A 72089-nucleotide genomic window follows, 5' to 3' on the forward strand; every position below is an offset into this window, starting at 1 on the left:
GAAATTTTTTTAAATTGTTTAAAGTAGTAAAATATAGATAATGTAGGTAATATAATACAAGAGAATAAATATAGATTAGAACTGCAAGACCAGCATCTCACATCTATATACGTGGGTTCCTGCAGGTACCCGTCCTGCTGCAGGAGTCTTGTTTGATATGGTAGCTTTAAGGAGAATTCACTCAAATTGATTCCAGTACAAACAAAATCTGACAAAATAACGGCCTTTTGCACAAATCCTGCGTGTAGACATGGGGGGCACATTTACTTAGCTCGAGTGAAGGATTAGAATGAAAAATACTTTGAATTTCGAAGTATTTTTTTAGCTACTTCGACCATCGAATTGGCTACTTCGACCTTCGACTACGACTCCGAATTGAACGGTTCTAACTAAAAATCGTTTAGACTATTCGACCATTCGATAGTCGAAATACTGTCTCTTTAAAAAAAACTTTGACTACCTATTTCGCCACTTTAAACGTACCGAGCACCAATGTTAGCCTACGGGGACCTTCCCCATAAGCTTTCTAAGCTTTTTTTGATCGAAGGAAAATCGTTCGATCGATGGATTAAAATCCTTCGAATCGTTCGATTCGAAGGATTTAATAGTTCCATCTAACGATTTTTCCTTCGATCGAACCCTCGATATTCGACCCTTAGTAAATGTGGCCCATGATGTCTGGTGATTTTAATAGTGTGAGCTCTAATACATCTTCTAGGCAAAAGGAGCCCCCCTATAAAAAATATGGAATATGGATTATGAAGACAGAATGAAGAGAAACAGATGCTGAGAGAGGAATAGTGAAGATATTTTAGAAATGGTACATACTGTAACTTTAATTGATTGTTTCTTATTTCAATATAATGAAGCTTAGATTATATTTTCATTTTTGCGAAAGTTCCCCTTTAAGATGAATAATACAATGCCACTGGTGTTGCTAAGCCATGACTTTATGATTCACAAAACTTAGTAATGAATACTGAATGAATATATTTCTTTTTGAAGGAGACCTAGTTTATTAAGGGATGTGCTGATGGAGAATATAAGAGGGCATGCAAGTTCATTTTTGGAGTTTGTTACAGATCTGTTTATTTTAATGAATCAGTACAGCTCCTCTGTTGCAAAACTGGGCCAAGTTTTAATCATGGGGGATTTTCCCAGCAGAGATCTGTTATGGGAAAATAAGCTTTGTAATTATCTCCTGCTTCAGGGCAGGCAGAGAGCACAGGGCCGACTCTGGCAAACACACAGCCATTGTAGACCATTGTAGATAAGTTACAGTCCCACAAGAATCAAACTTTCAAATAACTTATTCCAAATGTCCAGTTAATGTCAATTTTAGGGTACTATTATCTATTCATTATGCACTCAGGGGAAAATCTATTTCTATAATGAGTGTATGGTGTATGGTCTTTAGTATTAAAGACATATATTAAGTTATTATATATTTATCACTAGTGACATTTGCAGTAAATTGCTTCATTATTATGTATATATTATCAAATATTTATAAAGTGAGTATTATGCAGGGCTGTACAATAGGATTAGACCATGTAGAATAATGCATACAAATTACAAACAAATGCACTCTGAAGCACAAGAGAAAGGGGCCTTTGCTAGTACTTGCAATCTTCTTGCTGTATTTATTTTATGCTGACATTGTCACTTTGAACCTGTATATCTTAAAAGCAGGAGGAATGGAAAATGATCTCTCAATCCAAAGAAAATAAAATGAATCCTACATTTTTGCTTTAGATTTAAGTGTGAACATGCAGAGGACCTGTTATATAGAATGCTTGGGACCTGGGGGTTTTCAGATAAATTTGGATCTCCATGCCTTGCGAAAATAGGATTGTTTTGCCTTAAATAAAAATTAAATACATTTTGGTTAGGATCAAGAATAAGGTGTTGTTGTTACAGAGAACAAAGGAAATAATTCTTAAAAAATCTGAACTATTTGCTTAAAATGGAGTCTATGAGACATGGCCGTCCTGCAATTTGAAGTTTTTTGGATAACAGATTTCCAGATAACGGATCCCATACCTGTTTTAAGTTCTGTGATTGGTGGAATACATTTCAATCAAATTCCAAGTAGGCATCAGTGGTGATCCTGACCATATTGCTGCCCAAGGAGGCTTTTGTTCTGCTGCTCCCACTTTTTCGGGTCCGGGGGGATCCACGTTACTAGTGTGCTACGAAGTAACTCTCAAAGTAACTCGGAGCGGCACAGATGGAGGGGTGTTTTTTGTCTTTCCATGACGAGCGTATTCAAGAGATCACTGTAGAGCTCTGTTCTGTTAAGATTAAAAAAGGGTTGCTGAAAGCAACTTTGTTTAATGGAAAACTACACTATATTGCTTCAACACACCTACTGCATTAAAATTCAATTAGCGAACTGAGCAATAATTCAATAATCTATATGCCAGAAATGACCAAAAGAGTATATCCACAGCCACACAGGCACATTAAGCAAAATACTATATATACAAAAGGGATTTATGCTCTTTGAAACGGCTAGGTAATGATCAAATATTTGGATCAATATGTCTATAAATTAAAAGGCAATGTTTATTAACCACCGTGCCAATAAATCACAGTACATATAAATACACTTAAAACCTAAATAATGCTGTTATGTAAAAGAAGGGCCCCTCCTATATTAATTGTAGCGCTCTATAAACCTTGATTACCATAATACGAACATCAACATGTTAAGGTCAGCAATAATAATGTCTGAATCCCAACATATATGTCCGTAAATCCCAACTGCAGATAGTATCCAAAGGTACTGGGGTTATGCAGATAACTTAGAAATGACCGTTCCTGGATGTATTAACTCCCTGTAGTTATCCGGTTTCCTAACAGAGGGGAAATCCAGTGTACCGAGTTGGAATAGACAGGATTTGTGAGGCGACTGAAAAGTACTTGTAAAGATAGCACTAGATTTTGCAGGTTATTAGTAGGGATGCACTAAATCCAGGATTCGGTTCGGGATTCAGCCAAGATTCAGCATTTTTCAGCAAGATTCGGATTCAGCCGAATCCTTCTGCCCTGCCGAACCGAATCTGAATTCTAATTTGCATATCCACATTAGGGGCTGGGAGGGAAAACACGTGACTTTTTGTCAGAAAACAAGGAAGTAAAAAATGTTTTCCCCTTCCAACCCCTAATTTGCATATGCAAATTCGGTTCGGTATTCGGCCGAATCCTTCGCAAAGGATTCGGGGGTTCGGCCGAATCCAAAATAGTGGATTCGGTGCATCCTCGGTTATTAGTGGAGAAAAGACAAGAACCGCAGCATGCTGTATTGATTAAGCAGTTAGTTTGACACGCGTTAATTAGTGGACCTGGCAGCTGTTGTTCATTGTATCAGGATATCAAAATATAACATGAGTTGTATCCCTCTATGAATGAGCCAAGTTTAACAACATATTTATGGCATCTTCTTGGGATTTAAATAGTATGATACTTAGCTGTACAGTTCCACTTAAGGCTCCATATCAAGGTGCTGAAGTCATGCTGTCCGATACTGGTATGGTTGATGGTACTCCATCAAACCTCACTACTGTGCAGTGCCGGGCCATGTTGGGCAGGTGCCCTAGGCAAGCCGGGCAGTCGAGGCGCCGGATTATCGTGCGTATGCGCGGATTTGCGGTTGCGTGCGCAATGCGCAAATTTGAAGTTCGCATGCATGGGCAGAAGCGCAAAAAGCGAGGAGAAACACAGAGAGTCGGGCAGAGAAGGGAACCGGACTTGGGGTAGGCGACAGAGGAGGTACGTGCCTGGCGCCCTCCCAACTTTGCGCCCTAGGCACGTGCCTACTCTGTCGCCTACCCCTAGTTCCGGCTCTGCTACAATCATTGTCGCCCTGTTCATCCTAAATCCGTCTGAAACTCAGAGAGAGGGGGCCCCCTTCTTACACTCACAGCAAAGAGCCCCGACAGCTGTTTCGCCGCACAATGCAGCTTTGTTGACAAAGCATCATAGTACATGTAAATGTTCGTATTATGGTGATGAAGGTTTATAGAGTGCTACAATTAATATAGGAGGGGGCCCTTCTTTTACATAACAGCATTATTTCGGTTTTAAGTGTTTTTATATGTACTGTGATTTATTGGCACGGTGGTTAATAAACATTGCCTTTTTATTTAAATACATATTGATCCAAATATTTGATCATTACCTCGCCGGTTCAAAGAGCATAAATCCCTTTTGTATATACAGCAGTCTTTTACACCTACTGCCTTGTCTTTCAACCAATACTTCTGAGAAACGGAAATGCTATGCAAAGCTATGCATGAGGTAAGTGGCCGTGACTGGCTATGCGAGCAGAGTCACCAACAGTGCAGTGTTTTTTCTTTTTTAATTTAAGCCCCATTTGAGGTCCAACATTTGCTTGATAAAGCTCGCACACAGTGAGCGAAACGCGTGTCAGGCGCCTAAACTTAACTATTCGGCAAGTGAAACGGAGGCTTTTGCACCGATCGATGAAATTAGGCAGAAGCAGATGCAGGCAGGACATAGTGATCTTTAATATTGGCATTTAAAGCAGTTGCGTTCATCAAGGGAGTTGTGTGGGTGTATGTAAAAATAGCCGCACCTCTCACCTTTCCTTTGATATTTCTGCTTAGGTGGTACAGAGTTCTCAGGACAGTTGGCACACGTCATAACACTTGCAAGAATAGAAAGAGAATCGCACAAATACCAAATATGTTGCAGGTGGGGAACTTCCCATTTTTTTTATTGTGACCACCTGTGCATCAACGTTTTGGGGGCATTAACCCTCCCTTTGTCATCTTGGGTGGAATAGCGGGCCAGCTCTTAGATCTCAGGGGTTTTTCTGTTAGCGGTAGCAGACAAGTTATATGCGGCCTCCTCAATTTAACCAGCAGAACGATCCCCATTTCCTCTTTGCTCCGATCCTAGCACTAAGTACATGCCTTGATACTGCTTTTTTTGTATTACATCCAATGGAAGGTGCTACCCTTGCTTGTATAGCATACCCCCTTAATCCTAACATTACAGATATATGAAAACATTGCTCCTTCAGCCATTCAACACTGATTCCAAGAATATATAGGACTGCGAATAAGTGTTTAGCTATTTTAAAAACGACTCTTCGATGCTGAGCAGAATGTTCATGTTAGAAGATGTTCCAAGCAGGTACAAATAAATTCATTTTAAAATTGTGATAGACATTTTGCAAATATTTAAATGGTTGATATCAAATATAATTTCTATTCTCTTCTGTTAAACATTTTTAAACCTAAATTTTTCTCAATTTTAGTCCCTCTAATTTCCTGGTAAAAATGAAATAAATCCCTTTTTCAGATTAAACTCATGCGTGAATGAATGTGCTTACTATCACATATTACAGCTTCAGCTATAATTGTTGCAGCCACTATTAAGAGGAAGAGAGGGAAGAAAGCGAAGCACAAAAGGGAATAGATATTGTACATAGCTTGAAGGCATTTCTTCCCACACATATGATTTGCTGTTGTTCAGTATCTCACATGGGAAAAGGCTGTCCTACTGAAAATATGACTTTAAGGCAGATGTGGCTAGGAGACGTTTCGTATGCATATTGATAGCATTCACTTTATTTTGCCTGAAGAAGCTTTTAGCAAAACATGCTTAAATATACCAACCATTTTTATTTCAATCTTTCTGCCAACCATAGATGATACTGACAAATACAGGTGGGCTTCTTGGTGGTCCATTTCTACAAAATAAACATATGGATTTTCTACCCTATGGATTCCGTTAGGTCTTAAGAAAATATAAAATCAGCATTAAATAAAAAAGACTCGTTCTAAATGGATATAAAGTATTCTTATCAACCATACACAACAATTTCACCAAAAATGTTGCAGATATAGAAAGGTTAATAAGCATTGTGGGTAACTTCAGCATGAAGCTTACAATTTATCCTAGGGCTAAAGCAAATGAAGAAAAATTATAGGATTGCTTTTTTTTTTACCTTGTTGCCTTGAAGTTTATGTTTCATTACATTTATTTTATTGAAAAATAAATGATCAGTTTAGTCAATATGTGTATTTATTTTATGTCTAGGGCAGACCGTACTTGTCAGCTCTTACTTGTAGACTCTAGTCTAAAGGACCCGATGGTCTGTTCTGGATTTTGGGAAACCATATGTGATAAAGACTTATTTAATTAAGGCTTAAATTATGTTGTGCTCTCTTTTTTAATTAACGTACTTTATATACAGTACCATAGTAATGAAATTTCAGAAAAAAATGTCCCTTTATTATTTTCAAGATATCAGTTCTCATAAAAATGACCTGGGTCTGGTTTGGCTTATATTCTTTTGCTTACCATCCATATATATCAATTCTGTTAATTAATACTATAAGGGGCAGATTTATCAAGGGTCGAAGTGAATTTGAGGGAATTTTTGAAGAAAAAAAATTATTTTTACTTCGACCATCGAATAGGATACTACGACTTCGAATTTACTTCAACTTCGATTCGAAGTAAAAATCGTCCGAATATTTGACCATTCGATAATCGAAGTACTACCTGCCGAATTGCTATGTTAGCCTATGGGGACCTTCTACAAACTTTTCTACGTCTTTACACATCGAATAAAAATCCTTCGATCGTACGCTAAAAGCGTTCGAATTGTTCGTTTCGAACGATTTTTATTCGATCGTAGGATTGCCAAATTCTGTGAAAAAACGTAGAATTCGATATTCGAATTCGAAGTTTTTCAATTCGATGGTCGAATTTCGAAGTTTTTTGTACTTCGAAATTCAACCCTTGATAAATCTGCCCCAGAATATCTTTATCTGAACATTTGTGACTTGGGGCCCATTTACTTAGCTCGAGTGAAGGAATAGAGGAAAAATAGTTCGAATTTCGAATGTTTTTTTTGGCTACTTCGACCATCGAATGGGCTACTTCAACCTTCGACTACGACCTTCGACTTCTAACAATTTCCTGATCAAAGGAATAACTTCGATCGATGGATTAAAATCCTTCGAATCGTTAGATTCCTTCAATCGTTCTATCGTAGGAATAGCGGTAAATCCTTCGACTTCGAAGTCGAAGGATTTTACTTCGACCCTAGGTAAATGTGCCCCGATGTGTTAAAAACGTAACCAGAATGTTGGCCATGAAGCATGATAGGACTGCTGCTTTCCCTAAGAAAGAATGTAACAAGATGAGTGCCAGGAAATACATTCCCTGTAGGCATAAACAGTGATAATTACTTGTTAAGAATTGATGATGGTCTCTATTTAGCTTGCAGATCAGCTTAAATACAGCCCTAAACAGTAGTATTTCTTTTGGGACAATTACCCATAAATAGGACTAAATGTGGCTATAGTTACAGTTTTGCTGAGGAAAGCATGAGTAGCATTTCTGCAACGGGGTTAGTAAGCCAAGATAATGGCCGTCAATATATTCAGCCACTCTGGCATAAGGGTATCAGATGTGTTGTCTTGGCTGCCAATGCGTTTTCATAAATCCCCTGAACTTATTTGGCTGTTGTCTTTCATTAGCCATCTGTTAGTCAGCTGACCAACTTTGATTAAGGCACAGGTTGAAAACCTTCATGGTTCTGTGTTTCAGTGGATCATCATTGCAAAATATAAATATCTCTGGCTTTAACAGATTAGTACATTTGTGAGTAAAACATCTATTACAGTTTTTGCACTTTTGTATTAAGGGACCATTCCATTGTGCCTGGAGTTATTGTTAAAGCCAAGCAAAAAAAAATATTGTCCATTTAAAGAGGTAGTTCACCTTTACATTAACTTTTGGTATGTTATAGAATGGCAAATTCTTAGCAGCTTTATAATCGGACTTCATTTTTTCTTTGGTATAGTTTTTAAATTATTTGCCTTTGTCTTTTGACTCTCTCCAGCTTTCAAATGGAGGTCTCTGACCCCGGTAGCCAAAACACTATTGTTTCTGTTACTTTTTTTTTACTTATCTTTCTACTCAGGCCCTCTCTTCTTCATATTACAGTTTCTTATTCACACCACTGTCTGGTTCTATGATAATGTAGACCCTAGCAACCAGATGAACATGGTGAGCTGAACATGAATCTAAATAACCACAATAACCACAAACAATAAAAAATGAAGAGTAACCAAAAAAAGTCTTAATTTTTGTGTGAACTACCCCTTTAAGATTTAGAAAATTATTCATATTGTCTGAATTCTTTGTTCTTGCATATGATTTGTAATGAAGGTTTTGAGAAGGGTGATATTGCTCAGTTCTGGTGCCAAGCAGCACTGAACACTTAGGGGCAGATGTATTAAGGGTTGAATATACCCTCGATATTCGACTGGCAAATTAAAATCCTTCAACTTCGAATATCGAAGTCAAAGGATTTTGCGCAATTCGTTCGATCGAACGATCGAAGGAATAATCGTTCGATTATCCTTCGATCAGAAAAAACTTGGAAAGCCTATGGGGACCTTCCCCATAGGCTAACATTGACTTCGGTAGCTTTTAGGTGGCGAACTAGGGGGTCGAAGTTTTTTCTTAAAGAGACAGTACTTCGACTATCGAATGGTCGAATTTTTAGTTCGAATGGTTCGATTCGAAGTCGAAGTCGAAGGTCGAAGTAGCCCATTCGATGGTCGAAGCAGCCAAAAAAACACTTCGAAATTCAAAGTTTTTTTCCCTCTATTCCTTCACTCGAACTTAGTGAATGGGTCCCTTAGACCCCATTGACTAGTAAGATATTCTTTGTTCGGAGCAGTCAAACATATTTTTGATAAATGTGTCAGTTTTTAGAGGGGAAGTCCTTTTAGTTAACTTTTTCTATGTTATAGAATGTCTAATTCTTGAAAACTTTATGTTCTTCATTTTTTTATTTATGTATTAGTATATATTATATATTATTTATATACACTATTTTTGTTACTGTGTATTACTTACCTTTCTGTTCAGGGCTTACTTTCATCTTCCAGTCTCTTAGAGACTTGGGATTCCAATAGTGTTAAAAGTCCAATGAAAAAAGTACTCCCACTCAGACAAGCCAAGAACATGTAAAAGTCAATGGCAGATGTCCTGTTAACAACTGGAAGATTTTCGCTGAGTTGCGCTGTGTTTCTGAAAGAACCATAGCTTTCAGGCGATTTTATGAAAAAAATTGTAGGTTTTGAGCGCAAACTCTGAAAAAATGTAGGATTCAGATTTTTTTTTACTTTTTCTGCACTAAAGAAATTCATAAAAATGTATTGATAAATAGGGGGGAAAGTCAGTGCGGATTTGGCAAGAGTAGTTTTCAGAGTGAGAACTTTTCGGATTTTGATAAATAACCCCTTATAGTTATTGCTACTTTTTATTAATTATCTTTCTATGAAGTCTCTCTCCTATTCATATTGAAGTCTCCTATTAAAATCAACCCATGGTTACTAGGGTAATTGGGACACTAGCGATTACATTGCAAAAATTGCAAAATGGAGGACTTCTGAATAAAAAGCTAAATAACTCAAAATCCACAAATGATATAAAATTAACCCAATCACAAATTGTCTCAGACAATCACTCTCTATGTCATAGTGATTTTAAGATGAGCAAACCCTTTAAAAATGGGAAAAATGATCAATCTGCTTGGAATCCTTCAGAGTTTCCAAGGTTTTGATAAAAACTTTGATAAATTTGAAAAATTTGATAAATTAGTCCCATAATCCATTGACCAAAATGTAGTTTTTTTTATTTTATCCTTTTTCTTTTGCAAGAAAGAAACTTTTTAAGTGGGGTTTTCATTTTTATTGTCTGGAATATCAATCTAATGTTTTAAAGCTTTCTACAATTATTTTACAATCAAGTACAACAATTGAATGGCTTAATTAAGTGCTATACAATAAAGTCATAAACTACAGGCATGGGATCCGTTATATGGAAACATGTTACACAGAAAGTTTGGATTACAGGAAGCCCATCTTCCATAGACTCCATTTTAATCAAATAATTCAAATGATTCTTTACAAATGATCCCTTTTCTCTGTAATAATAAAACAGTACTTTGCACTTAATCCAGACTAGGATTTAATTAATCCCTATCAGACTCATAACAATCCTATTGTCTTTATTTAATGATTAAATTATTTTTTAGTGGACTATGGTGATCCAAATTACCGAATGACCCCTTATCCAGAAAACCCCAGGTCCCATACCTGTATTGCAATGTGTATATATACATATCAAAAATAATATATTATATGTAATATACAGTAGCTTTATTCTTGTTCTATATGCGTAATAGTGTTTATTTGTTTAGTGTTCTTTTCAAATATCCAGATATGCAGATTTTGTCAAAATAAACTGAGCCATAAACACTTCATATTGTTACCAACCCTAAAAGCACATAACATAATATTAATATTCAGTCTGAGACAATGGTAAAGTAAACCAAAGACAAAGTGCTTAGTGAGAGTACTGGAAGCAGGGAATCTTTAGCTGTCTAAATGAACAGAGCTTATCTTTGGATTTATGTTTTTCTATTTTTAGAGGATGATTCGGATGAGTTTCTACAGTTGTGATGAATTGCCAGAGTCAGTCAACAGATCAAACTCCCAGAAAGATGCATGGGCAGGCAACAGAGGCTGCTACTTAAAGATTCTTCTACCTCCTGAAGCCATTAAATGCTTTTCAGCAAGGCACTTTCTACAGGAAAAATATTTCTCAAAAGTTTACTTCGAGCTGGACAAAGCGTAGCATTAGACGTAGCATTTATTATATACAACAGCTACATTTCTTGCAGTAATATCAATTTCACACCCTACATTTTATTTACCATAAATGACTGCTGTTCTGAATATGTTTCTGGAAACAGAATAAAGGGGAAGTGTCTTAATCAGTCTTGACAACGGCCAATTATGTGCCAGAGGAAGAGCATTTGTCTGTATTTGCCAGTGGGTACCATAAACTAATGTGTATTGTCAATCTAAATGCTTAACTGGCAGATTTTCAGGCTCAGTATTGACTTATTGTTAAGGATCATTTTTATTACCTTACTTTTGCCACAAGACATTGTCAAATGAATCAAAGTGTAAATATATTATATAGTTTTAATCTAAGCATTACTCAGGCTTGCTCATTTCGGTGTACCCATAAGTACAAAATGTTTTTGAGACAAGCCTTTGATGAGGAGTCTGTTAATGCCACTCTCCACTTTCACAATATATCTGTCTCTTTTACTGGAAGAACTTGAGAAGGATGTTCTCTGTTTTCCTTGCTTTCTTCTAGTCATACAGAAGATAATACCTCGCCAGACGGCTCTTTGTCTTTCTCTTCTTTAATGACATGAACCTCGGTTGGTTTCATAAGCGAATCATCAGACTCTAACTGGCTTTTGTTCTCCTCTACCTCTTTGTATTTTCTTTTGGATGATTGTGTGGCTTTATTCAAAACCTCCTTTAAATGATTCTTCAGCTCAGGATCTGGGCAGTAGACATATTCATAAAGGGCTCCTGCAATGACGGCACCGAGAACTGGTCCAATCCAATATACCTAGAACAAACAAACAAATACTTACTAGGACTCATGTATGACCCCAAGTGCAGCGTGCTATTTCAGATGCAAATTGGCATGTTTATTACTCACAATGGTGGTGCAAGGTGTTGTCTGTATGAGGCAGCCATGGAGCAGTGCATCAATAACTCATTAAAGTCAATGGGATGAATTTGAGCAGCAAAATATTTCTGGTGTGAAAAGTGGTGTAAAATATAGAGACATACAGACAACACCTCTTTAAACAACAGAATATTACACTTGGATACACACAGCATTTACAGCTTTGTGAAGATGTAATACATTATAGTGTAGTTTGACATTGTCCGTGTGTTTCTCTTTTTGTACACAGCTTTAGAAATGTTTCAGGTTGATTAAATAATTGCTGTTTAGTGTACCAAAGAAAAGTTCTCTGAATCCTAATATTATCTCTCTCTCTCTCTCTCTCTCTCTCTCTCTCTCTCTCTCTCTCTCCTGTAAATGTTTTATTCATCTCATCATTACCCAGTGACTTTCCCATTTATTCATTATGACAGCAGGACCAAAGGATCGGGCTGGATTCATGCTGGCTCCTGTGTAAGGGATCTACAGAAAGAGAGCAATATAAACAATGGAAATCGTCATATCAAATTATAACAGGCGCACATAAATACGTAATTTTGACAATACTGATGCCAAATTGACCCTGTGCTTTAATCCCTCAAATCCCTCAACAACGAATTAAAAATCAATCACATTATACTAAGGGATACTTATATATATTTGAGCACTTTTTTGCATGCCATCATTTAGCAGTAAGGTTTCAATATTTTGCTGTGTGTGTTTGTTCTTTTATTAGGTGTGACCATGAGACATTACAAGATGTTTCATGGTGCTTATTTTTATTAATTATTCTAATTAATGCTCTATCTGAAGAAACATGTAAGGGGCCCTCCGGTGATTAAAGGCACAGTACTCTAGTTGTTAAAAAAAAGCTTAGTAACAGTTTTATTTGACAGATGTCACAGATTACTCACCAACCAGGGTATTAAATGATTTCTCTTACAGGTTTACAGGTGATTCACATTACCCCACGCCTTTCAGTGCACCGCCTACCGGTCAGACAGTCTGTTACATTAGGCTTTTTCCTTCTGCTACTTTCCTGCTTCAGCCTGTGAACAGCACGTCAATGTTCCTCTGGACCTTTCTGGATAGGCTTTTCAACCACTTTGGCCTGAGTTGTCCGCTGTTTCCCAACTTCATACTTCTACCCTAACTATGGCTGAGCCACGGCTGCTACAGCCACTTGCTCCTTGTTGGGGTGCCAGCTACCCATTCTCACTTGCCCTACCTGGCTATAGCACCTAGTGCCACACTTTATGATTTACCTATCTATACCTCCAAAACCTGTCTAACCACACCTTGGGCAGAACCACTTCTTTTATACCTTTTTACCACTGCCCTCTAGTGGCCTGGAGAATATTACACTTTTACATAACACTATTATATAACCATTATAGAACTAGTGAGAACCTACTGCCCTCTTGTGACCAAACCCTGTAAATACACTTTTAACATTTCAATTTTTTCAAAAATCATACATACACATAACAGGCATTTTCTTACATTTACACCATCATTCGCTGTACTTTTTGCATAACACCATTTTCATCCACCTTACAAACATGCATGGAAACAGATTATGGAGAAGGATTTAGCACTAGTTACATAAGCTTTAAAACAATTCACTGGAGCGATGGTTATCTGTTTCTCTATCCTGGTTATCAAATATGATACACCTAGGAGTTTTAGGTTTTTTGCTTTGAGAACCACACATTTGTTCAGAACTGCCACTATAGCAATAGTTATGCTTCTCTATCCTTTTGGGTTAATCTTAATCTTCCTCATTCCTATTCTGCAAAGTATTTAAGAAGATCGGTGTGTTGGTAGAGATGTTTTCATTGCTAATAAATTGTTAATTATGTTTGAGTTTTTCACTGTATTGTTTTGTAGCTTGGTGAAAGCTTCTTTTTTCCTTTTTAATGTTTATTTTGCATCTTGTATAACTTCTCTTGCCTGCAATTGGGTTTAGCTATTGTCATAGGAAATCTGTATTGGCCATGCCCTATGCCTTACTGACTTCTCTGTTTTCCATTATTCTTCCAGTATTCATACATCTTTCTAGTAGAGCCAGTGGGATTTGGAGCTCCCCAGTCTAGGGTAAGCTGCATGACAGCATTCTAGTAATTAATGCTTCAGAAATGGATTGTTATGGGGTAGGAACAAACACACCATGAAAGGGAACTGAACTGTGCCACGTATTAAATATTTGATTCTACACAGGGATATAATCCTTGGGAGTCATTGCAGCTGATGTATTGATAGATGTTTATGCTTTGTAAGTAAATTAATATTTAAACCTACATACTGTATAAATATATAATACCATCAGTGACCCCCATCTTTTCACGTCTCAGTGAAATGTACTTTTAATATACAGCCAACATTGACACATTGCTTTTTCTATGCAGAAGTCTGAGATAATTAGCATAGCAATAATACCTTTGTAAAAATCAAATAAATAAAGTCTATTTATTTATTTATTTAGTTTATTTATATAAATATAGTTTATTTATTTATTTAGTTTATTTATATATTGCATTTAATTCTAATCCCAATATCTTTACATATACTGCAGAAAATGACGCATTTCATTCTATAATGATAGAAGTGCCAATCCAACTTCTGCCCTGGGTCATCAGATAGAACTTTAACTTATGTTCCTTTTTCAATGCTTAGTTGCTCCTACAATAAACTTTAGCCTTGTAATCAGAATGTATTTTGTGGAAAGCTACTTACAGCAAATAAATGTCCTATAGCAACAGAAAATCCAATGGCCAGTGCTACTGATCCTGTTATGTCTTTACGCTTTGGGTCACAGCTTGCGCAAATAGTGAATACCAGCTGAAATGTAATTATCAGTTCGACGAGGAGTCCATGAGCGGAAGAGATCTTCTTATTGACCTGTAGTAGAAAAGTAATTGCAACCCAGTTATTAATATAAACCACTGAAAAATAGATTACATAAGATAAAGCAGTTTATATTGATATTTTTAAAGGTGATTTTCACGTCACTATAGAGCTTTTCGATTTTCGATCATTTTCTGTTAGCACTTGGCAGATACTTTCAGCTAGGCCAAATTGCAAGTAACTGGAATAAATAGGTAGGCACTATGATTTGCCTTATCTCTGTATCATGTATACTCTGCTAACATTTAAAATAAGAAGGGAAATATGCGAACAGAAATGCACAGAAATCCCAAAAAAACGTACGTTTCTAAATAGCTTAGAGCGAAGCACATTATACCTGTGTGCCTTTTATAGCAAAAACTGAAAATATTTCCCTGTCTCTTGTTTCCTAAATGTGACCCTTATTTTCAGTATTTAACAGCTATAACTTCCGAATTCTTCAACTTAAATTTTTAATTTTATTGGTATTTGCAAAATTAAATTTTTAATAAACACATGTGTATATGAAGGCCATTGCATTTAAATAAACATGTTTTGTATAAATATAGAGGTACTTCTTTGTTATCTGAGCTCACAATAATGAGGATACAGAAACCTGTCTCAGTTGTGGTTATAGTTTGTGGGCCGACTGAAACCTTCTAGCGTTTCACTTCTGTCTCCATGTGTGGTTTTTTTATATACTTACGCTGACATGCCCCACCCTCTTTTGTGACATCACAGCAGGGTGGGCGGGTATTTAAATAGGGGCGTGCAACGGGTTAGGGTTCTGTGCGGGTGCTGCAGGGCCGGGTTAATGCTCAGGTATGGGTCAACTTTTAGTCACCAGTTCATAAGGACTTTGTGGGCCCACACCTCCCACCAACAGCAAGCAATGGGGTCTGCCTTTTAATTCATACTGTAAAACTCACAGGGGTCCAGACACATTTAGGGTAGTGCTACATGGGGCTCATTCTCAGTCTGCGTATTAAAGCAGGGTGAGAATCCACCATACCATTGGCTCAGCTTGTTCATGCACTTACAGGCATTACATTAGCCAGGAGGCAGACGCACACAGTGGCTATTGGTGCAAAAATGCATACTCAATGTGGCACTAGCCTTACATATGTACAGATGCAAGTTTTACTGTATATTGTTCAAAAAATATTATGCTTATGATGATAATTTCTGCTTTGTTTTTTTAAGTTCTAAAATTAAAGTATGAGGACCCTATTTTGAAGTCCTAATGTTTAAAGGTTCCTCCCACTGGAGGTGCAGCCTGATAGAGCCCAAACTCATTTTATTTTAAATGCCCCCATGAGTGCTAAGCTACCCATATTGGGGAGCTCCCAGTGTGGATGACCATGTTCAGTCATACCAGACAAATACAAAAGGTCCTCTGCACTCAACCCATTATCAATATATTTAAGACAGAGACATTTTGTGCATACTGCTACTGAAAATGCCTTACCCTTTAAACAAAGCAGGGATAGTTTGTCCATATATTGCAATATATTTAAACTGGCCAACTACGTCATAGTCATCCCATATCTGGCCAGTCCTACGCTTAAGTTTCATCTGATTCATTAAGAATTCTATTGCTTCATTATACATTTTACACGGGGACTAAGTTTTACCTGCAACTTACTTGCTGCTTTCAATGTTAAAACTCCCAAACATGGTTGCCTTTTTATTGGCCACCACTGGGATCATCTGACTGGCCACGTATGGGATGACCTTGACGTAGTTGGCCAGCTTAAATATATTGCAATATATGGACAAACAATCCCTGTTTTGTTTAAAGGGTAAGGCATTTTTCAGTAGCAGTATGCACAAAATGTCTCAATATCTTAAATATATTGATAATGGGTTGAGTGAAGAGGACCTCTTGTAGTTGACTATATGTATTTTGTGGTCACAGCCTCATTGCACCCCCGCCTAATGGTTTTAAAAATTGGTGGCGAGCACAACTTTCCCTTATTTGTTATAGTTCAGTCATACCTATGTGCATAATGAACAATTCTTCTGACTCATTATGCACATAGCTCCCTTCCATTGTGGGTGGCTTAGTGCTTAGCGGGATTTATATTTTAGAAAACTATAGTTTTACCTCCATTTTAGTGTGGGCTCTATAAGCATGCACCGCCAGTTGGGTCGGGGAATAATGTTTAAGGATTTATATCAATTCCGAATGTAAAATGTTTTATATACACACCTATGGGATATTTGTAATGTGAAAGTGAAAAAAAAATTTGAACAGAGAAGCAGTAGTAGATTTCACAAACTTCCCCTATACTGTATATAAAAAAGGAATTTGCTTATACCAATATGCAAAAAGTATGTTCAACACAGTCGCTTTTCATTGTGCTCATGTTGAACAAGAGGGTGAACTGCTCCTTTAAAAATAAAAACTGGATAAATAGATAGGCTGTGCAAAATAAAAAATGTTTCTAATATAATTATAACATTGTTATAATTAAAATTATAACAATTTTTATTTATTTATCTATCTTTTTAGTCAGTTTTTATTTTTATACTGAACAATTCCTTTAAGCAGTTCCTCTGGGCTCATCACTAGAACAACTTATGGAAAGCTTACTATCATTAAGCTTTTGGGGAAGACTGGAAGTGGTTGCAGGCTTAATACAGTTTGCAGGCAGATACAAGTAAACTCTTTTCCAAAAGTTTTAGGGCTACTGTACTTTTAAACTCATAGTCAATCATTGGTTTTGAAATTGTTTCACAAATAGAACAGGCCCTTATATTTGTGTGTGTGATACAGCTTAATCCTATCACTTTTCACAGGATTCAGATACATTTTCTGCTTAGCCAAAAATAATCCGATTCATGTAACTAAAAAGCACTGGTTAAGAGAAAACATTTATTATTCAAATCATGACAATTTTTTGCATTTCTCTAAGATGTGAATATGAAATTAGGGGTTCGATTTTTGTTTAGGATTTGGTATTCTGACAAATCAAAATGCATGGCTTCAGTATATTATCTTGAAAAGAGAAAACAAATGCAACTAGAGTAACCTTTCTGACATTTTCCTATCTACAAGCTACTTTGACCAGAAATCACCTTCCTAAACCTCGAGAACTGATTAGTGGCAACTTTTGCAACCCCCCCGAAACGTTGATTAACTTATGGTGAAAAATAAATGGGAAAGCTCCCCACCTGCAACAAAAATGGTGTTGTGCTACTCTCTTCCATTCTGCTGTGATTACAACTTTTGCATGGGAACAGTCAGCTTTTTTAATTTGCACATCTCTAATTATAGTGTAGAATTGAGTAGGGAAGAAAGTTAAATACCAAAGCAAAAAAAAACACAGGAAACCAAATAGCACATGTACATTAAAAAGAGACAGGCCCACATAGGGTTGCCACCTTTTGCCCGATCTGATGTGGTGATGTGACATAATGGGGGCAGAGCTGTGATGTTGCGATTGGCGTTTGGCCCATCGTCGCGTCAATCATAGGGAATCCTGTCCGGTTTTCCTAATTTGAAAAACCATGCAGGCAGTTTTGACCCGGGCAGCCCTTCAAAAAAAATGGGCTGTCTGGGTCAAAACCAGACAGGTGGCAACCCTAGGCGCACAAGCAAAATTGCCAGAAACAAGGGTCAAGACTAACAACTGGAACAGAATATAGGAGGCAGCTAAAAACAATAATGGAGAGTAGCAGTCAACCAAGACAACAATCTATAGACATTCTGAAGTGTATAGATTTGTAGAAGACACCAGGAAACAAATGATCTGTTGCCTTCCCAGTAAATAGGTATGGGTATATTTGCTTACTCTCAGTGCATTTAATAAAAGTTACACAGGTCCTCCAAGATTTGTGTGTGCTTAGTATCTAGTGAGCCCACAGTCCCCACAAGCAATGCAACATATCTGAAAGTATCCCAACGGTTTTCAAACTTACTGCTTTCAAGCCCTGATTTGGGCCCATCACCTTAAACTTGGCATAAATTCTAATATAAATCTGACATATGTACGTATTGTATCCAAAATGAATATGACTCCTCTGCTTTTAAAAATGTATACAAAATTTTAAACATTTTTGATTTAATGAATGCAATCTCATCACCAGTCTGCACCCATCTGTTAGTTGAGAATTGCCCCATAAAAGGCACAAAGTTTGTCAAGGGGCAGTAACCTATAGCAACCAATAAGCTGTTTGCCTTAAAGAGGTGGCCAGTGACTACTACCTGCATATTGATTGCTTTAGGTTATTATACCATAACAAACATATTTAATTGCAATCAGATAGAAAGAATTAGAATTAGAATGACTAGCGGTGTATCTTAAATATTGTTTATTGTGCCTTAAAGTCAACCTGATAGCATACTTTCTAAATTACCAGGGTAGCGCCAAGATTTCCAGCGTGGTCTGATGGAGTCACCAAGTAGAGAATTCCTGCACCTGCAATTGCCCCCAAGCATTGCGCTACAATATAAAAGACTGATTTTGCAAGGCTGATCTTCCTCATGCAAACCATTGCAACAGTGACCGCAGGATTAATGTGGCCTCCACTTATATGTCCAAAGCATTGTACGAGGGTTGCGATGGAAAGTCCAAAGCAAAGAGAAATAAGGACCAGGTCTGCTGGCTGAAGGTTATCCTTTGGGCTCCAGTTGATAGTTGATCCAAGGCTCAGCAGGACAAATATGAGCATGGCCAAAAACTCTCCTGTAACTGCTTTCCAGAAGGCTTGCGTCCACACTCCTTTACATGCCACCATTATTTTGCCACACTTACATAGAGCTCCACACTTACTAAAAAAAAGAGTAAAAAGAGTAACTTGAGAATATTCCTCAATATAGTGTCACCCTTACTCACTAGCACTTAAATACTTAAGGGCATTATATGATATCAATTCTGTTAAATGTTTCCAGTTTTGGACCGTGTTTCAATCAAGGAGTAAATAAGATTAGATGAGCAATGTAGATCTGATAAGTAGTCAACTGTCCTGTTTCGCTAAACCGAATAATTCGCTAAACAGCAAAAAATTCACAAAACTGCGAAAATTTGCAAAACAAATTGAAGTCAATAGGCATCAAAATAATCTTGACATGCAACAATTTTTGATGCGAGCGTCAATTTTTATATGCGCAACTATTAAATGCATTAAAGTCAATGGGCGTCCAAATAATTCTGATGCACAACAACTTTTATGTGCTCGCCAATTTTGATGGGTGATATTTTTTCTCTGTTGCGGTGGATTTTTCAGCAGCAAATTTTAGACACAGTTTCGCAATGCCTGCCAAATTTATTCACCCATTACCACTGATAAGGTTTTTCGTATACAATAACCTGTATTAGGTAATAATATGGTAAACAAATCACACATTTACTGATTTCATATACAAATATGAAGCTAGAAGTAGATTTGCTGTTTTGTGTTATCATATATGATGATGTATATAACGTCAGGAAATAACTTAATTTATTATTACAGATGGGCAAATTTTTTTCGCCTTGTTTTGCTGCGGAAATGACGACCATAGAATTGTATGGCGTCGGCGACATTTCGCCGGCGGCAAATTTTTGGCGAAACTAAATGGGTTAAATTCGCCCATCCCTATTTAATATGGTATCATTCATGTTTCATAAACAATTGTGCCCTATTCAATAATTCACTTTTATGGTGACCTAAAAAAATACAAATAGAACCTTCAAACAACTGAAAAACGAAATTATATTATAAATAAATATTATAAATATTGCTAGAAACCACCCAAATTTTGAATACAGCTTTAATATATTTAATTCCAGATAGCTGCTGAATTGTAATGGAATCAGAATTCTGTAGTGGAAATTTACAATATGCTGCATGCAAAGCCAGAGTCTTATCTAACATTAGGTATTTTAGATATGTTGACCTTACACTCAGTTATGGCACTGCATCAACTTTCCAAAAAGCAGAAGGTCAGCTCACATATGAGGATAGATGATGACTTATTAAGATTAATGCACTGATGATTCTAACACAGATATACTTATTTGGCAAATCCTTATAGCCTTGTGGTGTATATATAAAAATTTTTTTAATGAGGGCTGTAACTTTTTGCTTACAGTTTTGTATTTTAGTTTTACAAGGTATAAATAAAAAGGCCTTTAAACTGATTGACCTGAAAATGTGAAGTCCTTTGGTAGTTAGTTTAACACCAATATTTCCCTTAGCTTGCCATTCTCTAAACTGGCTTGATGAGGATATGCAGATGGAGCAGACTTTAATCAAGCAACTCTCCTGGCACTTCACATCCTTTCACTATACAATGGTGTTCTTTAGTGTCATTTTGACATGTTATATATTGAATACATAATTTCACAAAAATTTACTTTCTTTTTCAGGCAGCAATAGAATGATGTTTCTTTTCATTTGAATTGTGTTATTCATAATCAAAATGCACATTGTTCTATAATGATGTGATTCTTGGAGGTGCGGCATGTAAAGGTATGGGATCCATCATTCATAATGCTTAGGGCCTAAGGCTTTCCAGATAAAGTATATTTCCATAATTTAAATCTTCATACCTTAAGTCTACTAAAAATCATTTGAAAATTAAATAAATAAATTAAATAAAACCCACAGCAACAAAGAAGATATGTTTTCAACAGGTGGCTAATAAATGCTTATTGGTTGCTATAGCTGATTGACCATAGCCTTTATTTGGCTCTATGTAAATTAAAAAGTTACATGCAGCAAATTGTATATTATCTACTGTTTAATAACATACAGAGGAATGACATTATGGGAAAGGATAATTGCAGGGGAAAAGGGATTGTGACAGAGAATTTAAACAAGATAAGAGGAAAGCAAGACAGTTTAGTAATATGTGAATATAGTATCAATAGTCTCTTAATGTATAACTATAGTATTTGTTTAGGATTTCTTCATTTACAAGTAGAAAATGTGATGCTCTTTAAAGTCTTTCCTAAGCCACATCTGCTGTGCCTATAAGACAAATGGAAAGCTGAAGCCCAGAGGCTGCCCTGTAATTTGCAGTCAGTGCACTGGTATCCCTTGGCACAAACAGAATAATATGCAAAAAGGAGGAGGATTGGGCACAGTGGCAGATGAGTTTAGATGTGACTTTGGGCACATGAGCTGCTATCTTCAAGGGCAGCTGGCTTGCTGAACTGTATGTTCCTTCACCCAGTGTCACAGTTCTATGCTGTACTGCTAAACTATAGCACAGTAAGGACAAGTTCAGAAAAAAATATATTAACATGTCAAAATGTCATATGAAACAAAATGAATGTAGGATATGAGCGCATCATAGCTTTTACTGCATTAACAGCTTAATTTTAATAACAATATTCATGCTATGCTGTTTCTAGTGCCATGGCCATTTCTTGTATTCTTGAATTACAGTTTAAAGAAAAGCAAGTTAAATATATCTGATCATTTATATCTGAGCCAAACAGGCAAGTTTAAAGGACCAGTAACATCAAAAATTTTTGTAAAAAAATTCGTTAGTATACAACGAAAAATAAACACCTAGACAAATGAAACTTTTAAAATGCAAAGCCGTTATTAAGAAATAACTTACCGAAACTTCACTTCCTGTCCTCTACAAAACAGGCGATACGGCGACCATCCATCCTGCAGAGCTCGATTTCTCCCCCTGGCTATTCTAGTGACAGCTGTGAAGGAGGCTGAGGCTCCGCTCTCGTGTTGGCTGGTGGAGCAGGGTTTGTAGTGGGGTTCACGGGCAAAGTTTTCCTGACGTGCCCCGAGCCTGCCAGTGCCTGAGTGCACCGCACCTTCACGCTGCCTCCAACTCTGCTCTGCTGCTGCTAACGCTGTCACGCTGATGATGCGGGCCCTACATCTGCTCCCCACTCAGTGAGCTCAACTAAAGTACAGTATATTAGCGCCTTGGATAGGGAAAACTAAATGTTTACTTGCAGCACTGAGTTAATCATTGGATTCGGGGAATGTCGGGGGCAATGGGCTGTTAGAGCAATTACAGTGAATCGCTGTTGGGTTCTGTTGTTTTGCGCTGATCTACTGCGCTGGCTGTTACGTGTTACTGAAATCTCTGCAAGGAGTAGACAGAATGCGGTTCCCTCACTCATACCCCCTAGCCAGGGCCGCCATCAGGGGGGGACAGGGGGGACAAGCGTACCGGGCCCGGGCATGAAGGGGGGCCCGGCAGCGCTGCATTTTTTTGAAGATCCGGGCCCCCCTTACGAGCGCCCGAGCCGTACGTCTTGCCTCTTCAGTGCCGAATGCGGAAGTGCCGAAAAGCCGAAGCCGATGCGACGAAAAGACCCGAAGTCACGGAAAAAGCCGAAGTCCCGAAGTCACGAAGCGCCGAAAAGACCCGAAGTCACGAAAACAGCCGAAGCCGAAGTCCTGAAGCAGCGCAAAGACCCGAAGTCACGAAAACAGCCGAAGCCGAAGTCCTGAAGCGGTGAAATACCCGAAGTCACGAAAGGAGGCGAAGTTGAAGTACTGAAGCCATGAGTTCAATTCTACTGAACACCAGTTTGTGTTTTTTTTTTTTTTAATCCCCTGGCCACCAATGTATTATTTTAATATTCTATAGGCCCCTGCCACCAATCTTTTTTTTAAAACTTTTGTTTTTGGGGCCCCAATTTTTTTTTTAACTCGTAAGGGGCCCCTTGCCACCATTGTTTTTTTTTGGGTTTTTTTTTTTTAAAAAAAATTAATTTTCTTTTTGGTGGCCCCAAATTTTTTTAACTTGTAAGGGGGCCCCTGCCACCAGTTTTTTTTTTTTTTCAAAAAAAAATTATTTTTTTTTTAAATTTTTTTTGGGGCCCCAATTTGTTTTTAACTTGTAAGGGGGCCCCTGCCACCATTTTTTTTTTTTCAAAAAAATTTTTTTTTCTCCAAATTTTTTTTTTGGGGCCCCAATTTGTTTTTAACTTATAAGGGGGCCCCTGCCGCCAATGTTTTTTTTTTTTTCAAAAAAAAATTAATTTTTTTTCAAATTTTTTTTTGGGGCCCCAATTTGTTTTTAACTTATAAGGGGGCCCCTGCCGCCAATGTTTTTTTTTTTTTTCAAAAAAAAATTAATTTTTTTTCAAATTTTTTTTGGGGCCCCAATTTGTTTTTAACTTAGAACGGGGCCCCTGCCACCAATGTTTGTTTATTTTTTAGTTTTTTTTACATTTTTTTTTGTTGGGGCCCCAAGTTTTTTTTCTCTGCCAATCGAGATGCTATGCATACATTGCACCACGCATAACAGCCAGCGCAGTTGAGCTCACTGAGTGAGGAGCAGATGTAGGGCCCGCATCATCAGCGTGACCGCGTTAGCAGCAGAGGCTTGGGGCACATCGGGAAAACTTTGCCACGCATAACAGCCAGCGCAGTACATCAGAAACAACAGAACCCAACAGCGATTCACCTCCCCTAGTCCTTTTTTTTATATTGTTCAGCCCTGCTGCTAGGGGGTATGAGTGAGGGAACCGCATTCTGTCTACTCCTTGCAGAGATTTCAGTAACACGTAACAGCCAGCGCAGTAGATCAGCGCAAAACAACAGAACCCAACAGCGATTCACTGTAATTGCTTTAACAGCCCATTGCCCCCGACATTCCCCGAATCCAATGATTAACTCAGTGCTGCAAGTAAACATTTAGTTTTCCCTATCCAAGGCGCTAATTTACTTTAGTTGAGCTCACTGAGTGGGGAGCAGATGTAGGGCCCGCATCATCAGCGTGACAGCGTTAGCAGCAGCAGAGCAGAGTTGGAGGCAGCGTGAAGGTGCAGTGCACTCAGGCACTGGCTCGGGGCACGTCAGGAAAACTTTGCCTATGAACCCCACTACAAACCCTGCTCCACCAGCCAACACGAGAGCAGAGCCTCAGCCTCCTTCACAGCTGTCACTAGAATAGCCAGGGGGAGAAATCGAGCTCTGCAGGATGGATGGTCGCCGTATCGCCTGTTTTGAAGAGGACAGGAAGTGAAGTTTCGGTAAGTTATTTCTTAATAAAGGCTTTGCATTTTAAAAGTTTCATTTGTCTAGGTGTTTATTTTTCGTTGTATACTAACGAATTTTTTTACAAAAATTTTTGATGTTACTGGTCCTTTAAGAATAACTATAAGGGAAGTCTATATAGGATTGTATGCACTAAAGGGGAATGCAATAACAGGCAATAAAGATTCCAATTCAAGTAATGCATAGATACCGATAAGCAGGCAGTATTTGTTGGTCTGCTGTTCAAAATTGTACATCTGGTTATCAGAAGTGACTAGACCTGGCACAAACTTTGCATCTGGTATTATATTGCTAATAAATATTATACCAATGAGTCTTAAAAGTATTGCAAAAGTCTCTACAAACCCTTAAATTGCAATCCTCATTGAAGATTGCAGTAAATGAACTGAATGGGTAAAATCATTTTGTAAGTTTAGAAATCTGCTAAGTTTTACTGTTTCAATACTCATATGACCCGCAGGCAATTGTCAATACTCAACAGAACAGGTATAGAGCTAATTTACTACAGTTCATGGTCTATATATAATACAAACAATGGAGTCTGGTGAGACTGTGGCATGAAGATGCAGCAATAGACTGGAAAGGTGTGCATATTCAGGTTATACCTTAACCCAATTCTTAGACTCTGACTCTGATGGGGGCAGACAAACAATAAGGCCTCTTAAGGTGGCCATAGAAGCACTGATAAAATCATATGATATTCGGTGCGTGTATGGTGGGAAAAGAACTGACCAATATCGGCAGAAGACTTGGATATCGGTCGGCTCCCCGATCAGGCTAGATGGAAAATTTTGGTCGGGTTCCTTTGTAGGGATCCAAACATTGGCCATTTTTAGTGCTGAATCGTCAGATACAGGTATAATTCTATTGTTTCTACCTGTATATCTGACGGATCAGCTCTACACTTGTGTATTGAAACAAACAATCTTTCTTGGAAAGATCTTTTCCAAGAAAGATTGTAATTGTAATGTCTATGGCCACCTTTACTAATCTAAAGATGCATACCATGTGTCCCTGTACAAAAGCCTTGAGGTAGGTGAGGTATCTGAAAAAGGCAGAAGCAAAGGTAAGTCCAGTAACAGTCCAGAGCTGGGCAGACATTAAACAATAGAGTGCATTAGACAGGACAATGGTAAGGCCAGTGGCAGAAAGAAAATGTAATCCAATAGGCAGGTCATTTGTTAAGGCAGGTGGAAGACAGTAGAAAGAGTACAACAGACTAGCAGACTATTACCAGAGGCCAATAAACATGTCAGGGGTCGGTACTTCAGAAGCCACCAGCAAGAGCACAGACTGGGGCAGGAAAAATAAGGATTAGGCAGGATTCAGTTACAAGAAAGGATTCTATTATTGAACATGTCAAACATGGGGTCACAGTATAACATCATTCCAATAAGAGAAACCAGCAAAATCCCAACAAACAAACCTAATGGGCAAGCAGGATTAATAGGATGAGCAGGTTTATTTAATCCATTGATTAAGTAAATACATGTAGCTGGTCTTAACAAGCAACTATTTTTCTCTGACCAGCTCTTGAAGATTGTGGTTAGATCCCAGGGGGTTCAGTCGTCTCTAATTATTGCTGACAGGAGTTTCTTTCCATTTTTCTCCAATACTGGTGCATTGTTAGAACGACTTTCTCTTGTTGTCATTCATAAAATCTATATGATATTATGATAGCCAGAGCTGTACCTTAAGGAAACAGTTTTCTAACTAGACTGGGCAAAACAATTTCTTCTACCTCCTATTTTCTTACTGTTGCCTGTCCATCACAAAAAAAGAATATACACTAATGTGTCATTTATGTTGCGCTCAATGCACTGATTATGATTCATTTCATTTGAACTGGTCTTGAGGAAATTAGTGAAGAATTATTGATGTAGCTCAGGGGATGTACCAGTGATGACACTACTGTCTATTATGGATTTCTTATATGCTGCTAATATGTTTTTTCTATGATATATACCAGCAATGGATGCTCTGGTATACTGTAAAAAGATCTCTAACATCATCAAGTTAATTGTTGATCACAACAGTAGAATAGAATATTCTATTTGAGGGTAACACACTCAATAGAAAAGACGTTCTATAAGCCCACAGCTCTACAGCACTAGCCTGTTTGAGATGCAAACAAAAAGTAAATTTTCTGGAACACATGTGAAGTTACCCAAAAAACAGCATATCATTACTCTTTAGTGGTCTAATCTATTTAGAACAAGAAAAACACACAGACTGATATCATCTGAACGGATAATCTAATGGTCCGGGGAAAAAGACATCCATGCTGAGATCCACTAAATACCAACGGTTGCTTAATGAAGGCTAAAATAATTTACATCTGCAAGCAAAACCTCTGGAAAATAAAACTGTTGTGTGGGAATAACTGCATCTTGTTAGATATTGTGCCAGAATCAGTTGGATAAGAAATACATACCTTTCCTAATTCAATTCCAGGTGTTACCATATATTTCAGTGAAGGTTACAAGTGCAAGCGGAGATCACCCCTATGTGTTTATTGAATCATATTGCATCATTTCAGGTCACAGCCCTTTCTCAAGCAAGCATGCTTTGGGATATGTTTTTTTACAGTGAACAATGATTCTGTAAACCTCAGCAGTAATGCAAAAATGATATACAGAATAATACTGGTGCTATAACTCTATGCTACAAAAGCCCCAACAATGACGTTTCTTTTTATCTAACTATATACTTACTATATCTTACTATATAAGACTTACTATATATGAGGCATAAAAATATAAAATAGAGTAATGTAAAGCAATCACATACTCTTCAAAATATACTGCAGATCAGACTAAACTAACATACGATTAGTACGTTTTGGATTTGTCTGTAAACCAAATGTCATATTGCTGTTGTCCCAAAAGCTGCACTAGAATGTAACTTTTTAGTTACTCTACAGTGCATGTTTCTCAATGGAACACACAAGGCCAAGGACTCTCATTTTGGCATTACTAACATGAGGTATTAAAGAGCATGTAAAGGCAAAAAATAAAAGCCCATTTTTACTTTCTTTAATGAAAAAGAAACCTATCTCCAATATAATTTATTTAAAAAGTGTGTACCGTTTTTAAAGTATGCAGTGAAATTCTCCCTTCATTTACTGCTGTGGATAGGAATTGTCAGACGGTCCCTAACTGCTGAGCAGGGAAACAATCATACTTATGAACAGCAGGGGGAGCCCCCACCTTACTTCCCAGCCATGCAGAACTCAAGCAGCTTTGTTTATGACGATCCCTAAGCAGCCCAGACCACACTGAGCATGTGCACTTAGTCTTAGTCTTGCAAAGATGTTTAACAAAGTTACAAGATGGTGACCCCCTGTAGCCAACTTTGAAAGCATAAATTATTTGCTTGATTAGGCTTGTGGTGCAGTAAGTTCATGTTTATATTTAGTATACGAAATACAGCATTTCTAGCCTTATTTTATATTAGACTTTACATGCCCTTTAAGCACAACATTATCGTTACATTTAGCAAAATAAAACTGTATTGGAGCAAAATTTGTTGGTACTTTTCTGTGTAACTTGTCATTTTAGGCATTATAATAGCAGCTAACAAAAAAAATCAGTATTTCAATTAATTTCTATTCATATATGGGAATGTGGCAAGAAGACAACCTTGTGAAATGAGTCCCCATTAATTTAGCACCCTTGGAGAGCATGGGAAGGAATCTACATTTGGAAAAGACTTCTGGGGTTTAGATGTAATGGGAGTGTTTCCGGTAGCCATGCTGGTAATGTCAAATGTCAGATGTGGGATCAGGCGACACATGGGAGTATATAAGCATGGGAAGGTCTAACTTCAGACTCTTGGAACCACCCTAAAGGGGAGAGCCTAGGGCAATCAGCCCAGAATAAAAAAAACTCTTATTATGAATTAGGGATAAAAGATTGATTACCCTTCCTAGAATTATTTTAAAAATCTAAGCATAAAGAGGGATGGTTGTGATGATAGTTACAAATATTTGAGCAGTCTGTACGAATGGGTTATGAATATACTTCAAATTATTGCTTTTTTCCTTTATTTTTCTCTATGTTTATGCCTTGTAAATTTGCCCCCCGTGGAGAAATGAAACACTATCCAAGCAAGTGTATCATTGCAGCTTCTAAAATATTATCACCTTTACATGTGAGATCTTTTACCAATAAATACAGCTCTTGTACATAAAATAAATAGTAGTGATATTGTCCCATTAAGTCAAAATAATCCATTGGAAACAGAATTTTCTGAGGTCAACAGGTACAACAGGTACTAGATTACATTACAGGTATGGGACCTGTTATCCAGAATGCTTTGGCCTGGGGTTTCCGGATAATAGATCTTTCTTTAATTTTGATCTTCATACCTTAAATCTACTAGAAAATCATGTAAACATTAAATATACTCAGTAGGTTGGTTTTGGTCCAAATAAGGATTAATTATATCTTAGTTTGGATCAAGTACAAGCTACTGTTTTATTATTACAGAGAAAAGGAAATCAATTTTAAAAATCTGGATTAATTGATTATAATGTCTATTGGAGCCTTTCCATAATTTAGAGCTTTCCAGATAATGGATCCAATACCTGTACATTAATCCAAAATACATTTTATATTAAAATATACATAGAAATCTATGTATGTGCGCCAGATGTTTTAGAATTACAACACCATGTCCTTCTACTAACTGAGATAATTCTGGGGGCATCTTTGGTGCTACTTATACTTTCATAGAGCTGATTAAACCCTGCCAAAAACCACCCCCTGTATTTTCATACTATGAAAAGACTTCTGTCTTTTTTGTGGTAGAATTTTTTAGCCAGTTCAATAATTTTTTGCAATATTATTAATTTTTAGTGATGCATTAGACCAGGGGAGGGCAATGTTTAGCTTTTGGCTCTAGGATTCATCAAACTCTATCCCCTATTAAAACCCTTGTTCTCCTTGTTGCACCTGAAAATGGAAAGTTTTTTTTTTGCTTCCCTACTACCATTCTCCTTCCTTGGAACTGCAGTTTAATAATATCATACATTTAGAATGGAATTATTCAGGTATATAATTTAAATAATTAGGGCAAATTTGACTGCTTCGTTTCGCCAAAAATTCACCGCCGACGCCAATTAAAGCCTATGGACGGTGAATTTTTTACCGCGCCCCTTTTTTTTTTCTAAAGCACAACGCCAAGTCTATGGGTGTCATGTTTGCGGCGAAACAAGGTGAAAAAATCTGCCCATCCCTATTTATAATTAGGGATGTCGCGGACTGTTCGCCTGCGAACTAATTCGCGCGAACATCGACTGTTCGCGTCCGCCGAATGTTCGCGAACGTCGCGCGACGTTCGCCAATTTGGGTTCGCCTTAGCTGGCGCTTATTTTTGACCTCTCACCCCAGACCAGCAGATACATGGCAGCCAATCAGGAAGCTCTCCCTCCTGGACCACCCCTACACCCCCTGGACCACTCTCCTTCCTGCAGCGTTTTTTCATTCTGCCTGTGTGTGCTTGGAAGAGCTAGTGTAGGGAGAGAGCTGGTTAGTGATTTGAGGAACAGTTGATAGTAACTTTGCTGGCTAGTAATCTACTTGATAACTGCTCTGTATTGTAGGGACAGAACTCTGCAGGGATTTGAGGGACATTTTAGGTTAGGTAGCTTTGCTGGCTAGTAATCTACCTTCTACTGCAGTGCTCTGTATGTAGCTGCTGTGGGCAGCTGTCCTGCTGCTGATCTCTCATCTGCTGACTGCTGCCTGTAACCCAATAGTCCTTGTAAGGACTGCTTTTATTTTCTTTTTTGTTTTTTTACTTTGCTACTATAAGAGCCCAGTGCTATTAGTCTAGCTGTGTTGGGGAGTGGGACTGGTGTGCTGCTCCTCCTAGTAGTTCATCACTACCAGCACCAACCAGAGTCAAAATTGTTACAAAGTATCTTATTTGCACCTGTTAGCTGTTCTGAGCTCTTTGCCAAAAGCTAATTAAGTTAGCTGTTCAGTTCAGAGAAAAGAGGGACTTTCCAGTACAAAAGAGGGACAGGGGGTTGAGTGGTCAAAAGAGGGACAGTTGGGAGGTATGCAAGTGCCACCTAGCTGTGTGAGCTTTTTCACATTCTGTCTAAATAACAATAATAATTCTGTGTCCGTAAACATCACCTGAGTGATACAGCAGCAATAATATATTGTAATATATAATATCCGTATCCACTACTGTATACGTTGCCCTTGCAGGCATTGTTTGCCCAGTCTTTAACCAAGTGCCACCTCGCTGTGTGAGCTTTTTCACATTCCGTGTCCAGAAACATCACCTGAGTGACGTAGTGTGATTTCTGCCCTTTACAGCACAAAACGCAGCGCTGTGTCAACAATGTATTTTTCAGATACATTTTTGCCCTTGATCCCCCTCTGGCATGCCACTGTCCAGGTCGTTGCACCCTTTAAACAACTTTAAAATCATTTTTCTGGCCAGAAATGTCTTTTCTAGCTTTTAAAATTCGCCTTCCAATTGAAGTCTATGGGGTTTGCGACGTTCGCGAACCGTTCGCATTTTTGACGCAAGTTCGCGAATATGTTCGCGAATATTTTTTCCGCCGTTCGCTACATCCCTATTTATAATGAATATCCAAATACTGAAAGGTTAGCAATTATATTTTTCCTGTATGTATTATGTATTCCTGTCCATGCAATATTCAAGAGTTCAAAATCAATCACCTGCCAGTTGCTTATGCTAAAGGTACAGTAAAGGAAACTCTTTCCAGAAAGTTCTGAATTACGGGAAGGCCATCTTCCACAGACTCCATTTTAATCTAATAATTGTAACATTTTAAAACATATTACCTTTATCTCTGTAACAATAAAACAGTACCTTTCACTACTACAAACTAAGATATAATTAATCCTTGTTGGAGGCAAAACAATTCTATTGGGTTTATTTAAATGTTTAAATGGTTTTAAGTAGCCTTAAAGCTTGGAGATCCAAATTACTGAATGATGCATTATCCAGAAAGCCAAAGCTCCCAAGCATACCAAGCAATCTCATACCTGTATTACTATGTGCCTTCTTAGACGTACTCATCTCAAATGCATTATACTATACTTTCATGGGATATACTCCCATACTGCTTTAGGGCCATTTGTCTCTGTCAGTAAATTATAAAGAGGTAATTTAAGACATAATATAAAGTTTAAAAGATTATCTCTTATAAGCTGGAACCCTAAGGTTTGTGTAATAATAAAAATGTATTCTGGGGAAAGATTGAAAAGAAATAAAGTGGAACTCACCTCCTAAGACTTGCTTCAGGTCTATCACTCATTCCTTCTTAGAGTAAAATGCAGAGCTCTCTTAGTGCTAGCCAGGAGTACTCCCAGAGTCAGATTACTGCAAGCTTTCTGATAGGGGGTAATAATTATTATGGGAGGAACCCTGTGTTATACAGTGGGTTAAATCATGGAATTCTAGGATTTAGCAAATCATTAGTATCTGTGGATGGATATGCAAATATGATTATTTAATTTGTACATTGACACCTTTGTCCGTTATTACAAACAAACAAAAAAAACCCACTAGTAATGCCAGCTTGAAATGTGCTAACTGAGCTAAGAATAATATCACATTACTTTATACCTAACAAAACACATCCTCATGCCAGGGCTGTGGATTATGATCAGTATCCAATTTGCTATGGATATCATTAAGTAGCTACAAAATCTCAAGTGTATAAATTCCAGGAGTGTCAAATCTGTTCTGACAGCAAATTACTTCTGCAAAGTTGCTCCATACATATCTTTTGTAACTTTCCATCAAGAAAAAGGCATCTCACAGCTTCAAATAAAAGCAACTGCACCCTGATGTCTCTAATGAGATAATGCCAGCGTAGTGTATCATATGGATCTGATTAGCACAGCAGCATGCAGAAGGAACCATGCAAATGCACATTTCTAAGACTGTATATGTTTCATCATGCACAAGACAAAAAATAAGAAAAAATATGAAAAATTGTGTATTTATACCTTGCAACCTATTAAAGCTTATTTGGACATATCCTGCTCACATAATATGTTTCCTTTATCAGTTCTTTCAGGGTGACCTGTGGGAGTCTAAATGCTATTGCCTGCCTACTACCTATATTATATATTATATTATGTGAGCAGGATATGGTAAATATTAGAGCATTTCAGGCCATGAAAGTGAGAGTTATGCATTTAGATACAAATGACATTTGCACCTTGTTTCACTTGCATTCTTCAGTGCCATGTCAGATGGATGTAATTAAAATACCAGATTTTCATGTATACTCTTTAAGCCGCTCACAATGCAGTGGACCATTAAAGGGATCCTGTCATCAGAAAACATGTTTTTTTCAAAACGCATCAGTTAATAGTGCTACTCCAGCAGAATTCTGCACTGAAATCCATTTCTCAAAAGAGCAAACAGATTTCTTTATATTCAATTTTGAAATCTGACATGGGGCTAGACATATTGTCAATTTCCCAGCTGCCCCTGGTCATGTGACTTGTCCTGCACTTTAGGAGAGAAATGCTTTCTGGCAGGCTGCTGTTTTTCCTTCTCAATGTAACTGAATGTGTCTCAGTGAGACATGGGTTTTTACTATTGAGTGTTGTTCTTAGATCTACCAGGCAGCTGTTATCTTGTGTTAGGGAGCTGCTATCTGGTTACCTTCCCATTGTTCTTTTGTTTGGCTGCTGGGGGGAAAAGGGAGGGGGGTGATATCACTCTAACTTGCAGTACAGCAGTAAAGTTTATCAGAGCACAAGTCACATGACTTGGGGGAGCTGGGAAATTGACAATATGTCTAGCCCCATGTCAGATTTCAAAATTGAATATAAAAAAATCTGTTTGCTCTTTTGAGAAATGGATTTCAGTGCAGAATTCTGCTGGAGCAGCACTATTAACTGATGCATTTTGAAATAATTTTTTTTCCCATGACAGTATCCCTTTAAAATTCTATAAACAAATCAGCTTGTGTCTACTTGAGCTTATCTATACAAAACCAATGTGATGATTGTACCTCCATCTTTGAACGGGTCACCTGCCTTGACCAGGTGGTAAGTACAAGACTTCCACTGCATGTGATGCCTGTAGTTGTGCCACCTACTGTAAATTGCACATCATTTAAGGGCCCCAGCAATCATCCCACATGAAAGTTGTAGCTTGTAGCTTTTTTGATCTAGGACTGACAAATGTATTGCATAGCATGGACTTGTTTTAAGGTTCTGATCCTAGTGATGTTCACTACTAATATGAAGGCAAAATAATTTTCACAGTGTTCTGAAATGTTCTGAACCCTAAAACCAAACACCTTCCATGTTTTTCAGAACGTTTTTACCCAGGGCGAAATATGATACATAATACCAGTGATATGATAACACTGGTAATAAAGAAAATGGAAAGGTACAGCGGATCCAAGGGAGTACTTGTCCATGAAACATCTTGTCATGCAGGATAGTAGTGTTATTAATCATTCTACTGCTGCACTTTTAGATTGCAAGATTTGTATTTCATTTTCTTGCATTCAGTACGTGTACAATGAAACACAGGCTGGTTTCCAGAAGTTCACTTGACACTTTCAATCATTTAGCTGGACTCGTTGGCCATCATGTGCTCTACTTGAAAACCTACTCATGTTTCTATTGCAGATGGATTATTTTACTGAAGTGAGAATAACCAAGAGCAAGTAAGGGGTCTGTTTATCAAGTTAACTTTTTTATAGGAAAGGCTATCCACTGATCATTTGTGCAGGTTAGTAAGTTGATTAAGTGTTAATGAGTGAAAGATTTAAAGCCTTGAGAAGTTTCTTCATAGGAGGATTAAACATAGTGAAGCTGGTCTTCCATTCATGTTAATGCAAGGTACCCAGTTTGAAAAAAGTTAAGGATCAAGGGTTTATTCAGTGAACACTGACGAAAGGTACGTGTATAGTTTGATTTGTGTTGTGGACAAACCTGTAAAGACTGCAGGAAATCAGAATGAGCAGTAATAGCTATTCTGTCTGCACAGACATGTCAAAAAGCTAAAAAAAACAAGATCATTTCTAAACAATTTTTCATAAACCTCACCATTTAATCATTAAATTGCTATGCCATTGTCTGGGGGTGTGGAGGGAATCATGACATTTATTATAACAAACATGGGAAAGTTGTGCTCACCACACATTTTTAAAATTGCAATATATGGACAAACAATCATTGTTTTGTTTAAAGGGTAAGGCATTATTGGTAGCTTAAGGCACAAAATATCTCAATGTCTTAAATATATTGTTAATGGGTTGTGAAAGGGCCTCTTCTATTTGTCTACAATCATGACATTAACTCATCATACAGAGAAAATGAAAGGTTTAGGGCACTCTAGGAAGCCACGTATAGATCAGAACAAAAGAAGGTTGGTTAAAAGGTAGAAAAAAAATCTTTATTTAAACAATCATGTTGAGCCTTACGCGCTTCGTGTCCCTAAGACACTGAATTATAGGCTTATGATTAAGGGGGTAATGTAATAAAAGGCGCTAAGTTTGCTAATAAAAAGGCAGCATTTACTGGTCACCTGTTTAAAAGAATTATTGGTTGTCATGGGTTACTTGTACTGGGCACATTTAGTGCCTTTTATTACATATGGTGGCATGTGTCTTAGGGACACGAATTGCGTAAGGCTCGAGATGATTGTTTAAATAAAGATTTTTTTCTACTTTTTAACCAACCAGCTTTTAGTCTGATCTATACGTGGCTTCCTACAGTGCCCTAAACCTTTCATTTTTTCCGTATTCGGATTGTCCGCTCCCCTGAGCTGAGGGCCTGGGACAGGAGAACCTGGGCCACCATTCTACTTTGACGAGTTATTTTACTATAATTGTATGTTCTTATGCTTACATATATACATTTGGGATTGACTCATCATACCTCTACCCTATTTCTCATGGGGACTCCTACAAGAAAAGTCCCTCCACTGTTAAGTATGTTCCCTACCTCCTACTCTTGCATTAAGTATAGAGTAGTAAGTGCAAGTTTTGCAGATTTGAATGCTTTAGAAATTGCATTCCTTCTTCAGAGGTTGGTCATGACCAAAGAGATGAGATGTCAAATGAACACTGTACACATCAAATCCAGGTGTAAATGTAAAACAAAATACCCTTGTGTAGTGGTTGCCTAAATATCATGCTGCATGATATGTAGGCAACCACTATATTATACTATATGTATTTTACACAGCTTTTTACAAAAAAATTTCAGCAAATTTCCCTAGATCTATGACTATAATGCGATCTCGACCAAACAGTTGAAATTTAGGGTTTCCACCTTATCTGTTCAAAAACTTGCATGATTCATGAATTCATTTTATCTATCGGCATGAGATCGCCAGCTTTGCTTCTGTTATTTTACACTGCTTCAGACCTCTGTAAGTAAGCTCTGACAGAAGCTGCTCAAAGAAAAAGTCAATTACACCATTTTTATGCCTGGCAATGTGTGGCAAATTATTCTGCCATTTTTACACCACATTATAAATCTGCCCCTTCGCTTGATGTGCTTTACTGGATCAAATTTGGGATGCAGGGGTTTGACAGTGTTGGTTATGCATAGTTAATAGGGTTAGTGCAAAAATTAGGAGTGTATAAGATTCGCAAATACTTTTTGTCTATATAGGGTCAAATATATCACAAATTAAGGTATACATTTGGAGAGACAATTATGTATAACAAAAGCAAGCCCAGAATACTAGTTATCCTGCACCAAAGAAGCTATTTTAATGTAGTAATATTGTAAATAAAGTATATCTTACAGTGTGCCTAGCTGACACATGGCAGGTGATGATCTTAATGTAGAACCACTGTGTGATACAGGTTCTGTCTGAGTCAAACTTCTGTTGTGATAAGCCAAATTAATCGAACCCCATGCTCCCACTCGTATAAGAATATGCCCTCCTAGGGCAGACAGGTCCCATAACAATATAGGTCATCTAGGTGACCCCATGGATGTAGAATAGTTGCATTATAGGATTTATACCCCAGCTGGAATGCTGTAGAGAAACTAGCTAGGAAGGTCTAATGCATATAGTTATTATGTTGCTGTTTAATTGCTCTGATGTGTGCTTAGTTGTCTGCTTTTCAGTAATTCGTTGCTTTATGTCTAAAAATCATTGAAAAAAGTCTCATGCAGATGTAACCTATATACCTTTATACCATACTATTGAGAAACTAGGGTGGCTTTTTAAAGCCAATGTAATCTAAAGTATTACAATTGTTAAACTGCTTCCCTCTGGGTCTAGATTATAAACCCAGAGGAATCAGTACAGCAATCCCCAACCATGGTTAACTATTACTTTGAGATACTACCATTATCTCAAAATCTCTCCACCACAAACAGAGCTTCGCATTAGTGCAGGTATTGGTGTTGCAGTGGAAGCGAATTAAGAACTTCAGTGTAACTGTAGATTTTTATCATGAGCTGTGAAATAATGCCATAGCCACCATGCCCTGAAAAAGTGACCAATGTGGTTACGAAAAGCGTTGGCTGATTTGTACTGATCATGTAGCATGTCACTATACACTTGTTTAATATGATGAAATAAAGAAAGACGTTTTAATATACTCCGTGAGAGAGTGCAGTGGAGTTTGGGCAGTAACTGTAATATGTGTGTTTAAACACCGCTTTGCCGAGTGGGTGTGTCCGGGAACCCGCAGAGGATCTCTGTGTACAAGTGAAGTGTTGCCACCTTGCAGTTGGTTTATGCTTTCACAACCACCTATGCATTTGAATAAATATGGATAACTGAAATGTTGCAGGTTGCACTCACCAGAGACTGGAGAATTTGTCTTCTACAGAAGTTTACAAATGCCAAGAAACAGTATTAAGACATGTAGTGGGATGTTCTTGCCGCCTGCACCCTAGGACATAACTGTTTGGAAGCCTCTGCCTCAATGACTCTCATTCTGGAGATACATCTGTAATCTTCAATCTTCAGCCTTGTTACCAACCACATCTATATCTGAAATGGCAGGCATAAGTTCTGCCTGCCAGGAAATATGCTTTTCCATAGAAGGAGAAAATCTAATTTTAAAAATGAAGTACAGTACATAAATTTGCTTTACCTTTACATGGTATGGTCCATTTAACATGGATATGCGCAGAACTACAGCAGGTTTGCCATTACAAGGCACCATATGTTTTGTACTGGCATACTTATTCTATTCTAAGTGATGTGGCCCTTTGTACCCAGGTCAACTGATGCCATATGCTTCATGAATCCTTTATAGAGAATAAAGGATTGGTGGAAATTTGGGGCTCTTTGTTGGTGCGTTCGCCTTCATCTTTGTCTTCTTTATTCAGAATTTTGGGTACCATGCCCAGATGCATGGTTGACACAAGCATATCTTTTACTAAACCATGCACCAAGGTACAGTATATACTAGCTAATGTATTTAATAATTGTCCAAATCTTTTCTCCACACGTCATTTGCATTTAAGGGAGCAAAAATTGGGTGAAGTCGTTGAACACGATCCTGAAAAAAGTATCAGGTTAGGTAAATGTTTGTATATTATGAAAATATTCAGGATGAATGGAAAAATTAGGGTTATGTCCATGTGATGGAAGTGCCGATTTTGAACCAACCATTTTTATTATTATTGATCCCTCAGATCCCTTCGAAATTTTATTTGAGATTTGTTTTTTTTTAAAGTCTTTCTATTTTGTTCAATATTATAGTTGAAATGCTCATACCAAAACTCTACTCTAAAGATCCTAATATGTGTTTAACTTTATTGCTTGTTAGTTTTAGAGGCATTCAATGGACATGGACTGTGGTTTTGTCTGCATTACAAGAATGGTGGCAGTAACAAAAATGCAAATATTATAAATATTATAAAATCTGAATATGAGACATTGGTTGAACTGAAACATGAAGGCAAGAAAACACTCACTTCATGCACTTTCCCACTAAATCCCTATGCAAATATTAAGCAATATATTGTTACCTACTGTGTGCCTCATCAGTAGCCATAGTAATAATGAAAAGCTGGGCATGCTGAGTGAAGCAAATGGATAGCACTAGAGCTTAATTGATACTTAAATTACTGTGACATGTACAAATACATCAATATTAAATATAAGTGCTTATTTTTTTTAGATAGGAAAGCATTTAGGGTTTCATCCAGTAATGAGTCAGCTCTAGCTGAAAACAATATAACCATCCCTGCAATTTGCAGAGAGAAATACAGTTTGTACTTGTGTATTTATAAACCATTAAAAAGTAAAACTGTCAATAGTAGTATTATAATAATAGAAGACTACAAAAGGGACACAAGGAGATCCTTATAATTTATATACCGTATATATATATAGTTTAAGAGGACCTGCACTCCATGGTTAGTGAACCATCAATATTTTATTTCTCAAACTTGTGCATCCAATGTTTTGACCCGCATTAGGGACTTTATCATAAAGGCACTAATGTGGGTCGAAATGTTGGATACACAAATTTGAGAAATCAAATATTGATAGTTCACTAACCATGGATTGTGGGTCCTCTTGAACTATATATAATGCATTGACCCTGCACCCTCACTAAAGGAAGACTGGTTCGGAGTGCAAGCGTTTGATTTGGATTATATATATATGACCATCCCCTGTAGATCGAAACGCGTAGATGTGAACTTGGAGGAATTAACTTTTATTCCACATTAAATTGATGTTGGTAGCTGTGAGTGCTTTCTTACATTGGATTGGATAATAAACTGTGAGTTCCCAGACATGGCATTTGGAGTGGAGTGTACCGATGGAACTTTGTTTATTTGGTTTTATAGATATCCCAGGTGTCAGTGGGCCCCCTTGCATATAACCATTTAGCCTATTTCTTTATGGGAAAAATGCTTAATAATAGAAAAGTATAGTAAGTAGATATAAAAGACTAGGAGAATAAAAAGGTTGAGTGAGGAAGAGGAATAATAGTCTGGAAAGTGAGCCCACGGTCTAAGGTTTTCTGGTGGGCCCCTGGCATCCTAGCGTCCGACACTGTATATATATATATATATATATATATATATATATATATATATATATATATATATATATATATATATATATATATATATACACATACACAATCTTTATATTACATTAATGTGATTCTAAATGTACAGGTTATGGAGGTTCCATAGTAAAATAGTGGCAAAACAGGTGAACCACTAGATATTTTGGGGGCCTGAAAAATTATTTAATACATTCATTTTTTCCAGCATGCCATGAGTGCAAACCTTAGGATCAATACCATAACTGCGGAAATTTACTCTTGCTTTTCTTTATCTAGAAAAGGACTGCTTATATGCAATCATAGAGGTTAAATATAGCAGTTATATGAAGCTCTGGGGCTGACTCTGGGCTTTACAATTCACATTACACTGTCTCTTCATTGCAATTATTCTTGACTGTCTTAGTATATTGAATATTACAAAGCTATGTGGCATTTATAGTATATCAGATAGTATAGACATACTGTATCAGTGTAGTGAAGATAAATGACTAAGTATGCCATCACTTCTCACGTACTGTCACAATTTTAAATGTTAAAGGGAAATAAAGATGAATAGATGAGTTAATTCTGCTGCTTCACCAACCCAAGATATAAACCCAAGTGAGATGTATATGAATGTGAAACATCACCTATGAAGAATTCTTCTAGTGCTAACATTTTCACTCCTTATCTCTTTTCAATCCCATACTTGACTACTACTTTTACTAGGAATATTAACCCATTCAGCCCCCCCAAATCCATTACCTCTGCCCACAGCAGACTTTTCTCTCTCTCTTTGGAGTCCGAATACTCCAAAGAGATCAAGAACCTTTATGATACCCGCAGAGTTACAACTTTAAGTCCTGTGGACGTCACCCCATGAACATCAGATTAACAGAAAATGACATTGTTAGATGTACTGTACATACATTCCTATGATCCATAGATCAAACTGTTCATTGACTTTGAATCAGCTCTTAAGCAACATATGTGTGCTGATTACAGAGAGCAGTTTAAGAAATCCTTTGCAAAAATATCTTTGAAAATACTATGCAGTAGCTGTAATAAATAAATAAATAAATATCTAAATGCACATTTTAGCAACAACCTTGCTGCTACCATTATATACAGATGACTTCATACGACTCACAGACAACATCCATCTGCAGCACTGTGTTAATGTGAATTCCTGTTGAACATCAAGAACGCATTAGTAAATAAGTCAGAAGAGTACTTGATGGAGTGGAACAAAAGTTATAAATGTGTTGCAACATATAAAAGCATTGTGAATAAATGCCAATATGAAACACAACAATATAAACAATCCAATTTGTGCTGCCAATTTTAGAGCAACTGGTTGTGACATGGCTTAAAGTTCACAAATGTCATAACTTCTACATTAATATTTCAACCAAATCAATTGACAAGCTGCATGCTACAAATTACTGACAGATCAATAGATTTATGTATGAGAACTGAAAAGGCATATGATTGAAGCAAACCGTCTAGTAGATACAGACAAGTCTAAGAAATTGTCGGCTCCCAACCGGGGTAATAAGGACTAAGGAGGAAGCACCAGGGGTGAAAGTCCAAGTTCAAAGTACAGGCTAGGGTTCAAGAATGAGGCAAAGTCAAATCCAGGCAGAAGTTCACAAGGCAGGCAGAAAGTATCGAAAACACAGATCAGGCAGGGTCAAGTCCAGGAATCAGTAATTGAGCAAATAACAGAGCACCCAGGAACATTAGAAAACAGAACCTATCATCGGGCCTTGAACCTGTGACCTGGAAGGGTTTTTATCTTTGAATTTTGTGCCAAGCGCGTGATGTCATTGCACAAGGGTCATGGGCGCCACCATCTTGGACACGGCGCCAAAGAGGAGCGGAGCGCCATCAGGCACTCCTGACCCATGTCACAGCTCATGATCTGATTTCAACTAAAGGTGATATTTTTTTTTTTTTTTTGAAAAGGCTGTTTACTGTGTTATTGAGCCTCTAAAATTACCACTACTGCTTCTGGTTCCAGAGATTCCAGTAGGAGGATCATCTAACACAGTCAACCTTTTAAAATTGGAATCCCTTTCCTTTTTATTAAGTGTGGTGCACATACTGTATTCTTTTTAAATAAGAGAGACTTCAAGTCCCAGAATCCATCATTTCACACTGGAACAAGGCCGGTTATCATAGTTACATAGTTAAATAGTTAAATTGGAAAGAAACATCAAGGATAGGTAAGGTAATCCTAACACAGGGGCAGTGGAAGGGCACAGTTTCAAATATGTCTTTTTGGCAAAGCCTCCTACACTACATACTGCAGATATGTACTCTGTAAATAAATCCCTCCTAATTTGTCAATATGTGATTGCACTATGCTTACATGGTCCTGAATGAAGTGCCACTAAGTTCTCATGATTACATTTGGTTCAGCAAAAGTAAATTGAATAGAAATTCCATCATAACTGGCGTTTCTTCATTTTGAGGTTGCCTGAGCAAATCTAAACATATATATAAATTTATATGCATGCACACATTCAGACATACATCACTGCCTTTACTCTGCAGAGAAATAAATGTGTAAATGTCTTGAGCACAACTGTACATAAAATGCAGAGCTTGGCAGGATCAGAAAAGAAACACAGTGCTGTGATATCTCCCATGGGCTTCTCAGTTTACCTCTATAGCTGTTTAGGATATTTTATTCCCAGTATTAAGGTCACTTGGCAAACTCTCCCTGCCCATCTTAGATCAAGGTAACAAGCTATTTTTATCACAACGTACATTCTTTAAGTCAGACTAGCAACAGTAATAGTAATAGTAACAGTGTAATAAAGGATTTCTGTTTATCAGAGAAAGAAATCCATATATTAGGCATGAATAACTTAAATACCTATACCAAATATACAGTATATAATAAACAAGTTATATTCTTATAAATCAATCACTTATAAATATAACTGCTGAAAAAAATATAGGTATGCTAACTTTCTGTAATGTAATGTGAGATTATAGTGTTGGCCCCAGCAAACAAAGGCCCAGACCACAAATATTTGTTACTCTCCAAATGTTGTGGGAGTCACAAACACTCAGTTATAAAATAGTTATAATATATAAAAGCCACAAGTAACTTGTAAAATGTAACTTTATAGATAGCGATGTCATGTTATAATACGTCCATATTATAATCACTTGTGTCACTGACATTTGCGTATGAATAAAGAAATGGAAGCTGTGTTGTAAACTATAAGGATATTAAATCACTTTGGAGTTCTCTTTGTGCCTTTCAAAGACCATGAAACTGCCCAGTGACCTCTATCATCCTTATATTTACAAGAGGGGGTATACTATAATACATTCTAATTAATAAAAATGTGCCCAGTATTGATAAATTAGTCCTGTAAAGTGCTGATTCCTACTTATACAGTCTAAATACTTTCCTAGTGGTCTATCTGCCAGTGGAAAAGGTTACATGTAGGGATAGAGGATTCACTTTTGCAGAGTTGTCTTTTAAAACTGTTTCTAATATCCTGTTTGTAAGGAGGTGAACATTTTTATTTTCATATGTAAATAGTTGCCAATGTGGTAGATTAGCCAGCTGGTGGCACCAATTCCTAAAGTTGGCTTGAAGGTGGAACCCCCATGCAGAAGTCTATATAAGACAGTGCCTTGCTGAGGCACGTCCTCTTTGGCCTAAGAACATCCAGAGACAGAATTGAAGATCTTGGTGGCCCGACCAGGTGGGAGACTGTTTCCTTCAGGATTAGTAAGTGGCTTGTTGTGGGATTTGAACTCACTGTAAGAGTGACAGATAGAGAGGCTAGGTAGCAGGAACACTTGTCCCCAAGAGGAGTGAGATTTTTGGGGTAGAGCCCCTGAGTCAATTGTGAGCCAGTTAGCATTCAGGTGTAGGCAAGTAGAAACCTATGGGCTGTAGTTATGTAGCCAGAGGAAGCTTGGGTGCTGTGGACACAACAGAGAAGTGACACCCAGAGGAAGTGTGAGAAGGAGAAAGGTCCTTTTATAGGCAAATGGTACTCTGCTAGTGCATTTCTGCATGACAGTGACACTGGAGACTTCTGGAGAGGAACGCTGATGAGAACTGTGGAGAATGTTAGAAGAAGCAGTCATTGTGTACTGATATCCTTATGTTGGTAACCATTGCTCTGGTTTGTTATCTGCCTCCCTGAAAAGAAGTTCTAATAAAAGTGTGCCTTGATTCATCCCAATATTGTGAGAATATCTTCTTCTTTGTGTAAAGGCCTTGAACTAGCGATGGGTGAATCTAACCCGTTTCACTTTGCAGAAAATTCGCAAAAACACAGCTTTTTTTTTTTTTTCTCACATTTGAATCTATGGCCATCTTTTTCGCTAGTTGCCTACTAGCCACGGGTAGCAACTTTACATGTTACCTATGCAGACTAAGCCTCTAGCTGCAGCTTATTGAATCGACAAAAGAGTGGGGCTATGTCAGAAATCACTAAGTTTGCCCGTGTTGTCTCTCAGTTACTGTTTTTTTCCTGATGTATGCTTGTACAGATGCATACCATATTACTTATTCTTCAACAAGAGGCACAATTTTTATCATACTATAATGTTGCTGAGACACTGTATTATAGATGCTTGTACTAAAATATTACTTGTCTGTAGGTGCAATTTAAGTAGATCCAAATCAATTACATCTCTAATTGCATGTCCGAGTCACTATCACTGAATTGTACAAAATCTCCTTGTCACTGAAATGCTTCCATAAAAGCCAAATAAGTCATGTGGACCAGAAAATCTTTCAGCAGAGGATGAAAAAGCCAAAGCAGAAGGGTAACAAAGAAAAAATTATCATGGAATAGCATTACAAGGGCCCACACTGTCATGTCATTTGCAATAAAATATATATTGATCATTTGGCACAAAATGCATTTTCTGCATTACAAACAAATCATTGGGCCACAAGGACAAAATGATTTCAGCACAGACGATCTGAGCAGTAGGTTTCCTCTAGTCCTACCAGCCATAATTATAGTTATTATTGTCAAGAACATAACAATGGGCTACTATTATTGCAGTCCTTAGTCTCTGTGCCCCATAGCCATCATTGTGATGTTTCATGAGTTCTACAGAAAAGAATTGCGTTTTAATTTTATTCACAGGCTTTGATACCTTCATTTATCAACTGAAGAAATATACCTGGTTTGATCTTAACACTGACCTGTTTTGGGGGGTGAAAGCATTGGGAACAACTACCCTGGACAATGGAAAGGGCTACAATGTGGTGCAACACTTTTTTCAAACCTTGTGATGTATTTACTCGTATCCTGAATGTACAAGAGAGTTTCTGTTTAAAACAAGAACTGCCTCTTGGAATGAAGAAACAGGAACAAAATGTGTTGTAAATATTACCCAAGGCCACTAGTATCTGGCAAACTTACCTTTATAAAAGCAATGTTGCAATGCATTTGCTTCATTGGAGTTCACCTTATGAGCCTATTCTAGCAATAGTCCTGATTAGGGATGGGCGAATTTTTTCGCCTTGTTTCATCGCAAAAATGATGCCCATAGACTTGTATGGCGTTGACGCCCATAGACTTTAATGGGCGTCTGTGACATTTCGCAGGCGGCGAATTTTTGCGAAACAAAACGGGTCAAATTCGGCCATCCCATTAGACCATTAATCCTGATTCAAACATAGTCCACATGTACATTTCTATATTTATCATCTTCATTACCAATTTATCTGCTTATTTTGGACTAATAGGGACCGTACCTGCTGAAGTTGTTTCTGCACTAATTTAATTTCTTTTAAATTACATATTTTTATAGTGCAGCTTAGGCAAATAAATAACACAGCCCCACCTCACTCCTCAGCCCAGCTGGAAGCTGAAGATTTGCCTGGTGCAAACAAGTGTAGCACACTATTCATCTTCAGTGTGGTTTTTGAATAACTGGTGGTGCTTTATTTGGAAGGTCAGATAATTGTAATAAGGTTCTACAAAGAGTTCAATATGACTTGCTGTAGTGAAATGCCATGTGCAAGTTTGTAAACCAATGTTTGCACATTTTTCATAGTACTCAGAGCCTTAAAAAGACCAACTAAGGTTATAAGTGTAGCAGTTTCATAGGTGGTTTCTATGGCGATTTAGTGATGTTTAGAAGAAAAACAAGAACAAAATGTCCCAGAAAGTCAGACACTACTGACCACAAGAACTTGAAGCTATTTATAGTTAGCAGCCTTAAAAGCAAGAAGCCCAAATTATATTTCTCATGTTAGCACTGCACCTAGTCAGACAATATATTGTAAAAGCTTTTTTATTTTTTTAGCATCAGTATCACTTTAAGGAGCCTGGTCACCCTACTCTGCTCATGAAGCAACTCTTGCACTGATTTCCATTTATTATATATATATTATATATATATTTTTATTATATTGGAGAGCAGGTGCACTATAAACTGGTGTGCTTCTACTCATGGTCAGGACATACACTGGGCTGTAATTCTCTTGTGAACTATTCTGAGCCACAATCACACAGAGAGAGTGAATAGGTTTATATGTAGGGATGTAGCGAACTGTTCGCCGGCGAACTAGTTCGCGCGAACTTCGACTGTTCGCGTCCGCCGAATGTTCGCGAACGTCGCGCGACGTTCGCCAATATGAGTTCGCGTTCGATTCTAACAAAAATCGTTCGACTATTCGACCATTAGATTCCTTCGACCGCTAAAATCGAAGGATTTTCGTTCGAATCGAACGATCAAAGCCATTCGATTGAATGAAATCATTCGATCGAATGGTTTCGATCGTTCGATTCGAACGAAAATCCTTCGATCGAACAATTAAAATCCTTCGATCGTTCGAATCGAACGATTTTGCGGATGTTCGAAGTTCGCGAACTGTTCGCGAACTGTTCGCATTTTTTGCTGGTGTTCGCGAACGGCGTTCGCGAACACATAAACGGCAGTTCGCTACATCCCTATTTATATGTAGGGTACTGTACCTTTAAATAGTTTTGATGCCTACAGCCTGCCAGCCAAGACATATAATAATGCAGATTATTTGCTAAACTGATGGGGATCTCCACTTGTGTGGAGAAGGACTCCCTTTGGCTTTCAGGGCCTTGAAAAATGCATACCTAGTTATTCAGAGCCCTGACAAGGACTCCCTTTCCTTCTGTACCCTAAACTGAGCATGTTCTGACAGTGGGGTTCCCTACTGACTTTTCACACACATACTATATCTAGAACCTTGCAGCACCAACTCTCTCTCATTCTACTGCTTCTCACCCAGCATTTCCTCTGCAGGCCTTCCTTCTTGTCAGCTTTTCTGCCAGTACTTCCTCTGCAGGCCTTCCTTCATTTCAGCTTTTCTGCCAGCACTTTCTCTGCAGGTCTTACTTCCTGTCAGCTTTTCTGCCAATACTTCCTCTGCAGGCTTTCCTTCATTTCAGCTTTTCTGCCAGCACTTTCTCTGCAGTTCTTACTTCCTGTCAGCTTTTCTGTCAGTACTTCCTCTGCAGGCCTTCCTTCCTTCCTGTCAACTTTTCTGTCAGCACTTCCTCTGCAGGCCTTCCTTCCTGTCAGCTTTTCTGCCAGCACTTCATCTGCAGGCCTTCCTTCCTGTCAGCTTTTCTACCCGCACTTCCTCTGCAGGCCTTCCTTCCTGCCAGCTTTTCTGCCAGCACTTCATCTGCAGGCCTTCCTTCCAGTCAGCTTTTCTACCAGCACTTCCTCTCCAGGCCTTCCTTTCTTCCTGCCAGCTTTTCCGCCAGTACTTCCACTGCAGGCCTCCCTTCCTATCAGCTTTTCTACCAGCACTTCCTCTGCAGGCCTTTCTTCCTGACAGCTTTTTCAGCTTTTTCTGTACCTTTAAATAGTTTTGATGCCTACAGCTTGCCAGCCAAGACATATAATAATGCAGATTATTTGCTAAACTGATGGGGATCTCCACTTGTGTGGAGAAGGACTCCCTTTGGCTTTCAGGGCCTTGAAAAATGCATACCTAGTTATTCAGAGCCCTGACAAGGACTCCCTTTCCTTCTGTACCCTAAACTGAGCATGTTCTGACAGTGGGGTTCCCTACTGACTTTTCACACACATACTATATCTAGAATCTTGCAGCACCAACTCTCTCTCATTCTACTGCTTCTCACCCAGCACTTCCTCTGCAGGCCTTCCTTCTTGTCAGCTTTTCTGCCAGTACTTCCTCTGCAGGCCTTCCTTCATTTCAGCTTTTCTGCCAGCACTTTCTCTGCAGGTCTTACCTCCTGTCAGCTTTTCTGTCAGTACTTCCTCTGCAGGCCTTCCTTCCTTCCTGTCAACTTTTCTGTCAGCACTTCCTCTGCAGGCCTTCCTTCCTTCCTGTCAACTTTTCTGTCAGCACTTCCTCTGCAGGCCTTCCTTCCTGTCAGCTTTTCTGCCAGCACTTCATCTGCAGGCCTTCCTTCCTGTCAGCTTTTCTACCCGCACTTCCTCTGCAGGCCTTCCTTCCTGCCAGCTTTTCTGCCAGCACTTCATCTGCAGGCCTTCCTTCCAGTCAGCTTTTCTACCAGCACTTCCTCTGCAGGCCTTTCTTCCTGACAGCTTTTCTGCCAGCACTTCTTCTGCAGGCCTTCCTTCCTGTCAGCTGTTCTGCCAGCTCTTCCTCTACAGGCCTTCCTTCCTGTCAGCTTTTCAGCCAGAAATTCCTCTGCAGGCCTTTCTTCCTGACAGCTTTTCAGCCAGCACTTCCTCTGCAGGCCTTTCTTCCTGACATCTTTTCTGCCAGTACTTCCTCTGCAGGCCTTCCTTCATTTCAGCTTTTCTGCCAGCACTTTCTCTGCAGGTCTTCCTTCCTGTCAGCTTTTCTGTCAGTACTTCATCTGCAGGCCTTCCTTCCTGTCAGCTTTTCTGCCAGCACTTCCTCTGCAGGCCTTCCTTCCTGTCAGCTTTTCTGTCAGCACTTCCTCTGCAGGCCTTCCTTCCTGTCAGCTTTTCTGCCAGCACTTCCTCTGCAGGCCTTCCTTCCTTCCTGCCAGCTTTTTTGCCAGTACTTCCACTGCAAGCCTTCCTTCCTGTCAGCTTTTCTGCCAGCACTTCCTCTGCAGGCCTTTCTTCCTGACAGCTTTTCTGCCAGTACTTCTTCTGCAGGCCTTCCTTCCTGTCAGCTGTTCTGCTAGCTCTTCCTCTAAAGGCCTTCCTTCCTGTCAGCTTTTCAGCCAGAAATTCCTCTGCAGGCCTTTCTTTCTGACAGATTTTCAGCCAGCACTTCCTCTGCAGGTATTTCTTCCTGACAGCTTTTCTGCAAGCACTTCTTCTGCAGGCCTTCCTTCCTGTCAGCTGTTCTGCCAGCTCTTCCTCTACAGGGCTTCCTTCCTGTCAGCTTTTCAGCCAGAACTTCCTCTGCAGGCCTTTCTTCCTGACAGCTTTTCAGCCAGCACTTCTTCTGTAGGCCTTCCTACCTTCCTGACAGATTTTCTGCCAGTACTTCCACTGCAGGCCTTCTGTCCTGTCAGCTTTTCTGAGAGCACTTCCTCTGCGGGCCTTCCTAATTGTCAGCTTTTCTGCCAGTACTTCCTCTGCAGGCCTTCCTTCATTTCAGCTTTTCTGCCAGCACTTTCTCTGCAGGTCTTCCTTCCTGTCAGGTTTTCTGACAGTACTTCATCTGCAGGCCTTCCTTCCTGTCAGCTTTTCTGTCAGCACTTCCTCTGCAGGCCTTCCTTCCTGTCAGCTTTTCTGCCAGCACTTCCTCTACAGGCCTTCCTTCCTTCCTGCCAGCTTTTCTGCCAGTACTTCCACTGCAAGCCTTCCTTCCTGTCAGCTTTTCTGCCAGCACTTCCTCTGCAGGCCTTTCTTCCTGACAGCTTTTCTGCCAGTCCTTCTTCTGCAGGCCTTCCTTCCTGTCAGCTGTTCTGCCAGCTCTTCCTCTAAAGGCCTTCCTTCCTGTCAGCTTTTCAGCCAGAAATTCCTCTGCAGGCCTTTCTTCCTGACAGATTTTCAGCCAGCACTTCCTCTGCAAGTATTTCTTCCTGACAGCTTTTCTGCAAGCACTTCTTCTGCAGGCCTTCCTTCCTGTCAGCTGTTCTGCCAGCTCTTCCTCTACAGGGCTTCCTTCCTGTCAGCTTTTCAGCCAGAACTTCCTCTGCAGGCCTTTCTTCCTGACAGCTTTTCAGCCAGCACTTCTTCTGTAGGCCTTCCTACCTTCCTGACAGATTTTCTGCCAGTACTTCCACTGCAGGCCTTCTGTCCTGTCAGCTTTTCTGAGAGCACTTCCTCTGCGGGCCTTCCTAATTGTCAGCTTTTCTGCCAGCACTTCCTCTACAGATCTTCCTTACAGATCTCCTCCCATTCCCTGCACAGAAACAACACAGTGGATGGGACAGGTATTCACAGTCTCCCTACATATATATAATTGTTACTTCCAATGGTCCAATGTCCATGCAGCTACATCTTCCAGGTAACTATCCTTAAAATAGTGTTGTTACATGAAGCCCAAGGCAGTCTTTCGCTTGCAGCTTAGCATTGGTTAATGTAAAAATAACTAAATGTTATACAATTACTGCTTCAAACATATTTTAACTAACTGTTTTACAACTTTTACTGTTAACTGTTAAAAAAACTGAAGGTGCCAGTTGGTACAAAATGCCCCCACCTATCTGTATCGTTATCTTCCCCAGATACAGGGTGTTGACAGTAAGGTTTTAATGTGTCAGCAGGATCAGTAAAACTATGCTAATAATTTGACATCTCTGGCAATGTTTCTGGAGTACCTAATGTCTAATCTCTGAACTTTCTGACACAACATAAACTGTCATATTGAATAATTATGTGCTTATATAAGTAAAGATTGTCAAAAGCATTTTATACTATTATCAATAATATTTTAAAGAAATGATTGCTGTTTGTGTATATATATTGTGTATATGTTACATGGTTCATAGTGCATTTTGTATGTTTCGTCTGACCTCATTAAAAAGTGACTCCTTGCCTTTATATCACTTACAGTTTCCATGGTTATGTTTAAAAGATTGTTTCAGTGCGATAATTCTTCCAGACAACATAAAATCTGCAACCTTCCTGAGGATGTCTGTATGTTTTGTTAAACACGTGCAGAATAACATGTAAGAAAAATTACAAGCCCGCTATGTGCTTGTTACTTTAGAAATTAACTTTAATAACTGATCTGTCTTTTATGACAGTCCATTGCCCCCTAGTGGCATAATTCCTTTAAAGCCTGCATGTGCTAGCTTCCTCATGCACAATGCTATATTACTGGTCTGTGTGAAATACAGCATTGATGCTCAGTTTTCTATTGTCAGGCTTAATAGAATACCACACTGATGCAATCTGGCAGGATATATAACTACAGGTACGGGACCTGTTATCCAGAATGCTTAGGAACTTAGGGTTTATCTGTTAACAGATCTTTCTGCAATTTCGATCTTCATACTTTAAGTTTACTAAAAATCATTTAAATATGAAACAAACCCAATAGGATTGTTTTGCTTCCAATAAGGATTAATTATATCTTAGTTTGGCTCAAGTAGTAGGTACTGTTTTATTATTACAGCGAAAAAGGAAACCATTTATGAAAATTTCAATTATCTGGGTAAAATAGAATCTATTGAAGACTATTTTCCTGTAATTTGGAGCTTTCTGGATAATGAGTTTCCGTCCCATACCTATTACAGGCCTCCCTGCCTCTCCCGCCCTATTAGAACTGTTTCTGCAGAAGCCAGTAGGACTATGCACTTCTGCAAATATTGGGCCCAGTCCTGCTGGCTTCTAAAAGAAGACATCTGATAAAACAAAAAAGGTGGGGAGAAACGGGGGGGGGGGGGGGATACTGGACAATCTGCACAGCTAAAAGGCCCTGGGGAGAATGCTGGGACCACAGATTCCCTTATAACGAGGGGTTCATTATATCAGCCGTTATCCATTCCAGTGATAACAGTGATTTTTGGCCATGCTTAATTCATGGGTCATGTGAATATAGGAGACTCAGCTGGTCCATAATTTATTTAAGTATATATTATGCAAACTAATATGCATCGCAATATGCATTAACCAATAAATGTATATATCCTATATTTGTACTCAATGAAAAACACAGTCTGACAGTCAAAATAAATAAAAAATAAAAAAAATCATAACAAATGAATGACAAAAGAAAAAGTGAAATATTTACTTAAAACTCTACACTGATAAAATAAAATAATTTAAAACACACTTTAATAGAGCTCATATACAGTAATGTATAGATAGCACAGCTGCATAAATGATCATTTGTTTTTCTAAGCGATATTTCACCACTAGGCTATACCCTAAGCATAGGAAAGAACTGTAAAGAATACATTAGATGTATTAGAACAATTACTCAAGCCTGCTCCTGCAAATGCACTGTGCAGATAATGAACAAGTGTTCTACAAATCTCACTGAATCTACAATAAAAAGTAAGAAGACAAATAAATAACATACAATATAAATATAGGTATTTAATGCAATTATAAAATAAATATTTGCTGTAATTAACACAAATTATACACATAATAATATAAATATATATATATATATATATATATATATATATATATATATATATATATATATATATATACTATAACAAACAAGGGAAAGTTGTGCTCACCACTATTTTTTAATGTATTTGACTATATATATATATATATATATATATATATATATATATATATATAACAACAAGAAGGTTGCGGCACTCACAGCAACCTTCTTGTTGTTGTATTTTTCCTTTGCTGGCAACACACACACGTATAGATATATAGATAAATATATATATATATATATGTATGTATATATATATATATATGTATATATATATATATATATATATATATATATATATATATAGTGAGAATTCACTTAAATGGTAGCCTTGGCAACAACTTCTTAAAGTAAATGGTATCTTTAAACAGAAATCCATTTTCTTTACATTTTATTGAACAGAGATGTTCAAGAGAGAGATAAATTGTAACAGTACATAGCAAAATAGCAGCAACTCATAGATGTTGTTTATTAACGAGCAGCAAAGTCCTAGCCCCACTTAGGGCAGTTAGTCCAAATGTAACAGTTTTTAAAGGGGTGGTTCACCTTTAAGTCAACTTTTAATATGTTATAGAATGGCTAATTCTAAGAAACCTTTCAATTAGCCTTCATTTTTTCTTTCTATAGTTTTTGGAATATTTGCTGCCTTCTTCTGACACTTTCTAGCTTTCAAATGGGAGGGTCACTGACCCCATCTAAAAAAGGGACTTTAAGGCTACAAATTCATTGTTATTGCTATTTTTTTATCACTCATCTTTCTATTCAGATCTTCTCCTATCCATATTCCAGTCTCTTATTCAAATCAGTGAATGGTTGCTAAGGTAATTTAAACCATAGCAACCAGATTGCTGAAATTGCAAACTGGAGAGCTGCTGACTAAAAAGCTAAATAACGCAAAAACCAGAACTAATAAAAACATGAAAGCCAATTGTAATTGCCTAAGAAAATCACTCTCTACATCAAACTAAAAGTTAATTTAAAGGTGAACAACCCCTTTTACGGACTTGGCTGTCCTCAGGAGTGTTTAATTTAACGGGCAGAGAGTGTGCCCTCCCCTTGTATTTCATGACAGGCAGAGTGTTTGCACCCACCAGAATTTCATGAATGGCCTCTCAATGGTATGTGCATGCCACTGACATGACATCATGGCGTGTGCATGTGCAATAACATATTTGTCGGCTCAACTCAGAGCCTCCACACGGCACCTGTGTGTGTATACATATATTATATGGTAAAAAACACTCATGGCAACCATGTATGAAAGAATTCACAAGTCTTTTATTGCTTCATTCTGGTATGTATGCTTTTTGACCCACAGGGGATCATCATCAGGAAAGTGACAGGAAGTGATTCATGTTTAAAGTAGAAGGAAAGGTTAAAACTACGTGAGCTGTATTTGAAAGGTCTATGTAAATGCACCAGCAAACCAATTGAATGCTCTGCCAAAAGAAACACTGCATATGTTTCCTTCTATTGTGTATACATGGGCTTCTGTATCAGACTTCCTTCTATCTGCTAAAACCTTCTAGGCACGGGCTTGAGCATGCTCAGTTTGCTCCTCTCCCCCCTTCCCTCCTTGGTGTGATGTCACACCAAGCTCATATGGCTGCTGCTATTGTAAACAGACAGTGACAATTACTAGAGCTGTTTACTCAGGTATGGTAAACCATTCTACAGAATAAATATAGAATTCTAGCTTGCACTATTGTGGCTAGTTTAATGGCAATAAACTTACTCTTTAGCTTTCCATCTTCTTTAAATGTTTAAAGTAGGGATGCACCGAACACAGGATTCAGTTCGGGTGTCAGCCAGGATTCAGCCTTTTTCAGCAGGTTTTGTATTTGGCCGAATCCTTCTGCCCGGCCGAACCAAATCCTAATTTGCATATACAAATTAGGGGCAGTAGGGAATGCACGTGACTTTTTGTCACAAAATAAGGAAGTAAAAAAGATTATCCCCTTCCCACCATTAATTTATATATGTAAATTAGGATTTGTATTCGGAATTCAGTCAGAATTTTCGTTAAAGATTTGGGGGTTTAGCAAAATAGTGGATTCAGTGCATCCCTAATTTAAAGTGACCAATCAGTGCAGCACTGTTACATCTCGTACAATAAAATCAAACATTATATATGTATATAACATTGTAACAATCAGTTAAATTTACCTGGTTAAAAATCACATCATATATTATAAAATATCTCATATTTGGGGGTATAATCTCCAGAATGGGAGTATATCCACCAAATTTCATTTATTTATTTATAAATCTTTTTCCATCACTTTCCATTATTGGTGTAAATGCATAAAGCAATCGATTTATTTATATGTATTTATACTGCTTCTACTACCATGGTATCCATTTCAAATGTTTTTGTCCAATTTAGATATTTCCAAATGGAGATCAAAATACTGAGAAAATATAATGCACCTAGTTAGCTAGTGCTATTGTTTTCCAGAATATTTCACAAAAGCGCATACTTGTTTATTGTTCCACAAGCAGCAAGCCATATAAATTCAGAGAGTATTGAAACTTGCTACTATGCTTCCCTCATCTTCCTTTACACCCACGTGAGTATGACACAAATTATACCCTGCAATCTATATATATGTTTATAGAGATGAAGCAGGTTTAATTAATGCACCTGAAAAACAAACCCACGCCCTTTTCCTCCCGCAGCTGATTAGCTCTATCAGTGGCGTAACTAGATATTACTGGGCCCCACAGCAAACGATTTTTCAGGCCCCCAAAATGTTTAGAGGTTGACTTGTTTTTTCAATATTCATTGAAACCATATATGAATTAGGGCCTCATGGTGCCCCTATACCTCCTGGGCCCCTCTGCAGCCACTGGGTCTGCTTCCTCTATAGTTACGCCCCTGACTATGTGCCAGATTCATGTAACATCCTGCTTTGAGTTGAGGCAATGACCTGATATTTTCATGTTGTCCGCATAACCTCTACTTTATATGAGCAGACAGCTAAGGCCCTGGTTCACTGCTATTGCTATCCCTGTATTTGCAAGTAGGCATGGCTTGTTTTTCCTGTTGCTAATCTGGACACAGGTGATCAATGTAAGCAATTATTCTAGCTATTTAGCCCCCTGCTCTGCACTAATTAATTGTATGTTAGAGGTCAAGTGTGCTTGGTCCTAGGTGCTTTGTTCCCTGTGATTGTTGGTCCTTTGATTCCTGCTCCTGTCCCCTATGTGACTCCTGGTTTTGACCACGGCTTGTTCCTCACCTTGAGTTTGCCTTATGTTTCTGCTGCTGTTATCTGATTCTGACCCGGGCCTGTCTGATTATGTCCAGATCCTTCCTTACCGGCTCCTTCTCAGAATAAACATTTAGTGCCCTTGCCTGCCCCTGTGGGAGTACTGGATTCATGTGGATTCTCATGCAGTAAGTCCTGGTGGCACCTGAGTAGCCAGGCCCAAAACCAAAGGTAGCTGTTATAAGCAGACGAGCATGCCTGCACAGTAGTGATGGGTGAATTTATTCACCATTCATGGATTTGCTGCGTCAAAAAAATCATTGCGCGTCAAAATTGTCTAAATTATTTGGATGCCCATTGACTTTAATGCATTTAGACAAAAGAGTTGTATGTGTAGAAATTGTCGCGCGCATCAAAATGATTTGGACGCCTATTGACTGTAATACATTTGGAAAAAAAGAGTTGCTCTTATAAATACTGTTACTCGCGCTTGCTGACTTCAATGCATTTCGCAAATTTTTCCGAAGTTTCGGGCATTTTTTGGACAATGTGAAACGTGACAGATTCGCTCATCACTACTAGACAGGAATTCAGTCGCTCTCCTGGGGTTTGGGTTTGCCATACGTGACAATTCATCAAAAACATTTGTATGCACCAATAAACATTTCTCTTAAATCTATGTAAAGACTAAACCCACATGCTGCTTCTTTCTGTTTGTATAGAGATTATATTTAGCTCTATGTATGGAATCACTGTTCAGAAATGCTTCCTTACTGTTCACTACATATCTCAATGTTCTCTTGGGATAATGTAAATACATAAATACAATTCATATCGTTACACTCCCAGATGGAGGACTTGTAATGATTGCTGAGCCAATATGGAAGCAGTATTCTCTTTCCTATTTCTGTTCTTCTTGATGAACTTGATAAAAGTGTTAACACATTGGCAGTTTACCATTCACAGATGCCCTGCTTTTTCTATGTGAATACCTATGAGAATACTTATTTGCCAGCATTCTGCCTGTTTTGCATACAAATTTGTGGATATTTGGTCGCTGCTTGTGTTCTTCATCATTACAGGCATGGGACCCATTATCTGGAAACCCATTATCCAGAAAGGTCTGAATTACGGAAAGACTGTCTCCCATAGGCTCCATTTTGTCCAAATAATCAAAATTTTTTTGAATTTTTTTTTTTTAAAATAATGAAACAATACCCTGTACTTGATCCAAACTAAGTTATAAGTAATTATTATTGGAAACAAAAGCAAAAACTATTGGGTTTATTTAGGGGCAGATTTATCAAGGGTCAAAGTGAATTTGAGGGAATTTTCAAAGAAAAAAAAGTAATCTTTTGGATACTTCGACCATCGAATAGGATACTACGACTTCGAATTTACTTCGACTTCGATTCGAAGTAAAAATCGTTTGAATATTCGACCATTCGATAATCGAAGTACTGCCTCTTTAAAAAAACTTTGACTTCAATACTTCGCCAAATTAAACCTGCCAAAGTGCTATGTTAGCCTATGGGAACCTTCTACAACCATTTTCTAAGTCTTCACACATCGAAGTAAAATTGTTTGATCGTACGCTAAAAACATTTGATTCGAAGGATTTAATCGTTTGATTGAACTATCTAATCGCTCGATCGAACGATTTTACTGTGATAGTTCAGTGGCCAAATTCGGTGAAAAATACTTCGACTTTCAAATATTTCAATTCGATGGTCAAATTTCGAAGTATTATACACTTCGAAATTCGACCCTTGATAAATCTGCCCCTTAATGTTTACATGATTTCTAGAAGACTTAAGGTATGAAGATCAAAATTATGGATGTGTGTGTAACATCATGTCCGTGCTTGTAGCACCCCTCACCCCCCAGGTCCACCACTGGAAGACAGTAAGGTCTGGCGACGGCTGGGGAGATCATTTATTTTTTTCTTTAAAAAAAGTAACTTTTTTATATAGGCAATCAAGGGCTGCCCTTTAAAGCTGCTGCCCTAGGCATAGCCCCTTGGGTGCCTATATATATAAATCTAGCCCGGTTCTTTTTACAGGTAAATGTGGCATAAACCCAGACCCTTGGCTTTGCAAGTGTTGAACAGTAACTGCTCTGTAGCAGTTAATATTACCCAAGTTGAACATCACACCACAGTGGGTAAAAACTAACTCAGGGGGGTGTGTGCTATCATGCGGCATGGATGATTGTGAAGTTTAGTAATGCAGCACAATGACTGATGATGTTAGTGCATTACAATGAGACAGGTGTGTATTTATGAAGGTGTACAATATATACCTTTATGACATTTTACATTTTGGTCAGCAATCAAGTGACCTTTCTGTCGAGCTGAATTATATGTATGGAGACATACTGAAAGCATTCAGAGAAATGAATGGTTTGTGTCTGTTTTGCGGCGGCAACTGTGCAGTATATTTACTTTGACGTTTAAACATGAACACTATAAGAAGGCTGATGCTACATGGCAACAGGTTTCAGACACACACCTCTTATATAAGCAGAAATAACATGGATTCTAAATGCACTGTAAAAGAGAAACATCATATTAGAGAAGCCTACCCTCACTTTGTTTAGCTATTAAATGTAATATCATATGCTACATCTCTCACCTGCTTATTTTTGATCTTTCCCACTCCCACACCTTATGTCTCATTCCCTTCCCGTTTAGATTGTTTGCTCTTTTGCACAGGGCCTTCCTCACCTTTTGTACAGGCACTGGTTGTTATGTATGTAACTCTATATGTTCTATGTACGTAATTCTTATGATTCTTTGTATAAACACATTCATTTTACAGTGCTGCGCAATATGTTGAAGTAAAAGGACAACTGCTTGGCACGCACTCCACAGGACTCCAGGTAGCGGTAAAAACTTATTTCTTTATTGCACAAACATATATCCTAACGCGTTTCGTGTGTTGCCACACGTAATCATAGGCCTTTCTTCTCTGCGCAATATGTTGGCTCTCTAAAAATATAGGTTAAATGATGTATAAGACATTGGCCATTCTGCTTCCTTTATTTAATCGTCCATGTTTATAATATTGTATCATCAGTTTTACAATTTGTTGCATAATGTTTCTAACATGTTTTAGAATATTTTTTTTTAGTTTTTAGTTATTTCTAAAATAACAACTGATTTGATAACATCATGGCTATAATATTTACCAGCTTGGCCACTCCTGCCATTTTATCAAATATATTATAGCCAAATTAATATCTGTTTTCAATACTTTTAAGACCTGTGAGTGTGGATCTTATTTGATGGATGATATATATATATATATACACATACATACACACTGTATATATGTTATCATGTAGATGTTTTCTTTAATCATCTATTATCCTTTTTCCAAAATATGAATAAAGAATAAAATCTATATATTTTTGGCTTTGAATGTGATGAATTGATATGTTTATAAAAGCTGTACTTAGTGCTATAGAATATTGGAACAAATGGCACTGGACAGAGGTGCTGTATTTAGGTTTAGGTGTAAAAGGTTTTGTTAACTAAGGAAAAAGATCACTTGGCCTGTGCTGGAAGCATTAAAGGAGGATTAGAAAGAGAGAGAGAGAGATATTCCAACTGAAGATGCAGATTGGGATATGATATGTAGATATAGGAATGTAATAGCTTTGTTTCAGAACTACAGGTCAGCAGGGAGATTAAATTGCCTCTGGCTGATAGATTGGTCAAAACTGCACAAAAGGCTAGTAGTGATGAACTAATTTATTCGGCAGCCATAGATTCACAGTGAAATTCCAAATTTAGCCATGTACAATTTTTTTTGCGAAACTGCGGTGAAAATTTGCCGCAAAGAAAAGGGATAGAACATGACGGTAGGAAGCCTGAGGTAGGATACCTCAGAAAGGAAATTGAATAGGAGAAGCTAGATGAGAGAGTGTTGGAGAGATGTTAGCAAGGAGAGGACATTTGTTGAAACTTACTGTAGTGAACGAGAGTTAGTGGCAGGGTAGGGCAGCTGAGGATCCAACGAGGAGAAAGTGAGGGATCAGTGTCCTGGCGGTACTCACCCATTTAAAGAACAAGTGGAAGAGGGACTAAGGTACATAGGACCTACTTTGCCTCAAACACAAGGCTGGCCCCTCTGCTGAAAGTCTGCAACAAGGAGTAGCATCCCTGGAAGTTTGTAGGAGCAGGGAAGTAGGCAGAAAGCTGGGGCCCAGTGGTTTGGGAAAGCCCAACTGTCAAGAGTGTGCGTGTGGAGGATGAGTGTTCGTTCTTGAGTTCAATGTAAGTGAGTGTAGTTATGTATAGTCAGAACTAAAGTGTGGCAAGGGTTTCTCTAAGAGGTAGTGTGCATTACTCTATAAAAAATATTCTAAAGGGACATCAGGCTATTAGGTAGAAAACATTGAAGGTCCAAATGTACCCTTTGTACATGTATCATTGACATATGGACCTGTGCTCAGAAATGCTCAATCTAGTGTTTCTGATTAGAGGTCTTCCTAACACTTATATGTGTACTGCATGCAGTACTACGGGAAGAGATGATGGTCAGAGAAGGACGATTTGGCTACTGTTTTCTGTCTCAACCACCATTGATTGCAGTGGTGGTAAAACACCCCTATGCCATTAGCCTAGCCCTAGGGGAACCTACAGTGCAAAGACCATTCATCAACACCCATATAAAGGCGAAAGCCACCACCTCAGCTAAAGCTCTCTGGAGAGCTAAATCCATGATGACCATCCATGATGTAAGAAAAAGAAATCGAATTCATAGTTTGTAGTAAGAAAGTAATGTTTTTCTAATTTTAGCCAAATGTTGCTGACTTTACTCATGCTTCTAACTTTTTTACGAGTTAAAGAAATATGCATTTTCAAGAAATGGATAACAGAAGTTGATGGAGCCAAGCATTTAGTAGCCTAAGGATTTTGTCTCGAGTGTGTTCATCAGCTCATACGACATTTCATCTGAATATATATTAAGAAATGATAATATTAAACGAGTGATTTGAATAAAAATTTCCAATGTGATAAATGTATATTTTGCGGAACTTCTGTGAGCTAAGAACATTTTATAACCTATCGAAACAAAAAGTAACAGATTAAATGTATGCATTATATCAAGCTTGGAGACTAAAGGAATGATATAGTTTACAGTATAATAGCAGTGAATTAATTTGCTATCATACAGACCAAAAATCAGTTGTTACAGAATGATAAGAATATTTTAAAATCTAATTAGATCTTGCTTACAAACAAGATGACCCAGAACTGACTTCTTTGCCTTTCTTTTTATTATGTCTCTAAGGATCATATGTTTTTTTCCTGGGGCAATGTCTGGATCATGCATTGCAAGTGATAAAAAAGCCAAACAACATAGGTGCAATAAAAAGCAAACAAACAGTGAATCATAACACATATAAGAAAATGAAGAAGATAAATCCATAATTCTCCATGTATAAAGATAATTTGAGTGTTTTTTGGCATGGTAACACAAAGAACAGAATAGTTTATTACAAAGCCAGCAGGAAAATAAAAAATGATGAAAAATGAATTACTTTCACAATATTAGAGCTGTATAGACATGCATTTATTTATTGGACTTAAACAGGGTTTCAGAATAAAAATGTCACTGGCAAAGAAATAACATTGAAAGCGTTCTTTTTACAGACCAAAATGTCATTATACTCTATGCAGGGAATGAGAAATTCGACTTTTTTTGTGAGAACAAATGCATTTATTTATTTCTGGTTTGCAGGGTTTTTACAATTTTTAGCTATATAATGTATGATCTCTGTAACTTACATTCTTATTATTTCAAAACTTTTCTATTGGCAGTAAAAGCATCCCAGGATACCAGTGGGAATCATTTTGTGGAAGGAAGGAAGACTATTATAGTTATGAATCTATTATGAAACTGTTTATTACACAGATTGTTGTCTGTATTTTGCTGATGCAAAATGAATCTATGAATCAGTGCTGACATTAGAGAGCATCCCTTATGGCAGACCATGGAGAATCCTAGGCACAGCTTTACATCTTGTTAAATAATTGCTACAACCAAAGCCTGCTGTGTGTGTGGTTCAAGACTTTAAACCTTTCTGTGGGCAAAGTGCATGCACAGTAAGGGTGATGGTACATAAGGAACTTCTGAGAATCATAGGCTGTAGGACGTAATGCGTCAGGCATGGCATCATCCAATGGAGTTAGATTGCTAGCTGAGGTGCTTAGTGGCTACTAAACTGGAGGCATAGAAGAGACACCATTTAAACTTATTTATGCTACATTTAAACAGTTTAACACTATTGGGCCACATGCCACTGCTTATCTTTACAGGTGAAGTGAGAACTGTGTGGGGATTTACTACGATCAATTTATGGAAGAATAGGAGAAAGACAATCCGAATAGGTGGTAAGTTTAATGTTATGGTGTTACTGTTGGCTTTGTCCTGTATAAAGTAGGGATGCACTAAATCCTAGCTGTGGTTTGAGAATTTGAGGAATCCAAGCTATTTTTTTTAGCAGGATTTGGATTCAGACGATCCAAGAGCCTGGCCGAACCGAATATGAATCTTAAAAATTTGCTGCTCTTATATTATTTTGTTCCTGGCACTAGCTTTTTCCGCATGCCGCAAGGGTTCAGATTTGGCTCTGAAATGGTGGATTGGCGCATCCCTAGTATAAAGGGGAAGAAACCCACACTCTTCTCCTTATTGATTTATCACCTGGATGATTTATATATATATATATATATATATATATATATATATATATATATATATATATATATATACACAATAGAGTGTAGGATTCAACATCTCAGTTCAATCACAAATACTTCCGTCCAATGAAGCAGATTAATCCAAATATAGTGGTGGTGATGAACTTCAATAATACACAGTGGGTTGCTGCAAAAAGGTGTTGTTTATTTAAACAAACAGCCCCTTTTGCAGCAACCCACTGCGTATTATTGAAGTTCATCACCACCACTATATTTGGATACTAAAGTTGCATGAATATATATATATATAATATAGCTCAAAAGAAGCTAGCACACACAGGACTTATGGAGAAAAAAAGGTTTTTATTTTAACAGAAAAAAACTAACGTTTCGGCTAGGTCCCTAGCCTTTCTCAAATATATTTCTAAATAAAAGCATTTATATTTTGGATAAGTCCTGTGAGTGCGGCTGCTTTTTGGGAGGACTATATATATATATATATATATATATATATATATATATATATATATAAAACATGTAAAAGTTGTGCTCACCACTAGTGATGGGCAAATTTGGTGTGTATATGCTTCGCCGAAAAATTCACGAAACGGCGCCAGGGTCTTGTTTTTGTCGCCGGCGTACGTTTTTTGATGCAGGCGTCCATTTTTTTTACACCGGCGAATTTTCACAGCGGTTTCACAAATTTATTTGCCAGCGGTGAATCGTGGGAATTCGCGCCTGCCGAATAAATTCGCCAATCACTACTCACCACTAATTTTTAAAACCATTAGGCGGGGGAGCTATGAGGCTGTGACCACAAAATACATATAGTCAACTACTAAACCCATTATCAATATATTTAAGACAGAGACATTTTGTGCATACTGCTACTAAACAATGCCTTACCCTTTAAACAAAACAGGGATTGTTTGTCCATATATTGCAATATATTTAAACTGGCCAACTACGTCAAAGTCATCCCATATTTTCATCTGGTTCATTAAGAATTCTATTGCTTCATTATACATTTTACAAAGGGACTAAGTTTTACCTGCAACTTACTAGCTGAAAGACAATCTGAAAAGGTGGTATGTTTAATGTTATGGTTTTACTGTTGGCTTTGTCCTGTATAAGGTAGGGATACACTAAATCCCAGGATTTGGATTCAGCTGATCCCCGAACCGAATATGAATCTTAAATATTTGCTGCTCTTAAAATCATTTGGGTGCTTCCTTTGCGTACACATAGGGGCCCATTTACTTAGTTTGAGTGAAGGAATAGAGGAAAAATAGTTAGAATTTCGAATGGTCGAATATGGCTACTTCGACCATGGAATGGGCTACTTCGACCTTCGACTACGACCTTCGAATCGAACGATTCGAACTAAAAATCGTTCGACTATTCGATAGTCAAAGTACTGTCTCTTTAAAAAATTCTTCGACCCAATAGTTCGCCACCTAAAAACTACCGAGGCCAAATTTAGCCTATGGGGAAGGTCCCCATAGGCTTCCTAACAATTTCCTGATCGAAGGAATATCATTCGATCGATGGATTAAAATCCTTCGAATCGTTCGATTCGAAGGATTTAATCGTTCGATCGTAGGAATAGCAGAAAATCCTTCGATATTCGAAGTCAAAGGATTTTACTTCGCCCTTCAACCCTAGGTAAATGTGCCCCATAAAGTATTTCGGTACTGGCGCCGGCTTTTTCCGCACGCCGCAAGTGTTTAGATTCGGCTATGAAATGGGGGTTTGGCGCATCCCTAGTATAAAGGGGAAGAAACCCACACTCTTCTCCTTACTGATTTATCACCTGGATGATTTTATTTAAAAAAAACTAAAAAAAAACTATTATTATATACTTGATTGTTCTTTTTATATACCATTTCCAAGTCCAGAGCTATTAGCGCTGACCTTAATAGTAGAAAGTACTCCATATGCCAATGTATAGCTTGGGTGTATGACTAGTTAGTCTGTCTCCCTATACCCACAACAATGGCATACAGAGAGTGCCCTGGGAAATTCTGAAATGCAGTTTTTTTTTACACTGGCAAAGCTTTGGTTTCCCTTAAATATTTCAGGTATCTATTCATTGTGTGTCTATCTATGAATCTATCTAAAATCTATCAAAATTTTAAACACAGACACTTTAAAAAAAAGTTATTAAAAGTGTGCTTACTTGTACTATCTTATATCAAACATGTATCAAAGCTCCTAGCTGCAAACTGGAGCTGATATCAGTAGAACATTCATGAAAGAAAGAACAGCTGGATTCTTATATTTGATAGATTTGGAACATTTTCTGTACTGCTGTTTTACCAGTCAAAAGTCTTAGATAAGTACAGAAGTACAGTAGGTCTCTTGCTAGACCCTCCTCTTTATTCAGTATTGTGGGTAGCACAGAAATAACAAAAGATACAATTCTATGTACTCACATGAAAGGAGCTCAATCCGTTGTTAAATTCTCGTATAGCCATTCTTAGTTTTGTAGCTTTCTGCAGAATGTATTTATATTGTGTCATGCTGTACTAACATTGATTTAAAAAGTGAAGTGTTTCTTGCTTAATATATCATGTAGCATAATTATACTTTCAGAAATATCCCTTATGGGCTTGGGCTTTGTAAATGTGCATAGAACTTTATAAACAGAGCAACATAAGAGAACAATGATTTAATAGTTCATATTTACTAGATCTCTGCCTTTTACAAACAGTGCACAGTTAGGGCTATCTGCATAATTACACACAGGGCCGGATTTACAATACATAAAATCAGTCAGTTACACTCTTATACACTACACATTTCACATTACACTTTCTTCACCCCTATCTTACAGGTGGGGCTATTGAAGATTAGATTTAATGGGGCTCGTTTATCAAAACTGGGCAAATTTGTCCATGGGCAGTAACCTATAGCAACCAATCAGTAAGAGGCTTTTTTCAGCCAGCTGCAGGTAGAACAATGTATGCAACAATTTGATTGGTTGCGATGGATTACTGCCCATGGGCAAATTTGTCCAGTGTTAATAAATTACCCCCTTAATTTAGATAAGGTTTTCTGTGTGTTTGGTTTACACTTGGGGGCACATTTACTTAGCTCGAGTGAAGGATTAGAATGAAAAATACTTTGAATTTCTAAGTATTTTTTTGGCTATTTCGACCATCGAATTGGCTACTTCGAGCTTCGACTAAGGTGTAAATTCATCAAAGAGTGAATTCCGCCACTAGAGTGAAATTCCGCAGCTCTCCATTAATTTCTATGGGATTTTTATAGGCGTATTTATCAATGGGCGAAAGTGAAAGTTCACCCTTTGATAAATACGCCTATAAAAATCCCATAGAAATGAATGGAGAGTGGCGGAATTTCACTCTAGTGGCGGAACTTCACTATTAACTCCACTCTTTGATAAATATACCCCTAAGACTTCGATTTCGAATCGAACGATTCAAACTAAAAATCGTTCGACTATTTGACCATTCGATAGTCGAAGTACTGTCTCTTTAAAAAAAACTTCGACCACCTACTTCGCCACCTAAAACCTACCGAGCACCAATGTTAGCCCTATTGGGAAGGTCCCCATAAGCTTTCTAAGCTTTTTTTGATCGAAGGAAAATCTTTCGATCGATAGATTAAAATCCTTCGAATTGTTCGATCTAACGATTTTTCCTTCGATCGTTCGCTCGAAGCATTTGCGGTAAATCCTTCGACTTCGATATTTGAAGTCGAAGGATTTTACTTTGAGGGTCGAATATCGAGGGTTAATTAACCCTCGATATTCGACCAATAGTAAATGTGCCCCTTGATATCTACAAAATATAATCTCTGTATTTAGTTGAAAGGTGCCCACAGCCAACTACATTCCTGTTAATTTAGTGCCTTCCATCTTATGGTTCACTTCTTTAGAGCAGGTGGAGGGGTATTGCACCCTATGCAAATTTGCAATGACTGCATCAGAAAATTTGCTAAACACTCTGGGCCTGACCACTGTACAGTATCTGAATTGTTAATTATTTACAAAAACAAAGAGTTGTCCAGCAATTTAATACAGAAATGTGTTCTGCATTCCCCGGATAAACAAGTCACTCATGCTTGAACTCTTTTTACAAGCTTTCTTTTAAACGTAAATTAATTTTCAGAGAACATAGAGCTCTCAAATTATTTATAAAATGCAAATATACATGGAATCTTAAGGGAAACACTTGTATCAGAGGGAATTTAGATGGTTATCAGATCTATAAGAGAAACAAGGGCAAGTCAGTAATAATGAGGATACGTGTGTGCATATATGGGCTATTATAAATGGTAACTTCCTTGCATTATAAATTACCTAAGAAAATAAGTTCAGGTGGTCACTTTACCATATATCATTACACTAATGTATTATTATTATCATCTATTTTATTTTTGATATTTTCTTTTTATGTCAAGGCTTACCAAATAATTTAACATTTGGCAAATATTGTATTTATATAGGGCACTTTAAATTTTACTACATGTTTACACTATAAGCACAAGACATTATTATTGTTTTATCTATATTTTATTTCATGTCAAAGGTTATTTAGGAGTGTAGACAACTAAAAAATCCTTTATTAATTTCAAATTTATTCTACATATTCAAAAAAATGAAAAAATGAAAAATATTCAGAACTTGCACAATATTGGAATCAGCGGAACTACCAGGGGAGCAGGGGGTGCGAGCGGGCCAGGGCCCGCACCCCCCTCAGGGCCCCCCGGCAGTCCGCGCACCGCTTTGCGGCGCATATTCCCGGCCAGTTCCGGGTGTACGGAGGGGGGCGGGGGGCCCGGCTGCGCGTCCTGCACCAGGGCCCGCCCCCCTCTAGTTACATTTCTGATTGGAATGATCATTTTACATTTTACTACATGTTGTACTTGTTTAACAGTATATGTGACAAATAAAAGGAATCTTGAATAGTGATGTGAGAATTTCTCCCGTTTCCACGAAACGGCAGCAAATGCGTGAAACGCAAATTTTGATGCCGGCAACAATTACGACACCAGCGACAGTTCCTATGCACATTACAGTTAATGGGCGTCTATTAATTGACGTCGGCATCTGAATTATCGCCAGCATCTGAATTGTTGCCGGCATCAAAATAAATAAAAATGCGGAAAAACGCCTTGAATTCGCACGTGGCAAATAAATTCGCCCATCACTTATTTTGAATCTTAACTTATCAGAAGTCATCAATCCACTTCCCAGTATGGTCTTAAAGGGTCAATGTATACTTAATTTCAATATGAGCCTAAACAATTGTTTTAAAAACATATTTTAAATTTAAATTTTCTATATTTTTACGTTGGTTTTTACTCTTACTTCACATTGCACTGGGCTTAGGGCTGCAAAAATATGAATATATATAATTAATAATTCATCTCAAGGTCCGGTGTCTTGCTTATATATATATATATATATATATATATATATATATATATATATATATATATATATATATATATATATATATATATATATATATATATATATATATATATATATTAATTTCATGTCATTTAAACCAAATCCATATATAAAGAGGAACAATTAGGGACACCGCGGGGCACATTTACTTAGCTCGAGTGAAGAATTAGAAAGTATTTTTTTGGCTACTTCAACCATCGAATTGGCTACTTCATCCTTTGACTACGACTTCGACTTCGAATCGAACGATTTGAACTAAAAATCGTTCAACCATTCGATAGTCTAAGTACTGTCTCTTTAAAAAAAACTTTGACCACCTACTTCGCCACCTAAAACCTACCGAGCATCAATGTTAGCCTAAGGGGAAGGTCCCCATAGGCTTTCCTAGCTTTTTTTGATCGAAGGAAAATCGTCCGATCGATGGATTAAAATCCTTACAATCGTTTGATTCGAAGGATTTAATCGTTCGATCAAACAATTTTTCCTTCGATCGTACGAACGAAGGAAATGCGGTAAATCCTTCGACTTCGATATTCGAAGTCGAAGGATTTTACTTCGACGGTCGAATATCGAGAGTTAATTAACCCTCGATATTCGACCCTAAGTAAATGTGCCCCTACATTTACACATTTATGCACCTCAGACACAGCTAGCTAACTAGAAAGTATGCTGCATTGGACAGCATACAGTATCTGGAACTAGGGTAAGATGCACCTGATACAATTGTGGGCTTTGAGTCAAAACCATGGTTGAGTGGACGGCATCAGAAGCAATAATAAGATAAAAAAGAAGAGTTCCAGTAAGCATTTTCAAACAATGTACCAAAAGGAAAAACATTACATATATCTTCTAACTAATAAAAAAATTAAACTCAAAAAGAGCTTGAAGAAAATAGGAGATAAATAAGAAAGTCAATAAAGGAAAGCATATAATCGTTAACAATACTTCTTACCAAATGTATTAAACCAAGGCCCTCCATATAGGACACTTCCACATTTGATAAAAGACACATTCAGTTAAAGTGGAGACTTTGACATCTGATGAAAGAGACACATTTAGTTACATGATTTGTACAAAGTATGCATAAACTTATGTGCCCCATCAGTCCTAATTAAGTAAAACAAGGATATTATACTCAGGGGAAGAAAGCTTTTTGTGCGCAACTGTGTCAACTCTGATACGATGGTCACAATTATTGTGTCAGACACAACTTTCCCTGACAATCACAATGACACTGTAATTATGCGTGAAAAATACAGTGTGGGTATCAAACATGCAGGCCCGGCCTGGCAATCTGTGGGCTCTGGCAAATGCCAGAGGGGCTGCTATAAGGTGCCATAGAAAGTCAGTATTTAGTGGGCTGGTGGTTTGGGCCTCTGTGTACCTGAAATGCCAGGGCCTATTTTAATTCTCAATCCGGACCTGCAAACATGTACCCAAAATTGCACTTTGAACACTCTTCAGTGTCAGTAGGTGCACTTTGTGCATCCAAACAGACTGGTGGGACACACTGGCTCTTGTGTGCAAGTTCAGTTATCAGCTTTAGAAGCAAGTACCTTTAATCAGGGGGCGCACCAGCCACGAGATGAATTGGCGATTTTGAAAGTTGATGCCGGTGCCCATTACAGTCAATGGGCATCCATTAATCAACGTCAGCGTCAAAATTGGCGCTGAACCATCAACAGCGTTGAAAAACTTTGACGCCGTCGTCGTAACTGTCACAGGTGTCAAATTTTTCCTGACTCCGGCGAAACGCGCAAATTCACCACAAATTTTCGTCTGATGAATAAATTCGCCCATCACTAGACATGAGACCTCTGTTAGAAAACAAACCCTAAGACGCTCTGCTTACATAGAAATCTGGTGCTCCAAAAGCAGGGCTGATGTCCTTTCACAGGCTGAGAGATTGGCTGGGCTGCTGGAATGGCATATTTTCTTTGGCAGGGGAAGGGTTAACACTAACTATTGTTAAAATATCTCAACATTTCAAATGCTATTAATGGAAAGAAATGATTTGCATAATACAAAACATAGTGATTTCATGTTTTGATAGATCCCCTTAAACGTTTTGTTCTTATGTCATGTCTTCAGAAGAAATTTACCATCAAAAGCATTTTTAACTCGAGCAGATTTATTAATTGAACAAGTGATTGATTTCACAAGCAAAGGCTGATGAAGGGGTAAAAAAAAAGAGCAAAAGAGGTAACCTTGAGGGATATTATAAATGTGTTCAAATATGCATTATAGAAGGGCAAACCTTTCACAAACTTTTCATCTTTAGGACAATGCTGGAGACATCTAAGGATAAAGTGTATTTTATACTAAGCTTTGAATTGTGTTTTTAAAGAGAATAATCATATACTAATAATGTTTAGTGGTGGGAATGTGGGATTCATTCTAAAGGCTGATGAAATTGGTTTAAGGGCTTTTTAAAAGAAAGTACATCTGTAGTTGTGGTTATTTTAAAATTGTTTTAAAAATAAAGGTAATTCTTCTTTCTTTCTCTCAGAGGAGCATGGATTGGCATCTGTCCTGGAGGGAATTGGGTGCAGTGCTGAGGTTGAATGCAGCACAGTTCTATTTCATCATTAATGGTCCATACCATGGATCCTATAGAGCAAATTTATGATCGAAACTGCAAACATGGCCATGCAAAAATCGATGCAATAGTTGCACATGTTGATGCCATTCAGCAAAAGTGCTTTTCCTAAACACGTTCCTTGTACTTGCACCAAGCATAGTTGCAACTGTCAAGTCTGTTTGGAAAATTATGCATTCATTCACCTATTGATACAGATGTATCCTGGAGGTAACCATGGCAGTAATTCCATAATTTCATTCTTCCCACTGCACTAATAGGGGCAGCAGACTTGCACCTCAAGAATTAAATGACATAATTTTACACAGTGTCATACTGTATATAATGTCCATTAAATTATTAGTGTGATTGCATTCTAGCGATGGGGTAAATCTGACCCGTTTTGCTTTGGCCAAAATTCTCGAAAAAAGTCGGCAAACGCATTGAGGTCAATGGTCATTTTTTCTTGCAGCAAACTATTCATTATATCCTGCTATCCATTATACTCTATGGGTGTTTTTTCTCAGTGAAACAAGCCAAAATAATTTGCTCATCCCTAGTAAAAACACATAAAATTGCCAGTATTTTAAATTTGTAGCTTTTACACATGCATATCAAATGCATATTTGTAAAAAGCATAGTGAATTGCTGCAATTTTAAATGAGCACTTTTGCATACTGGGCACAGTCCTGCACAGGTGGAAGCACATCTTGAAACTATAGCTTCTATTGTTTCTAGAATCTGTCTTGCATATCAAGCATTAATCATGAGCAAGTGCTATATATATCCAGGATTTGGGTATTGGTACTTTAGCTGCCCTGAATATAAGGGGCACATTTACGATGAGTCGAATATCGAGGGTCAATTAACCCTTGATATTCGACCATCGAAGTTAAATCCTTCGGCTTCGAATATCGAAATCGAAGGATTTACCGAACGATCAAAGAAAAAATCGATTAAATCCTTTGAATCGAACGATTCGAAGGATTTTAATCCATCGATCGAACGATTTTCCTTCGATCAGAAATTGCTAGGAAATCCTATGGGGACCTTCCCCATAGGCTAACATTGGTGCTCGGTAGGTTTTAGGTGGCGAAGTAGGTGGTTGAAGTTTTTTTTAAAGAGACAGTATTATCAAATGGTCGAATAGTCAAACGATTTTTAGTTCGAATCGTTTGATTCGAAGTCGAAGTTGCCAATTCGATGGTGGAAGTAGAAAAAAAATACTTCAAAGTATTTTTCATTCAAGCACTCCTACCATGTGTAGCATTGTCACTCCTCTGTGTCCTTAGGTACAAGGGTAAAATATCATAAATATGAATGGCAAATGTCTACTGAATAGTTTGATATCTGATATACATACTGTAGGATCACAAAATGCGCATTCAGACCCCAATTACCCCTAAACCTATTTTACAGATAAGATGAAAGAACCACATATTGTAGCTTTCACTTACTATTTTATTTACTTCGTTCAACAAATAGTATCAATTTTAAAATAATGATTAAATTAAGATAAACTATAGGTTGTGTTTGCAAGCTTTGAGGTGTCAATCGCTATAATCAGAATGAGCTAGTGAGAGAACATGACCTTGTACATGTATATTCCAAAGGTCAACAGGCAGATTTTCAGCTTTGTCCAATAATTATGTTTAATCTGCCAAATCATGTCTTACTTTGAACATATATTAATACTTGGTTAAAAATGACCAAACTGTATGCTAAAAACAACCTGTGTTTTTTTAAATCACTGCTGTTCCCTAGAAGTGTGTCGCTAGAAGCTATGGTAACTACCAATCCCAGCATGCAAATAATTCCTTTAAAACTTCATTTTATATTAGAGGATGCTAGCATTTGTTCTCCATAACCTTCTCTTTGCACCCCTCGCCTTTTTTAACTGCATGTTAATAATTCATACCTTTACCTCAATCTGTTTTTAAAGACTTGGTATTTGTTGAAGCAAACCATTGAAGCTGCAAAATGTTTGCATCACATTCCACGCATGAACTATGATATTATAGAATATAATAAAATACTGATTGTATAAAAGTATTACTGTGGATTTCACAATCCCTGTAAATGTCTGTGCTGGATCATACACTATTTTATTTTTAAAAGTTAAACCACCCATAGCCATCTCAAAATACAT

At 37.7% G+C, this 72089-nt stretch overlaps 1 protein-coding gene across 2 annotated transcripts; it reads right to left on the reverse strand.

Annotated features, from left to right (window-relative positions):
• Nucleotides 1-10459: 10459 nt before the first annotated feature.
• On the reverse strand, nucleotides 10460-31772 carry aqp4.S (aquaporin 4 S homeolog). Of its 2 annotated transcripts, none has more exons than NM_001355294.1 (5): nucleotides 31728-31772; nucleotides 18844-19258; nucleotides 14332-14496; nucleotides 11998-12078; nucleotides 10460-11493 (listed from the first exon to the last, which is right to left on the reverse strand). In NM_001355294.1, exons 1-5 carry the CDS (start codon nucleotides 31757-31759, stop codon nucleotides 11230-11232), a joined length of 957 nt encoding a protein of 318 aa, NP_001342223.1. In that variant the 5' UTR covers nucleotides 31760-31772; the 3' UTR covers nucleotides 10460-11229. Both variants share the same exon structure in this region, with proteins under 2 accessions (NP_001342223.1, NP_001342224.1).
• Nucleotides 31773-72089: the final 40317 nt, after the last annotated feature.

This window comes from Xenopus laevis, chromosome 6S (genome assembly GCF_017654675.1).
Source record: "Xenopus laevis strain J_2021 chromosome 6S, Xenopus_laevis_v10.1, whole genome shotgun sequence".
NCBI classification, from domain to species: domain Eukaryota; kingdom Metazoa; phylum Chordata; class Amphibia; order Anura; family Pipidae; genus Xenopus; species Xenopus laevis.

What these genes read in the sequence shown, in the direction of transcription:
- aqp4.S (NM_001355294.1), bottom strand. Translation starts at nt 31,759, where the DNA reads ATGAGTGATAGACCTGAAGCAAGTCTTAGGAG. An exon ending in CCTGAAGCAAGTCTTAGGAG is followed by an intron (nt 19,259 to 31,727) that starts GTGAGTTCCACT and finishes TCTTTTTTTTAG; the next exon opens with TAAGTGTGGAGCTCTATGTA. An exon ending in CTATAGGACATTTATTTGCT is followed by an intron (nt 12,079 to 14,331) that starts GTAAGTAGCTTT and finishes CTCTTTCTGTAG; the next exon opens with ATCCCTTACACAGGAGCCAG.